The sequence below is a fragment of the Syngnathus scovelli genome, unplaced genomic scaffold (assembly GCF_024217435.2).
Source record: "Syngnathus scovelli strain Florida unplaced genomic scaffold, RoL_Ssco_1.2 HiC_scaffold_24, whole genome shotgun sequence".
In the NCBI taxonomy this organism is placed as follows: Eukaryota; Metazoa; Chordata; class Actinopteri; order Syngnathiformes; family Syngnathidae; genus Syngnathus; species Syngnathus scovelli.
The window spans coordinates 1920399-1991987 of record NW_026061333.1 but is presented as its reverse complement, the minus strand read 5'-3'; the positions used below and the strand labels follow the sequence as shown (position 1 = coordinate 1991987).

The following is a 71589-nucleotide window of genomic DNA, read 5'->3' as shown; positions in this document are numbered from 1 at the left end:
CGGACAATGACGTCGCGCTCGCGGCTCATGGTTGACGGGCTGAGCAGCCGGGCGAGTCCGTCGTTTTCAGCGCACAGCGAGTGGCAAAGGCGCTGACAAAATGGGAGCTTTGAGCTGCTGAAAACGGCAAAACAAGTCTAAAGCGTGTTCAAACGCGTGCGCACAATGCTCCTGCTTGAAAGGTCGGAATTTAAGGGGCCAATTTTTTGGATGGCGGCCGCCGGCCAAGCTTTGGACGGAAAAGGTTTCCTGGCGACAGCGAGCGAGCGCGGCGCTGCCGTACGTGCACCGAGTCACCTGCCTGAAGACCTTGGACAAGTCGTCGATGATGTGCCGCTGCTCCACAACTTGAAGGAACTCCATTTCACCGTCCTGCTGGCCGCAACCGCGCTCCAGGTCATTGAGCGAACTAGGCCTTCTCTCTGGAACACAAATGCAGTGGACTCTGTTGGCACGCCGCCGTTGTCCGCGTCGACTTACCAAGCTTGCCATCTCCTCATTCTCCTGGGTGACAAAGCGCACTTTGTTTTCAAGGCGACACAGCACCAGTGAGAGTTCTTCATTCTTCCTGCTCAGGCGTTTGTTTTTGTACAGGAGTGGCAGAAACTGGCTTTCTGTTTCTCTCAGTCGCTTAAGCTGCAAGCATGAAGTGCGGGATGCGAAAGACGCACAACACGCGGGCCAGAACGTATCCATTCCTTTTGCATCGGTTTGAACGGAATCGTGGCTTTGGCTCCCAATAAAAGACATCTACCAGGCAACCGACTCGCCGCGCCGCTCAACTAATAAGCAAGCGCAATGGGTGCCTCGCTGGATGGCGCGCATCAAACGTAGCGCAAACCTTCAAGCGTGCCGTCAATAAATTACCAGTTCATTGCGCTCTTCAGAAAGCAGGGCGTTTCGATCCTCCAGTTTCCTGATGACTGCGCTGAGCTCAGCGATTTTCAGATGAAACCTTCGCGTGTCCCGATCCTCCTGAGACTGAAAACGCCCCGCAACACACACACACAACCACTCGTTCAAAGTTCAAAACTGTTTTTGTGCTACCTTCCTCCAGCAACGAACTAAGTCATGCGTACTGCAAGTGTGTGATGAGGTGGCTTACGCTATGAAGAGGATTGCTAGTAGCGCCGTTGACCCCACTTCCAGGGTAGTTTAGGCCCGCCCTTTGGGAATCCCTCAGGGCAGCGATCTGCTGCTCGGCAGCCTGAGTCTGCAGCTGAAGGCGGTGGACGTGGCCGGCCCCAGGGATTTATCCAAAACACTAACCGCTCTGTCTTTCAGCTTGATCTCATCCATCTGGATGTACAAACGGGGAGCGCTCAGGCAGGCGGGCAAACTCATTTGCCAGAATTGTGACAAAAACAAAGAGAGCAACCGGCCAATTTTTATCTTGAATCGACTAGAACACCATTGCTGTGACAAAAGCGAAGCGAGCAACCGGACGTTTTCTTCTTGTGAAATAGAATAGAATAGAATGCCTTAGGTGTCATTGCACTGCAGGTATACAACGAAATTGGGAACATAGCCACGCACCGCGCATCTGATCAGTCCTACCAGTCGGCGGATCTCCCTCTCGCAGTCTCTCTTAGTTCGGCTCAGCTCCTCCCGATGCTGGTGATGAGCCGATCGGAGCTGGGCCGCTCGGGACTGCCAGGCCTGCTGGGCCGCTGCCAGGGCTTCTTCCGCGCTCCTGGTGGAGGCGACACCGCTCGGTCTCCCGACACCGCCGCGTCTCCTCCACTTCCGCCAGCAAAGCGCCCCCGCTCCTCAACTGAGCAGACATTGCGCCACATCGGGCCGTTGAGACCGCAACGGAGCGCCGCGACGCTTACTGGGGACAAGCTACACAATACGGTAGCGGCCGCATCGGAGCCCGACGTGGCGTGCGGATAGTCAGACACGGATTGAGCGGATCACCTTGTCCATGGAGCCGTCCCTCAGGCTGAGGACCAAGGCATTCAGTCGCTGGATCTCTCCATCTTTGATTTTGATCACTCTCATCAGCTCCATTTCATGCTGCCGCAGTAATGTCTCCCTGGTAACGGCTAACTCTTTCTGCTTCTCCTCATGGAGTGTGCTTTTGAGTTCCGTCATGGCGGCGGTGGCACGGTGGTGCTCCGCCCGCAGGTCCTGACTTCTCTCTCTCTCCAGACAGCTGACCTGACATGACTTAGACAAACTTTATTGTCATCTTGTCTGCACATGGTGCATACAAAACGAAATTTCGTTGCACACGGCTTACAACAAAGTAGTGATATTGCAGTTGAATAGAAGTAACATATCCTATGAAAATATATGTATACATATACTGTATATATATATATATATTACAAATAAGTATAAAGTGCAGCAGTGCTAATTATGCAATAGTGCAAGTAGGCAAAACAGTACTCAAGAGTGTGCAGAGGAATGCTAAACCATGTATTAAACTTCTATTTAAAGGGTTTACACAAGTTCAGTAAAGTTGGTAGTGCGAGATAGTGCAAGATAGAGGTCCGTAGTGTCATAAAGTACAGTTCTGTGAATGTGTGATGCAGAGTTCAGTTTAGAGCTCAACAGTTCTAATGTTCAACAGTCTGATGACAGCAGGGAAAAAGCTGTTGCAGAACCTGGTGGACCTGCAGCGGATTGTGCGAAACCTCTTCCCAGAGGGCAGCAGGGAGAACAGTCCATGGTGGGGGTGTGATGGGTCATTGATGATGTTACGGGCACGGGACATGCAGCGCTGAGATGAAATGTCCTGAATGGAGGGAAGAGGAGCCCCTATGATCCTCTCTGCTGTCCTCACCACTCTCCTCACGTTCTTCCAATCGGAGGCGGTGCAGCCTCCACACCACACAGAGAGTCAGCTTGTCAGAATGCTCTCTATGGTGCTCCTGTAGAACGTCCTCATGATGGGTGGGGGCAGGTGGGCTCTCCTCATCCTCCGCAGGAAGTACAAGCGCTTCTGTGCCCTCTTGATCAGTGCCGTAGTGTTCATAGTCCAGGTGAGGTCTTCTGTGATGTGGACCCCCAGGAATTTGGTGCTGCTGACCACCTCCACAGCTGAGCTGTTGATGATCAGTGGAGCGTGGTGAGGCTGGTTTTTCCTGAAGTCGACGATGATCTCCTTCATCTTCTCCACATTCAGGATCAGGCTGTTGTCTCTGCACCAGCCCACCAGCTGCTCCACCTCCTCTCTGTAGTCCAGGTCGTTGTTGTCTCTGATGAGCCCCACCACCGTTGTGTCGTCTGCGAACTTCACGATGTGATTGGTGGTGAACCTGGGGACGCAGTCGTGTGTCATCAGGGTGAACAGCAGGGGGCTCAGGACGCAGCCCTGAGGGGAGCCTGTGCTGAGGGTGATGACATCAGAGGTGTTCTGTCCGACCCGGACTGACTGAGGTCTGTTGGTGAGGAAGTCTAGCACCCAGTTGCGAAGGGGGGTGTTGAAGCCCAGGTGTTCCAATTTTCCTACTAGATGCTGTGGGATGATGGTGTTAAACGCTGAGCTGAAGTCCAGGAACAGCATCCGAACATGGGTGTTCTTCTCCTCCAGGTGAGCCAGGCTCAGGTGAAGAACGGAGGAGATGGCGTCCTGAGTGGAGCGGTTTTGCCGGTCGGCAAACTGGAACGGGTCAAATAATGGGGGGAGTCTGGAAACGATGTGATCTTTAAGCAGCCTTTCGAAGCACTTCATCATGACCGGAGTCAGTGCAACAGGCCGGTAATCATTAAATGAGGTGATTCGAGGTTTCTTCGGCACCGGAATGATGGAGGTAGTCTTAAAGCACGCTGGCACTGTGGCTTGGCCCAGCGAGGTGTTAAAAATGTCTGTGATGACCCCAGCCAGCTGACTTGCACATTCCCTGAACACACGCCCAGGAATGTTGTCGGGGCCAGGGGCCTTACGGGGGTTGACTCTCCTCAGGGTCTTCAACACATCGGCGGAGTCAAGGCAGAGTACCTCCTCTTCCTGATGGGGGACAGTTTTAACTGCTGGAGTGCCGTTTAGTGCCTCGAACCTCCCAAAGAAGTTATTTAGACCATTTAGAAAGTCAGAATCAACTTCACCCACCGGGGGGGGAGGGTGAGTTGTAGTCTGTAATCGCCCGTATGCCTTGCCACATACTCCTGGTGTTGTTGGCGTCGTGGAAACGATCCTGAATTTTTCGACTGTGGTCTCGCTTCGCTACCCTGATGGCACGGTTCAAGTTGGCTCTCGCTGTCCTCAGTGTCTCCTTGTCGCCAGACTTGAAGGCAGAGTTCCGCGCTCGTAGCGTTTGACGTACCTCCTCAGTCATCCAGGGTCGTTGGTTGCCCCGGGTGATGATATTCTTAGTGGTGCTGACGTCCTCGGTGCATTTGTTGACGTAGGCTGACACAGTCATGGCACACGCATGTCAAATCTACATCGGGGAAACTGGGAGGGAGGGAGGGAGGGAGGGAGGGCGGGAGGGAGGCAAGCAGGGAGGCAGGCAGGCAGGGAGGCAGGCAGGGAGGCAGGCAGGGAAGCAGGCAGGGAGGAAGGCAGTGTCTGTCTGTTGAGGTTTTCACCTTGTTCTTCTCCTGCTGAAGTTCTAACTGGACGTCCATCAGTTTGGCTCTCAGCTCGTCATTGGCGGCCTGAAAGGCGTCCGTTCGCTCCGCCTTGACCCGCCCTGCCGGAGCTCGTTTGGACATCTCTTACTCGAGTCTCGCCCGGTCGTCAGTCAGAGATCACAACATTTGTACCTGGAGAGCACAAACGCAGCGCTGTTTTCCACTGGCTTCGGACTCAACTTCAATCGGTACCGTAACGTACAACATCATAAACATAGATCTAGCTTGACTTATTCATTGAATAAATGCATTTGGTTCTTCAAAACTGCATCACGCAACATAGCGTGACCGAGACGGCCGTTATCCACCTGCGTGAAGTTATTTGGTGAAATGAATGAGATGTTTAAGACACCATCGTTCTGTCTCTATGTAGATGAAGGGAAATAATCGATTGCTGAAGGTCCAAAGGTGTTGTGATAAACAAATAAACATATTAGTGACATATTTGTGATAAACATATTAGGCAGGATAATCACATATGTTAACTTGACTGCCCACACTGTATTTATTTATGGTTATTTGTTAAATCGAGTACTGTTAGACATGAAACAGGAAGTGTTTAACATAAATGGACGACGAAAGGGGTACTCACCATTGTAGCTCCTGCTGGTCAATGATACGAGCCTCTTCTTGCAGTGGAAAACATACAGCCAACAAACACCGTGGAACCTAAAGGAAGGAAATTAAACATTAACATTTAGCCTCAACCAACATTCACAGATACAACGCAACGCAAACTACACAAACATAAATCTTTTTAAACACAATGAGTTGTACTTACCGTGTACGCTCTAGACGGTCCACTTGCAAGCAGAAAATAAAGATATTTCTGTTGATAATCGTCGTGTTTGTATCCGTTGTCTCGCTCAAGGCCATTGCGCCCACAGATTTGAATTTTGGCCAGAGTTCAGCCTATTGACGTCATTTCCGCGGTGTAATACCCGCATATCTGAAACGGCAAAGTTAAGAGTAGAGTTAAATAAAGTTTTTAATCAACGCAATAATTTACAAACGTTGACCAGTCGAAATAATCGTCGAAATTTGGCGTCTGTGGCTGGAAGCAGACGCCGAGTTCGACGTTCCTCCCAAATGCCACACTGCCTCGCTTTTCAGGCCAACAAAAAAACATATTTTTCAAAACAATGAGTTGTAATTACCTTGTACGCTCTAGACGGTCAAGTTGCAAGCTGAAAACAAAAATATTTGTCTTGTTAGTCGTCGTGTTACTAACCGCTGTATCTTGTTTGCCAGCATTGCCGCTTTCCTACTTCCTGTTGCAAGCCACGCCCACGGATTATAATTTTGCCATGAGTTCCGCCTATTGACGTCATGTCCGCGTCGCATGACTGCGACGTAATATTATCTAAAACTGTTTGTGCGGCATGGTGTTGTTCTGTGCGGTATTGTGTTATTCTGTGCGGCGTCGTGTTGTTCTGTGCGGCGTAGTGTTGTTCAGTGCGGCGTCGTGTTGTTCAGTGCGGCATGTTGTTGTTCAGTGCGGCATGTTGTTGTTCAGTGCGGCATGGTGTTGTTCAGTGCGGCATGGTGTTGTTCAGTGCGGCATGGTGTTGTTCAGTGCGGCATGGTGTTGTTCAGTGCGGCATGGTGTTGTTCAGTGCGGCATGGTGTTGTTCAGTGCGGGATGGTGTTGTTCAGTGCGGCATGGTGTTGTTCAGTGCGGCATGGTGTTGTTCAGTGCGGCATGGTGTTGTTCAGTGCGGCATAATATTGTTCAGTGCGGCGTAATGTTGTTCAGTGGGGCATGGTGTTGTTCAGTGCGGCATGGTGTTGTTCAGTGCGACATGATGTTGTTCAGTGCGGCATAATGTTGTTCAGTGCGGCATAATGTTGTTCAGTGCGGCATAATGTTGTTCAGTGCGGCATAATGTTGTTCAGTGCGGGATGGTGTTGTTCAGTGCGGCATGGTGTTGTTCAGTGCGGCATGGTGTTGTTCAGTGCGGCATGGTGTTGTTCAGTGCGGCATGGTGTTGTTCAGTGCGGCATGGTGTTGTTCAGTGCGGCATGGTGTTGTTCAGTGCGGCATGGTGTTGTTCAGTGCGGCATGGTGTTGTTCAGTGCGGCATGGTGTTGTTTAGTGCGGCATGGTGTTGTTCAGTGCGGCATGGTGTTGTTCAGTGCGGCATGGTGTTGTTCAGTGCGGCATGGTGTTGTTCAGTGCGGCATGGTGTTGTTCAGTTCGGCATGGTGTTCAGTGCGGCATGGTGTTCAGTGCGGCATAATGTTGTTCAGTGCGGCATAATGTTGTTCAGTGCGGCATGGTGTTGTTCAGTGCGGCATGGTGTTGTTCAGTGCGGTATATTGTTGTTCAGTGCGGTATATTGTTGTTCAGTGCGGTATATTGTTGTTCAGTGGGGCATAATGTTGTTCAGTGCGGCATGGTGTTGTTCAGTGCGGGATGGTGTTGTTCAGTGCGGCATGGTGTTGTTCAGTGCGGCATGGTGTTGTTCAGTGCGGCATGGTGTTGTTCAGTGCAGCATGGTGTTGTTCAGTGCGGCATGGTGTTGTTCAGTGCGGCATGGTGTAGTTCAGTGCGGCATGGTGTAGTTCAGTGCGGCATGGTGTAGTTCAGTGCGGCATGGTGTAGTTCAGTGCGGCATGGTGTAGTTCAGTGCGGCATGGTGTTGTTCAGTGCGGGATGGTGTTGTTCAGTGCGGCATGGTGTTGTTCAGTGCGACATGGTGTTGTTCAGTGCGACATGATGTTGTTCAGTGCGGCATAATGTTGTTCAGTGCGGCATAATGTTGTTCAGTGCGGCATGGTGTTGTTCAGTGCGGCATGGTGTTGTTCAGTGCGGGATGGTGTTGTTCAGTGCGGCATGGTGTTGTTCAGTGCGGCATGGTGTTGTTCAGTGCGGCATGGTGTTGTTCAGTGCGGCATGGTGTTGTTCAGTGCGGCATGGTGTTGTTCAGTGCGGCATGGTGTTGTTCAGTGCGGCGTCGTGTTGTTCAGTGCGGCGTCGTGTTGTTCAGTGCAGCATGGTGTTGTTCAGTGCGGCATGGTGTTGTTCAGTGCGGCATGGTGTTGTTCAGTGCGGCATGGTTTTGTTAAGTGCGGCATGGTGTTGTTCAGTGCGGCGTAATGTTGTTCAGTGGGGCATGGTGTTGTTCAGTGCGGCATGGTGTTGTTCAGTGCGGCATGGTGTTGTTCAGTGCGGCATGGTGTTGTTTAGTGCGGCATGGTGCTGTTCAGTGCGGCATGGTGTTGTTCAGTGCGGCATGGTGTTGTTCAGTGCGGCATGGTGTTGTTCAGTGCGGCATGGTGTTGTTCAGTGCGGCATGGTGTTGTTCAGCGCGGCATGGTGTTGTTCAGTGCGGCATGGTGTTGTTCAGTGCGGCATGGTGTTTTTCAGTGCGGCATAATGTTGTTCAGTGCGGCATAATGTTGTTCAGTGCGGCATAATGTTGTTCAGTGCGGCATAATGTTGTTCAGTGCGGCATAATGTTGTTCAGTGCGGGATGGTGTTGTTCAGTGCGGCATGGTGTTGTTCAGTGCGGCATGGTGTTGTTCAGTGCGGCATGGTGTTGTTCAGTGCGGCATGGTGTTGTTCAGTGCGGCATGGTGTTGTTCGGTGCGGCATGGTGTTGTTCGGTGCGGCATGGTGTTGTTCAGTGCGGGATGGTGTTGTTCAGTGCGGGATGGTGTTGTTCAGTGCGGCATGGTGTTCAGTGCGGCATAATGTTGTTCAGTGCGGCATAATGTTGTTCAGTGCGGCATGGTGTTGTTCAGTGCGGCATAATGTTGTTCAGTGCGGCATAATGTTGTTCAGTGCGGTATAATGTTGTTCAGTGCTGCATGGTGTTGTTCAGTGCTGCATGGTGTTGTTCAGTGCGGGATGGTGTTGTTCAGTGCGGCATGGTGTTGTTCAGTGCGGCATGGTGTTGTTCAGTGCGGCATGGTGTTGTTCAGTGCGGCATGGTGTTGTTCAGTGCGGCATGGTGTTGTTCAGTGCGGCATGGTGTTGTTCAGTGCGGCATGGTGTTGTTCAGTGCGGCATGGTGTTGTTCAGTGCGGCATGGTGTTGTTCAGTGCGGCATGGTGTAGTTCAGTGCGGCATGGTGTTGTTCAGTGCGGGATGGTGTTGTTCAGTGCGGCATGGTGTTGTTCAGTGCGGCATGGTGTTGTTCAGTGCGACATGATGTTGTTCAGTGCGGCATAATGTTGTTCAGTGCGGCATAATGTTGTTCAGTGCGGCATGGTGTTGTTTAGTGCGGGATGGTGTTGTTCAGTGCGGCATGGTGTTGTTCAGTGCGGCATGGTGTTGTTCAGTGCGGCATGGTGTTGTTCAGTGCGGCATGGTGTTGTTCAGTGCGGCATGGTGTTGTTCAGTGCGGCATGGTGTTGTTCAGTGCGGGATGGTGTTGTTCAGTGCGGCATGGTGTTCAGTGCGGCATAATGTTGTTCAGTGCGGCATAATGTTGTTCAGTGCGGCATGGTGTTGTTCAGTGCGGCATAATGTTGTTCAGTGCGGCATAATGTTGTTCAGTGCGGTATATTGTTGTTCAGTGGGGCATAATGTTGTTCAGTGCGGCATGGTGTAGTTCAGTGCGGCATGGTGTAGTTCAGTGCGGCATGGTGTTGTTCAGTGCGGAATGGTGTTGTTCAGTGCGGGATGGTGTTGTTCAGTGCGGGATGGTGTCGTTCAGTGCGGGATGGTGTTGTTCAGTGCGGGATGGTGTTGTTCAGTTTGGCATGGTGTTGTTCAGTGCGGCATGGTGTTGTTCAGTGCGGCATGGTGTTGTTCAGTGCGGGATGGTGTTGTTCAGTGCGGGATGGTGTTGTTCAGTGCGGGATGGTGTTGTTCAGTGCGGGATGGTGTTGTTCAGTGCGGCATGGTGTTGTTCAGTGCGGCATGGTGTTGTTCAGTGCGGCATGGTGTTGTTCGGCATGGTGTTGTTCAGTGCGGCATGGTGTTGTTCAGTGCGGCATGGTGTTGTTCAGTGCGGGATGGTGTTGTTCAGTGCGGGATGGTGTTGTTCAGTGCGGCATGGTGTTGTTCAGTGCGGCATGGTGTTGTTCAGTGCGGCATAATGTTGTTCAGTGCGGCATAGTGTTGTTTAGTGCGGCATAGTGTTGTTCAGTGCGGCATGGTGTTGTTCAGTGCGGCATGGTGTTGTTCAGTGCGGCATGGTGTTGTTCAGTGCGGCATGGTGTTGTTCAGTGCGGCATGGTGTTGTTCAGTGCGGCATGGTGTTGTTCAGTGCGGCGTCGTGTTGTTCAGTGCGGCATGGTGTTGTTCAGTGCGGAATGGTGTTGTTCAGTGCGGCATGGTGTTGTTCAGTGCGGCATGGTGTTGTTCAGTGCGGCATGGTGTTAAGTGCGGCATGGTGTTGTTCAGTGCGGCGTAATGTTGTTCAGTGCGGCGTAATGTTGTTCAGTGGGGCATGGTGTTGTTCAGTGCGGCATGGTGTTGTTCAGTGCGGCATGGTGTTGTTCAGTGCGGCATGGTGTTGTTCAGTGCGGCATAATGTTGTTCAGTGCGGCATAATGTTGTTCAGTGCGGCATAATGTTGTTCAGTGCGGCATAATGTTGTTCAGTGCGGCATAATGTTGTTCAGTGCGGCATAATGTTGTTCAGTGCGGGATGGTGTTGTTCAGTGCGGCATGGTGTTGTTCAGTGCGGCATGGTGTTGTTCAGTGCGGCATGGTGTTGTTCAGTGCGGCATGGTGTTGTTCAGTGCGGCATGGTGTTGTTCAGTGCGGCATGGTGTTGTTCAGTGCGGGATGGTGTTGTTCAGTGCGGGATGGTGTTGTTCAGTGCGGGATGGTGTTGTTCAGTGCGGCATGGTGTTCAGTGCGGCATAATGTTGTTCAGTGCGGCATGGTGTTGTTCAGTGCGGCATGGTGTTGTTCAGTGCGGCATAATGTTGTTCAGTGCGGCATAATGTTGTTCAGTGCGGCACCTAGCACCTAGAAGGTAAATAAATAGGAAGGAAGGACTCACCGGTGACGTCGTCGCCCACGTCCAAGCGTTGTACTTTGTATTTTCATCCTTCTGACAGTGGAAAACATATAGCCAACAAACACCGTGGAACCTAAACGAATGAAAGAAAACTATCATTTGGCCACAACCAACATTCACAGATACAACACAATGTGACGTGCGGTGTTGAGGTTAAAGGTTGAGTGAAGGGCCCTCGTTTTAAACTACTTTTTTGAAAAGGAGTGGGAACAAGTAAGACGTATTTAATTTATTTATTGGGAAGTAGTAAGACTTATTAAATTTATTTAATGTACTTTTCTTCCCAGGCAAAATTTGACGTGCTGCAATTCCAAATTTCCAAAGTGAATGAAGGAATGAAATCCTTTAAATTATGATTTTGTATAAATACTAGGCATAAACACAAAATCCACGGCACAAAATGGGCAGACTTTACTTGTTTGAAAAGGACTGGTTACAAGACAGACTTTTTTAATTTATTTAATGGGAAGAAGACTTATTTAGTTTAATTGATCTATTTTTGTTCCCTGGCAAAATTCGATTTGCTGCAATTCCAAATTTCCAAAGTGAATGAAGGAATGAAGTCGTTTAAATTATGATTTTGTATAAATACTAGGCATAGACACAAAATCTACGGCACAAAACGGGCAGACTTTACTTGTTTGAAGAGGACTGGTTGCAAGACAGACTTTTCTGATTTATTTAATGGGAAGAAGACTTATTTAGTTTATTTAATCTCTTTTTGTTGCCTGGCAAAATTGGATTTGCTGAAATTGTATTTTGCCAAATCTTGACTTGAGACCTGATAGGAAGTATTAAACGCTCAGTTAAATCGATACAAGTTGGTAATAAGAGCGAGTAATGTTGGTTGAAGCGATGAATGAAGGTTAAAAGCAATTTAAATTATGACTTTGTATAAATACTAGATATTAACAGAACATCTACTGCGCAAAATGGGCAGAGTTTACTTGTTTGAGAAGGAGTGGCTTATTTAAGTCTAAGATTTATTTAATCTGTTTGTTCCCAGGCAAAATTGGATGTGATGCAATTCCAAATTTCACCACATGATGGTGCCAAATTTTGACTTCATAGGACATATTCAACACTTAACTATTATGTTCAAGGTAATCAGATTTGTTTATTATTCTAATGGCCTTTTCAAAACTATTCTGGATTACTACTTTGGATCTATTCTACATTACTTGGCAACAACATACTCTGTAACAGATTAGGCAGTATAATCACATATGTTAACTTGAGAGTGCCCACACTCAATCTACTTATCGTGATGTGTTAAATCAATTACTGTTAGACATTATTATTCTGATAATCTACCAAATCTTTGAATTGAAGAATTTGTGATTTAATTAATAGCTTGTTGTTATGTTCAGGGTAATCAGACTTGTATATAATTCTAATGGCCTTCTTTTGAAAACTATTCTGAATTACAACTTTGGATCTTATATTACTTTGCAACAATATACTCGGTGACAGATTAGGCAGTATAATCACATATGTTAACTTCAGTGCCCACACTGTATTTATTTATGGTTATTTGTTAAATCAAGTACTGTTAGACATGAAATAGGAAGTGTTTAACATAAATGTTATGGCTACTCACCGTTGTAGCTCGCTCCTGGTCAATGATACGAGCCTCTTCTTGCAGTGGAAAACTTGCAGCCAACAAACACCGTGGAACCTAAAGGAATGAAATTAAACATTAACATTTCGCCTGGACCAATATTCACACGTACAACGCAACGCGGCTACACTTCTGCTAGCGCCTCAGCTACACGTTGCTATTACAAACGTAAATCTCTTTAAACACAATGAGTGTTACTTACCGTGTACGCTGTAGACGGTCCAGTTGCAAGCAGAAAATAAAGATATTTCTGTTGATATTCGTCGTTGCTCAGTGGCTCACGGCCATCGCGCCAACAGATTTGAATTTTGGTGGAAGTTCAGCCAATTACGTCATATCCGCGGCACATGACTGCGACGTAATACCCGCTTATCTGAAACGGCAGTTAAAAGTAGAGTTACATCAAGTTTTCTTTTTTAATCAACGCAATCATTTACAACCGTTGACCAGAAAGAATCGTCGAAATTCGACGTTCCCCCCAAACGCCACACTCACTCGCTTTTCAGGGCAACAAAAGTACTTCTTTTTAAAAACGATGAGTTGTACTTACCGTGTACGCTCTGGACGGTCCAGTTGCAAGCAGAAAATAAAAATATTTCTCTCGTTAGTCGTATGTTACCATCCGCTGTGTCTTTGTCAACATCGCCATTTTCCTACTTCCTGTTGCGAGCCACGCCCACGGATTTAAATTCTGGCGGAAGAGCCCGCCCATTGGCGTCGTTTTCGCGTATAGCAAATCCGATTGGTTGGGAAGGGGGCGCGGTTATGCAGCCGAGGGGTCCTGTGATCGGTGGGATGTAAAGTAGGCGTCGACGTCACGTCCGCGTCACGTGACCACGACGTGGCAGACGTCATATAGCAACCGCTGTTTTGTTTAGTAGACTTACAGTTGTTATGCATTGACATAATGGCGCACACTCCAAATAGATTTAAATAAATTAAATAATTCTTCTGCCCACTCCCTTTTAAACAAGTTAACTCTCCCCGCGGATTTGAATTCCGGCGGAAGTTCTTACAGTTGTTATGCGTTGACATAATGGCGCACTGGTTAGCATGTCCACCTCTTAAGCATGATGTTGCGGGTTCGACGCCTGATCAATGTTAGCATGGAGTGAGCTGAAGTGCATGGCGCTGAAGATTTGAATCTTTGAAATGCGCTGAGGTCTGACGTATCAGGCAGAATGGTTTGTGTTAGGTTACGGATTCTAGTTATTGATCTGACTCCAAATTGCGATCAACACTTAACACATAAATTGCTATGTCCTAATCCACACACTGGCGCACCTAACAATTTTGCGAGTTCGTTCTGTCAAAGAGAAGACCAGTAGATCAATCAGACCAAATTTACCAATTATTTATTCCTGACAGAGCGCACTAATACAGGCCTGGGTCCCGGGTCCCTCACACTAAAACTCGTGCGTTTTTGTGACCACCAAAAGACGACACATTCTTCCGGGTTGCCCAGTTTTAAAGAAACACAATATGAATATTAAAGCATGCAAAATATTGTGAGATGATTGGTCGATGGCCATCTCCTCCCCGGTCCAGGTGTCGCTGAGGTCAGACAGTTGGGTTTTTCCCTCGAAGGCCGGTCTCATAGACGTGCTGTTGTTCTTGTTCCTAACCGACCTTGAGATGGTCTCCTCCGGTACTCCCTATCCGGGCCTATTCCACAACACTTTGAAGAAAACAAGTTCATGCAGTTTGTCTGCACATTCCTCGCCCCCCACCAATCCACACGAGCACTCTAATACTAGATATTAATATGATTATAAGTTTAACACAACCTTAAAACATATGTTTGCAAACTGCCGAAAGCACATTTTCCTTTATTCCCTCTCATGACCTCATTTATGAGGTCATCACCCGTTACTTTAGCAAACAGCTACCAGCGCGCTGTCGATCCTTCCTTCCCCCCGCTGCTCATGTTGAGTCACCAGGGCATATTGGCCCATCGGTGGCAACGGGCCGACGGTTTTCTCGATCAACCGGACAGTGAGTGACCTAATACATGGAATACAACAACAATCGCGTAAAATCATAATTGTAATAAAAATAGCTACAGCAACAAGCACAGACATGATGAGGCCTTTCCAGCTTCCGAACGTTTTCATCCAATCAGACCAAATATCGGTGTGTACGCCTGAATGATCTTTCATCTTTTTGTTCAGTGTCCTTAGTCCTTCCAACGCCCTGGTCAGTCGGCCTCCTGGTGCCGTGTTGTTTGGGATGAAAGTACAACATGCATCACCAAACATTCCACACACACCATGTTCCTTAGCCAATAGCATGTCCAACGCAATTCTATTTTGGAACGCCATTAACGACGTTGCAGCCAATTGTTCATGAACTGCGGCAAATGATTCAGCTGTATAATTACCCAGTCGTTGGACATTGTAATGAACGTAATTAATACGGTCTACATTTTTACTGGGGGTGATCCATAGGAAGATACTTTCGAATCCCGAGGACACTTGATTAACGAGTTTATACTTATCTGGCACACCCCGGGGCACTCCTATAGTGCCAATATATGTTGGATGGTCGTCGCTCAACCACGGGGGCAAAATGTCTCTTTTGGCTTGCTTCAGGAGCCCCGCCAGTGGGGACTCCAGGTTCCAATTGAGATTCTGTATTTCAATGGGGACAACCACCACAGGCATTATCAACGACACGAGGGCACAGATACCTGATGCATTCTTCGGCAAGCGATCCTATAATTTGTCATCTCCACACCACAACCAGATGTCACTGGTCTTCCTCTGCTCCTTCCATCATTGCTGGGTGAATTCTGGCATGTCCTGTTAAAGCTTGAAAGCAAGTGAATTTGGAAAAAAATTTGTATATCACAATTACAAATTGAAACCTACTCACCCATTTCTATTTTACCACTCTCCCCCTTTGACACATTCACCCAATGTGTCATTACGTATCAAAAGGAACCTGCAAAGCGTCCCCTCTCATCACCACACTCATTGTAGCCAGGCCCACGGAACCTCTAGTTACCATCTGGGCCCCGGGACCATCACCCCAAGTCCTTGAAACTTGACTGTCCACCACACACACTCGGCAACACAAACAAAAATCATCGCACTCCTGTCAGTGAGCTTATAGCCCGGCTGACAGCGGACATTTGTACACACAAAAACAGACATCAAGTATCAAAATTAAAACAGTCATAAAATGAATCCTGGCGCCCGCGGATCATGTCCTGAAAACCACGTCATCAACAAGTTCATCATAAAAACCAAAAGGGCAAGGGTTAACATATTCTTGTAAATCCAACACAAACTTTCCACGAATGCAATCGACAACCTGCAAGAATGAAAACAAGTTACGCAAGCAACGCGCAATCCGTTCCTTGGCTGGTGGCTGATGCTGCAAAAAAAAAAAAAAAATAAAAAATCAAGTCACACAGAAAAACAAAGCAGAGCGTGCTATTGTCGCAAACACGTTCAAGCGTCAAACAATTGGTCACTGTCCACCTAGTCCGTCACCCCGTCGGGTGAGCTCAAAGTCGTTACACGTCAAATCGCTCAAAGTCTTGCTGTTCGATACTAGTTCTGTCTTGTCTGACCATATCACTGAAATGGGCCTTCTCCATCACATCGTTTTGTTGTCGATGGTGCCCCTGATTTGATCATTGAGCCATGGTTCCGGTCAGAACTCATCACTTACCAGTTCCAGACCCTCCAGTCTGTACCACCCCTTCAGGTGAGAGGAATTTTATCCTCAATTGCAAACACATCACCCCAACTTCAGACCTCTCTGGCCAATCATATTGCGCACACACAGTCATAGATGATCACATGCGCACGCACCCATCCACACACTCGCAGACACACACATCCGTCTCTATCACTCAGCTCTCCTCCCACACTAAGCAAAGTTAGTATGTTAGTGTGCAGGCAAACATTGACTCCTAATAGTAACTCTTCACATTTGGACATACTTGTCAACATGACCTATTGTAAAATCTCCAATTCAATTTTCCATAAACTCGCCCATCAGATTCATCTCAAATTGTCATATATGTCTATCTGGGGGGAGACGACTGTGGGACCCGCGTGTCAGGGGAGCCTCCATAACCTCAGATTGCTCCTACAAACTCGATCTCTATTAATTATCCTAATTAAATTCAATAAAGATGGGTCCGACTATTCCCTCTGGATTTTTACATCATCATTTGGCTCTCCCCCTTTTTCCTGTTGTCTAGCTCAAATATGTTTCTCAGTCTGCTTCTCTTTATTGCCCCTCTTGGCGAGTCTAACTCGCCCCTTTTTCTCTTCCTAAAAATCCTGCCTGTCACACCATTCAGCACCTCTCCCTAGAATGGGCAGTTTTTAATGTAATTTACGTCATTGCTGTCCAGATCTTCTATCCTCAATCTCCCTTGCTGTCAATCCCTGTTAAAATGCCAAAATGCCCCTGTTCCTCTTGACCGAATCCACTTTAGTCCAAATGTCCTATTCTAAAATGTATCTAACTCGACTTCTACTTCTTAAGCCTGACGAGCCAAAATATCAGATCTCGCTCTTGTTTCTTACCGTTTTAGCCTATTTGTTTTATCCAAATCTGTTCAATCTCTGACTATGATGCTTTTCTCTGTAGCTCTACGCATTCTTCAATTTTTATCAAATCTCCTCAGTTCTGTCAAACTTAGTGCACAATGAAGCTCCTGTCCACCTTGACCCAAGCTTCACCCAGTTTGGTAACGCCACAGCAAGGAGTGCGATTTGGCCGTCGGACACTTCCAACACCCCTGCGTCCCAGAGGCCACACAGAGTGTCTTCCATGCCTTGGTCCGCCTCTTTCGGCCAACGATATTGAGGCCGTTTGATAGGCTGCGTCTCATCCATTTGGAGATCAATAGGGGCCACCTAATGACAAAACCCGACATCAAATGGACTCTGGGACCACAGTGTGTCGGGCAAGGCCGCCAGCATTACTTCAGCGTCCTCATGATCAGTTAACTCCCTACCGTGTGTGCGGGACACCAACATCATCTCCAGCAATCCTGTGTCTGCCATGGGTTGTTTAATTTGGTATGCATTCTGAGACTCAGACCAGTACAAATTAGGAATGTGAGTTTTCCGCCAATCGGTCTGTTGCAACAACTGCTTGGCCATTGAGCCCAATTGTCTGGCCTCGTGTCCTGGGGCAAGAGCCAGCGAAATGTGTGGCACCCCTTTCTCTGTCATTTTGAACCACTGCATTTGTTCATATGTCAATTCAGTTGCCGCTGCGACTCCCTCTTTACCAATCAAAATGCACGATGAAGTTAAATCCCACATGTGCCCTTCAATTTCTTCAAACAAATCCCGATATACATCATCACTTTTTCGGTCATAAAATAGAGTGCAATGCAAAGGATCAACAGGTGGGTGGTATGGCGCCAGTGAGCAGATCCAGGCTTCCACAGTAGGTAGGTCGAGAACACACCGCCACCAGCAGGGGTCTCTGGCTCCAGCCTGGCCCAGTAGATGGTTGCAGTTTCTGCTTCTGCCGGTAGGGGCGCCATCAGCCACTGACCATGTTGTTGTAGCTGCTGTGAGCACTGGATGCTGATGCCATCTGGAAATTGAATAATCACTCCCTCTGGCCCACACAGAATTCTGGCTTGAACGGCTGACAGCAAGTCCCTTCCCATCAAATTGATCGGAGTGTCTGTGGAATGGATGTATTTGTACCACAGTCTACACCCTGTCCGGGTGATCACAGTTTCAAGTGGTTTGGTAAAAGGCAGAGTACGTGGTTGTCCCGAGAAGCCGACTAAAGTTGTTGTTTTCTTTGACAGTGAGGATACAGGAAGGGCAGTGTTTATTGATGAATAAGTTGCTCCTGTGTCCACCAGCATCTTCACAGGTTTTTCTTTCCACTGTCACATGAAGCATTGGCTCCGCCGGGCCACTGCTTTCCTGGCTCCCTGGGCAGCCCTATTCAAATTGTCCACACCAGAGATCATCATGTTGGTAGTACTGACCTCCGTGCGTTTGTGGGCGGGTGGCTCCGCGTGGTCGATACTGTGGGCATTCTTTTGCCCAGTGGTCGGTTTCGCCGCAGATGAAACATGCGTTGGGCGAATGGGGTTTGTATGCTGCCCTCCCCGGGTAAGCAGGTGCACTCCCTCTGTATCCGCCCCGGAACTGGCCCCTTCCGCGCCCCACCACCTGAAGAGCCTGTGACATTTGCATTTCCTTTTTCTGTGATTTAGACTGTTTAGCTTCACCATGCATTTTTGCCAACTGTAATTTCAACAACTGTTTAGATAATGCGTCTGTCTCGTTTTCAACTTTAGCTTGTGACTCAGTGAACATTCTGCAGTGATGCAAAAGATGACGTTTAAATCGTTCTTCGGCACAAACCAGAATGTCAGGATCTGACATTAGCTGCTTCTTCACATCTGGCGGAAGTCCATCCAGCAGCGCCGTTCGGAAGAGCACCTCTGCCTCGTGCGTGAGAGCCGGATGTCGACCTGTGGTTTCAATCCAACTCTCCACACATGTTACATAATGTTGTGCAGGTGACATTTTCACATCATAAGGAAACATAGTGGGGGCCAGATCGGTGGGTTGTGGGAAAGTCAATTTAATGTTTTCAAACAGGGGCGCTGCTACTTGTGGCAAGGGCACCTCCCTCCCCAGTCTCGCTGTGCCTGCTGCTTCCTCAGTTGCCTGCAGTTGCACCAGGGAGCATGCTCCTGCCAACATCTGGCGCATGTCACCGAGTGTACAGCTCTGCCCACTCATCAGAGCCAAAAATTTGTTCAGCCACACCTTGCCTCCTCTGTGAAGTGGGGGCATATTTTCCATTATCGTGGTCACATCACGGAGCACCATGGGCTCGTAGTGCTGACCGCCCGATGTGGTCACCAGCGGACACATCAATTCATTTTTCTGCACCTCGGCCTGTGTCATCTGTCCCTGACCACTCCGCAAATTATATTTTCTCCGTGTCTCTCTCTCTCTCTCTCTCTCTCTCTCTCTCTGTTGCCCATTTTAACATCTGCGCTTCCTGTGTACGCTGCTCATCGGCTTGATCAATTTTCTTTTTTAGCTCCTCATTCTCGGCAGTAAGTCTATGCCAGCTTTCTCCTTTTGTCACATTGGACGGTTGAGGGCTCGGACCGGGGGTGGAGGTGTCCACGCGGGATGTGTCCACGCGGGATGTGTCCCCCTCCCGGGCCCGTCGCCTCTCTTTATTTACTGCTTGTTCAATCAACTGTACAATACTCTGATCCGCCCTTTCGCCTTCGCCCTCGACATCCACTACCATCCTACCACCCAACGTCACCACCGGATCCATTACTCCGGGGTCGCCGTACGGCGGCGGTCCAACATAGCTCACTCCGAGTTTCGGGGCACTCGGGTGTGTCACATCATGCAAATATGGATAAATGCCCTTGTATTCATTTCTTTCCTTGTCTATTTTCACCGCTTTCTCTACCCTTCTTTCTCATGCTCTTGTTAGCCTGCCATTGTCCAAATCAAAAATGCTTTTTTCTTTTAACTGTCTTTCTTTTGAACCTCTAAATCGCTCGTGTTGCTAACCTAACCTAACCTAACCTTAAAGAAAGGACAAACAGATTACTCCCAATAGCTCCTCATTATTTACGAGTTAGCCCCCCTTTCTTGAACATTCTCTGATCCATGCTGTCTTCCTCCTCACACTGTGTGGATGCAGCACACAGGGTGTGCACATAAACGCACACACCGAGCGCGCACACAACCGCACGTACACACACACACACACACACACACACACGCATACGCACGCACGCACAATCCATCTCTCATGTAGCTTCTTTGCCACTTTCTATCGGTCAATACCACTCACAATTTGCGCTTCCACATCAGCATATACATTCCTTCAATCTCACTGCTTCAAACATTCACTGAGAAACTCACACTGTCCCTGCCCCGCCCGGGCTATAGCACCCCCCGTGCGAGAGGGTCGCGGCATCAATGTTGACTGGTTACAGGCTGGCCATTTCCTGCAACAATCATGATGCCGGCCCACCGCCCGCGCGAGCATAGCACAGGCCCACGCGTACAGCCCAGACCCGCGACTACGCGCGAGTGCAGGCTCGCCCATCAGTCTCAACCTCTCAAAGGGCAGGCCAACTTTGCTGTTGCGCCCTTCATCATGTTCACATTCGACATCTTTCAATGTCTTCTACACAACATTTGTTGTCTCTTATTCTCATCCTATCAAGCCACCGTTCTAGTAACTTTCTGTCACACACCTTATTTTCTCTACTGCCACACCTTGCTCATCTTAGTTTCTCTAACCAACTTAACTTAAACACACCATTCTTCCATAGAACACACATCACTCACACACACTCATATACACACCCACTCATGAGGATCCTCTGCGCGCACACTCTCTCTCCCCCCAATTTGGTTCATTTTGGATGTTTTAGCGGTCTGATCTCTCACAGGAGGAACTGTTACCACCGGATATTTTTTGAGGAGGCCTCACTTCCCCTCGGTGATCTCTTTATTAACCCCAGCTATTTGAATACGATCGTCACCGCACCCTTGTCCGCCACGACGAAGCACTAGGTCCCTGACCTATCAGTAGTACGCGTAAGTCCCTGACTTTACCGTACACGTTACACACGTAAGTTCCAAACTTATTCACCGTATGTATCTTAACTTCATGCACACCTTATTTGATCTGAACGACAGTCTCCTCTTAAATTTCCTCTTTCAATTTGCAGCATTTCGACTTATAGTAACAGGTATTCTGCTTACCTTATCGGTGATGAGCTCAGGGTTTAGGAAACGTCGTACCAGCTCAACGTTGTGCGCTTATTCCAAACGGTTCGCCGACCGGGAGACAGTGTCCCTGACACTGTCCGGTGTCTTGGCTAAAGACCACGAGTTGTCAATTACCCTTCTCTTGACATCACGTCCGGGGTCACCAAGAAATTGTTAGGTTATGGATTCTAGTTATTGATCTGACTCCAAATTGCGATCAACACTTAACACATAAATTGCTATGTCCTAATCCACACACTGGCGCACCTAACAATTTTGCGAGTTCGTTCTGTCAAAGAGAAGACCAGTAGATCAATCAGACCAAATTTACCAATTATTTATTCCTGACAGAGCGCACTAATACAGGCCTGGGTCCCGGGTCCCTCACACTAAAACTCGTGCGTTTTTGTGACCACCAAAAGACGACACATTCTTCCGGGTTGCCCAGTTTTAAAGAAACACAATATGAATATTAAAGCATGCAAAATATTGTGAGATGATTGGTCGATGGCCATCTCCTCCCCGGTCCAGGTGTCGCTGAGGTCAGACAGTTGGGTTTTTCCCTCGAAGGCCGGTCTCATAGACGTGCTGTTGTTCTTGTTCCTAACCGACCTTGAGATGGTCTCCTCCGGTACTCCCTATCCGGGCCTATTCCACAACACTTTGAAGAAAACAAGTTCATGCAGTTTGTCTGCACATTCCTCGCCCCCCACCAATCCACACGAGCACTCTAATACTAGATATTAATATGATTATAAGTTTAACACAACCTTAAAACATATGTTTGCAAACTGCCGAAAGCACATTTTCCTTTATTTGCCATCACGTTCAACAAAAAATAGAAACTTTCCCACTCTGATAAAAACGTCCTGTGTTCATCTACATATTTTCGTTTTGCTGTGCATCTTTTCCCTGCCATTTCGAGAGCCCAATTGACACTAATAGTTTACTGGAATGTGTTTGCCCATCCTACTTTGTGGAATTTCACCACATGCGCTTTTGACGAAAATACTAAATTGAACTCAAGTGAAGCCAACACGCACAACCCCCCCCCCCACACACACACCTACACACACACACACACACACACAAATGTTGATATGAACATAAAAGAGCCGCATGCGGTTCGGGAGTTGCGGCTTGGCCAAACCTGTACTATACAACTTTATTTGTGTAAAATTTTCACAACAGCTGTCACACAAACAAAGCGGGAAAAACCGAAGACGTGCGTGTTCCGCCCACGCTGGATTTATTTGCACCTTTGAAAAGACACCGTATTGCCGCAGATGTGGCAAAGAGTACTTTTGGGCATCTGAGACGGAAGGATGTCCAAAGCATCACGTCACCTGCTCTGGTAGGAATGGTGGTGGGACGTTGAGGTCAACCGCTTTGGGGTTGGCTGAATCTTTGGTCGCAGGATGCCACACACTTGAAGACAGAAGCAGAAAAGCAGAGCTAAATGCAAAATGTACTCACCGGTGACTCCAATTTTTTCCCCCCCTGAAGAAATGGATGGACGGGTGGCCCCGGCTGGCCGGTGGGACTCTTGTTATTCTGACCCTTTTTAGTGCGCGTTTGGGGCAACAACCGTTTTTTGTGGCGCTCTCTTCTGGTTCAAGAGTGCCCTGCATGTGAATTTGCCTTTCCTGCCTTCTGATTGGATGAGCGCCGGTGTGACGCGGTGCCTCTGTCACCGTGGCGGGGGGTATACGTCGGCATCGGAGCGTCTGCCAACGTCTGAGACCGGCTGGCAGTGTATCGGAGGTGTCGAGTGCGGTGCCGCTGGAGCTCACTCACCAGCTGGTGTTAGGGCCACAGAATGAAGGCCAAGGAGAAGACTAGAAAGAGAAACAGAAACTTCTCCTCCAATTGTTTGATTTGTCTCTTCTGAGCTTCGATGAATTCTTTCAGCTCTTTGTTCCTCTAGGACGGACAAATGGAAAGTAGCCTTCAAAAGCCAGTAAGCGTGCAAGTAAGTGCCGGGCTGGCTTTGGGCCCTTACCTGTTGCGCGCTGTGCAGCAGATCCATTCTCTCTTGGAGGATGCAAGCGTCGCGCTCCCTCAACTCCCACATCAGGGCTCGCTTCCATTGGTCCACGGCGCTCCTAAGCTCTTGTCTCTGATCCGCCGTCAGCACGTCATTCACGCCAGCGTGGCTGGCTTTTTCGCCGTCCGTGGCGGGGCAGTCCCGCTGCGGTAGCGCCTCGTACAACATGGCCTCCAGCTCCATGATCCTCTGGGCCGCAATCCTCGTCCATCAGTAGTCCGGCGGGAGATTTGAGGGCGGCTTACCTTATGAGCCTGGTCCATGGAACGCTTCCTGAAGTCCAACTCTTCATCCAGGTAGCCCTTCTGGTTGCAGAACATATCCTAGCACAGCTCAAGGTCAGAATTGTTGGGGCACATTGCCCCGAGTTCCCCTTGGCTGATGTCGCGTGTCTGTCTACCTTCTCACTTTCAATGTCCAACATCTTCTGTTGAAGTGCTGACTTGGTCACTTTGATGTATTCTAACCACTGAGGAAAGGCTGCTGTCACATAAGCAGAATGCGAGAGCGTGCGTGGACGTGCGCGTTACCTTCTCGGCTAGGGTGGGAAGGGTCCTGGCGTGAATCACGACCACCTGCTCCTCGTTGGTGAGATTCTGCAAGAGCCCAAAGGCACAGCGTCAACAAGGTTCTTTCAGCGCAAAGCCTTCCAAAAGTCACATTTGAGCCGCCGAGTCTCGTGGAGTGCGAACATAAGGAGTTCGACATACACTTACGGCGTTATCGCCCAGGATGTCCAGCTTCTTCATCAGATCACTGATGACGATGTCCTGGGGAAAGGCGCAAGGAGCAATGTAAGGTGTTCTGGGACCTCAGGTTAAGGTTAGGGTTGCGAGGGACGCCTTACGTACGCTCACGCCGTCGGCCTCGCAGTAGATCTGCAAAGGGCTGAGGCCGTCTGGGAAACGGACTTGCAGAAACTTCAAGACGGGGGAGCGCCACTCCCTCTCCTGAAAGGCAGAGGCATGCATCCGTCCGTCCGTCCGTCCGTCCGTCCGTCACATCTCTGGCCTCAACACGCTTGTGCGAGTCTTCCCACCTCCAGCTCCAGGATGCGGAACTCAAGCAGTTCGTTTTGGTCTCGGATATCCTGGATGTGCTCTTTCAGACGCGCTTCTTCCGCCTCCATCCGCCTGACCTGAAAAGACAGTCAGACCTCATCTGCGGGGCTTCCGGACGGGTGTGACGCCAAGCGACTCCGCCCAGCGCCTTTCTTTCCGTCACCTTTTCGGCCAACTGCTGATTGCTCTGCCGCAGCAGCTGCTTCTCCTCCACCCACTTGACATTCTAGAAGAGACAAACGCGTGGACAGCTTTGGAATGTTGTGTCATTTTCATCCACAAATTCTTTGGTTGACTGGAAAATGACATTTGCTTTTCTCCACATTTTCCCAGCCACGTTGGGGGGGGGGGGGGGGGGGTTGGTCCAGTAATGCCAGACGAATGAGTGACTGAAGAATGTAGCTATTTTGTCTGAGAAAAAGGTGTGCTCATTGATAAGCTTACCTGTCCTTGTTGCTTCAGCGCTGACTCCAGATCTGCTACTCTGCTTTGATAGTGACCCATTTCTACTGTCATGTAACATGGGGGGAAGAGATGGTGCAAATGGTAAAATATGGATTGTTCACAGGAATAAATTGGCAGAGCTGAAATTCCAAATGTGTCCAAAAGATGGCGCCAGACCAAAACATGAGACCAAAAAAGGGGCCAAAATAAGCTAAGCAAGTTAAAATAGAAATAAAACAGGAACACGGTGTCGGATTGTGAGTCACGCATGGACGCACAAATGTGATTTTTACTTTTTGATTTCTTTGCTTGGCTAAAAATGTATTCTGTAACAGCTTAAAGCAATATTGTTAGTCAATTCGATCAAGGGACCCGTCACTATGAGAATAGTGGCGTGACATAAATTGTTTGGAGAAGCACAAATGTGATTTTTACTTCTTGATTTCTTTGCTTGGGTAAAAATTGATTCCCTCTTTCATGAACTGTGTTTTGCAATCGAATTGTTCTGGGATTGAATGATTTTATTAACACGGGTATCAGTGGGTGAAATTGTTCGGTTTCTGGAGTGATTAAGATTTGTAATTCTATTTCATGTTTCTTCAATAAATGTGTTGTGTATATTCATCTACTTTGTTGTGCGCTGATTTGTACTGAATGTACAATCGATGGTTCGGGGTTGATTTGACAATTTGATTAATGTGCGGGGGGTTATTATGGTATAACATAGGACCGTAATAAATAAAAGTAACATCAGACAATTTTAGAGAATTGAATAACTTTCGTAGTTATTTGAGACACGAGTGAATTTCAATCCGTTTGAAAGTTTGCTTCGTCTGAATAAATTAACGGAAGTGTTTGAATCGGATTATCGGTTTGGTGTAGAACTGAAAGTAATTTAATTATTTGAAGGGCGCAACGGGCCTGTTTCCCCTTTTGACGGGCCGCGTAAAAAGTAACTCCGAACATGTTAGAGAATTAAATAACTTTCGTAGATATTTAAGGGAAGAGTGATTATTGAAAGAGGTGCGTTTGACACTACCATCAGCTTTTCTCTGGTCTGAAAGGAGGAGGAGGGAGGCTCCTCCTCCTCCTTTCAGACCAGAGAACACCCGAGGCTGGGTGAGAACGGGGAGGCTGCGACCCGGCCGGGGGTTGCGGGAAGGGGCGCCACCTTGATCTCCTTCTCGGCGTCGTAGTCCCCTCCGCTGGTCTGGGCTAGCAGAGCGTAGGCTCGTTGCAGCGCTTGATATTCTTGCGTCAGCTGGCGGTAGCGAAGCTCCGCCTCCTCATGCACACACCAATGCAACACAGCACTAGTACCAGAATCAGTCAGACCGGCGACAAAGCACCCGCGACGCAAAGACGAGTCCGATTCCAGGGTGAAGAGGAATGTTTGGCGCCAATACGCTGGCAGAAATGGCGGGCTACCTCTTCGGGTTCCGTGTCGGGGGTTCTGTCGGTGTGAAAAGACAAGGACGATCCGTCCGAGTCCACCAACACGTCTTCGTCGTAGCCGTAAAATGTTTCGATGACCTGCGGGCGCGGAAGCAAACATCTCTCTGAACAAACTGAAGCGACACCTCACGATGAATCGACGAGAGGAATGATAGCGAGAAAAAGGCCATTTCATCTTGCGCAACACCAAGCAGCCGCAAACAAACAGACTCACCTTGCAGGACCTCACGCTTTGTTCCTCCTCAGAGATTCTCGACGTCGGTATCGTAGCAGCAAATCTCTCTCCTGTCGACACAAATAATCCGCCTTTGAGATTCTTTGGATGCAAAGGGAACGAACGGCTCCGGCGCAGAAACAAACGCGACTCACGATGACATTTCTGACATGAGCTCCTGTCTCCAGAGCCTGAAAAACCCGTCACCGGCGATGATTGGAGGGACGCTCGTCTTTTCCAAAAGTGACAACTACAGGGTGTGTCAGGGAAGACACAGAGCAGGATGTACTTCCTGAGGAGACTACGTTCTTTTAACATCTGCAACAAACTCTTGGAGATGTTCTACCAGTCCGTGGTTGCCAGTGTCCTGTTTTACACCGTGGTGTGCTGGGGCAGCAGCACATCCAAGAAGGACACCTCCAGACTGGACAAACTGGTCAGGCGAGCCGGCTCTCTGATCGGCAAGAAGCTGGACTCATTGGAGACGGTGGCAGAGGCAAGGACACTGAAAAAACTGTTGGACATTATAGGCAATGTCAGTCACCCTCTGCACTCTGTCATCACTAATCAGAGGAGCCGGATCAGTGGGAGACTGCTCCTCCCCAATTGTAGGACAAGCAGACTGAAGAACTCCTTTGTCCCCCAAGCCATCAAGCTATTCAACTCCTCACTGGGGAGGAGGTGACATGGACATGAACTGGGACATGGAGATGCTTGTAATAACTGTACACATTCTTCACGTCAATATACAATGCGCAATATTATGGCAACTACTGTGTAGTGTTTTTACCTCCCTCGATTTTCTTGCCTAGTTTATCTTTTGGCCTCTTTTACATTTCATTGCTATCTCTTGCACTGTGTGTATTTCTGCATCTTCTGTATATCTTGATCTCTTGTGTATCTTGTATTTTACTGCTACTGGACACAGAATTTCCCTGAAGGAGTAATCCCAAGGGATTAATAAAGTTGAGTCTAAGTCTAAATTTTCCAGATTATCTTTATCGTATGATTATGTTGCTTTGACTTTGACTGCAACCTGTAATAAATAATATTATTTATCCCTTATTTATCCCTATCGCTTATCCCTTCCTACACAAAGTCGTAAAACATCCCTTGCTATGTTTTGACTAGAGGTCAAGGGCTTTCTCTATTCAATCCACTCTTACACCCACCCTGTTTCTCTTAATAAAAATGCTCGTGCGGGAGCCGAGAGTCAGACTTCATTCGTACAACGGATGGACTCTCCACCTGCAGGTGTCCAAAAGAACTTACTTGTCTCCCGTGTGGTTCTTGCAAAATAAGTTGGAGCGAGCGCAACTCTAACAGGGTGCATTTTGCCACTAGCTGCCTACGGACAATGACGTCGCGCTCGCGGCTCATGGTTGACGGGCTGAGCAGCCGGGCGAGTCCGTCGTTTTCAGCGCACAGCGAGTGGCAAAGGCGCTGACAAAACGGGAGCTTTGAGCTGCTGAAAACGGCAAAACAAGTCTAAAGCGTGTTCAAACGCGTGCGCACAATGCTCCTGCTTGAAAGGTCGGAATTTAAGGGGCCAATTTTTTGGATGGCGGCCGCCGGCCAAGCTTTGGACGGAAAAGGTTTCCTGGCGACAGCGAGCGAGCGCGGCGCTGCCGTACGTGCACCGAGTCACCTGCCTGAAGACCTTGGACAAGTCGTCGATGATGTGCCGCTGCTCCACAACTTGAAGGAACTCCATTTCACCGTCCTGCTGGCCGCAACCGCGCTCCAGGTCATTGAGCGAACTAGGCCTTCTCTGTGGAACACAAATGCAGTGGACTCTGTTGGCACGCCGCCGTTGTCCGCGTCGACTTACCAAGCTTGCCATCTCCTCGTTCTCCTGGGTGACAAAGCGCACTTTGTTTTCAAGGCGACACAGCACCAGTGAGAGTTCTTCATTCTTCCTGCTCAGGCGTTTGTTTTTGTCCAGGAGTGGCAGAAACTGGCTTTCTGTTTCTCTCAGTCGCTTAAGCTGCAAGCATGAAGTGCGGGATGCGAAAGACGCACAACACGCGGGCCAGAACGTATCCATTCCTTTTGCATCGGTTTGAACGGAATCGTGGCTTTGGCTCCCAATAAAAGACATCTACCAGGCAACCGACTCGCCGCGCCGCTCAACTAATAAGCAAGCGCAATGGGTGCCTCGCTGGATGGCGCGCATCAAACGTAGCGCAAACCTTCAAGCGTGCCGTCAATAAATTACCAGTTCATTGCGCTCTTCAGAAAGCAGGGCGTTTCGATCCTCCAGTTTCCTGATGACTGCGCTGAGCTCAGCGATTTTCAGATGAAACCTTCGCGTGTCCCGATCCTCCTGAGACTGAAAACGCCCCGCAACACACACACACAACCACTCGTTCAAAGTTCAAAACTGTTTTTGTGCTACCTTCCTCCAGCAACGAACTAAGTCATGCGTACTGCAAGTGTGTGATGAGGTGGCTTACGCTATGAAGAGGATTGCTAGTAGCGCCGTTGACCCCACTTCCAGGGTAGTTTAGGCCCGCCCTTTGGGAATCCCTCAGGGCAGCGATCTGCTGCTCGGCAGCCTGAGTCTGCAGCTGAAGGCGGTGGACGTGGCCGGCCCCAGGGATTTATCCAAAACACTAACCGCTCTGTCTTTCAGCTTGATCTCATCCATCTGGATGTACAAACGGGGAGCGCTCAGGCAGGCGGGCAAACTCATTTGCCAGAATTGTGACAAAAACAAAGAGAGCAACCGGCCAATTTTTATCTTGAATCGACTAGAACACCATTGCTGTGACAAAAGCGAAGCGAGCAACCGGACGTTTTCTTCTTGTGAAATAGAATAGAATGCCTTAGGTGTCATTGCACTGCAGGTATACAACGAAATTGGGAACATAGCCACGCACCGCGCATCTGATCAGTCCTACCAGTCGGCGGATCTCCCTCTCGCAGTCTCTCTTAGTTCGGCTCAGCTCCTCCCGATGCTGGTGATGAGCCGATCGGAGCTGGGCCGCTCGGGACTGCCAGGCCTGCTGGGCCGCTGCCAGGGCTTCTTCCGCGCTCCTGGTGGAGGCGACACCGCTCGGTCTCCCGACACCGCCGCGTCTCCTCCACTTCCGCCAGCAAAGCGCCCCCGCTCCTCACCTGAGCAGACATTGCGCCACATCGGGCCGTTGAGACCGCAACGGAGCGCCGCGACGCTTACTGGGGACAAGCTACACAATACGGTAGCGGCCGCATCGGAGCCCGACGTGGCGTGCGGATAGTCAGACACGGATTGAGCGGATCACCTTGTCCATGGAGCCGTCCCTCAGGCTGAGGACCAAGGCATTCAGTCGCTGGATCTCTCCATCTTTGATTTTGATCACTCTCATCAGCTCCATTTCATGCTGCCGCAGTAATGTCTCCCTGGTAACGGCTAACTCTTTCTGCTTCTCCTCATGGAGTGTGCTTTTGAGTTCCGTCATGGCGGCGGTGGCACGGTGGTGCTCCGCCCGCAGGTCCTGACTTCTCTCTCTCTCCAGACAGCTGACCTGACATGACTTAGACAAACTTTATTGTCATCTTGTCTGCACATGGTGCATACAAAACGAAATTTCGTTGCACACGGCTTACAACAAAGTAGTGATATTGCAGTTGAATAGAAGTAACATATCCTATGAAAATATATATATACATATACTGTATATATATATATATATATATTACAAATAAGTATAAAGTGCAGCAGTGCTAATTATGCAATAGTGCAAGTAGGCAAAACAGTATTCAAGAGTGTGCAGAGGAATGCTAAACCATGTATTAAACTTCTATTTAAAGGGTTTACACAAGTTCAGTAAAGTTGGTAGTGCGAGATAGTGCAAGATAGAGGTCCGTAGTGTCATAAAGTACAGTTCTGTGAATGTGTGATGCAGAGTTCAGTTTAGAGCTCAACAGTTCTAATGTTCAACAGTCTGATGACAGCAGGGAAAAAGCTGTTGCAGAACCTGGTGGACCTGCAGCGGATTGTGCGAAACCTCTTCCCAGAGGGCAGCAGGGAGAACAGTCCATGGTGGGGGTGTGATGGGTCATTGATGATGTTACGGGCACGGGACATGCAGCGCTGAGATGAAATGTCCTGAATGGAGGGAAGAGGAGCCCCTATGATCCTCTCTGCTGTCCTCACCACTCTCCTCACGTTCTTCCAATCGGAGGCGGTGCAGCCTCCACACCACACAGAGAGTCAGCTTGTCAGAATGCTCTCTATGGTGCTCCTGTAGAACGTCCTCATGATGGGTGGGGGCAGGTGGGCTCTCCTCATCCTCCGCAGGAAGTACAAGCGCTTCTGTGCCCTCTTGATCAGTGCCGTAGTGTTCATAGTCCAGGTGAGGTCTTCTGTGATGTGGACCCCCAGGAATTTGGTGCTGCTGACCACCTCCACAGCTGAGCTGTTGATGATCAGTGGAGCGTGGTGAGGCTGGTTTTTCCTGAAGTCAACGATGATCTCCTTCATCTTCTCCACATTCAGGATCAGGCTGTTGTCTCTGCACCAGCCCACCAGCTGCTCCACCTCCTCTCTGTAGTCCAGGTCGTTGTTGTCTCTGATGAGCCCCACCACCGTTGTGTCGTCTGCGAACTTCACGATGTGATTGGTGGTGAACCTGGGGACGCAGTCGTGTGTCATCAGGGTGAACAGCAGGGGGCTCAGGACGCAGCCCTGAGGGGAGCCTGTGCTGAGGGTGATGACATCAGAGGTGTTCTGTCCGACCCGGACTGACTGAGGTCTGTTGGTGAGGAAGTCTAGCAGCCAGTTGCGAAGGGGGGTGTTGAAGCCCAGGTGTTCCAATTTTCCTACTAGATGCTGTGGGATGATGGTGTTAAACGCTGAGCTGAAGTCCAGGAACAGCATCCGAACATGGGTGTTCTTCTCCTCCAGGTGAGCCAGGCTCAGGTGAAGAACGGAGGAGATGGCGTCCTGAGTGGAGCGGTTTTGCCGGTCGGCAAACTGGAACGGGTCAAATAATGGGGGGAGTCTGGAAACGATGTGATCTTTAAGCAGCCTTTCGAAGCACTTCATCATGACCGGAGTCAGTGCAACAGGCCGGTAATCATTAAATGAGGTGATTTGAGGTTTCTTCGGCACCGGAATGATGGAGGCAGTCTTAAAGCACGCTGGCACTGTGGCTTGGCCCAGCGAGGTGTTAAAAATGTCTGTGATGACCCCAGCCAGCTGACCTTGCACATTCCCTGAACACACGCCCAGGAATGTTGTCGGGGCCAGGGGCCTTACGGGGGTTGACTCTCCTCAGGGTCTTCAACACATCGGCGGAGTCAAGGCAGAGTACCTCCTCTTCCTGATGGGGGACAGTTTTAACTGCTGGAGTGCCGTTTAGTGCCTCGAACCTCCCAAAGAAGTTATTTAGACCATTTAGAAAGTCAGAATCAACTTCACCCACCGGGGGGGGGAGGGTGAGTTGTAGTCTGTAATCGCCCGTATGCCTTGCCACATACTCCTGGTGTTGTTGGCGTCGTGGAAACGATCCTGAATTTTTCGACTGTGGTCTCGCTTCGCTACCCTGATGGCACGGTTCAAGTTGGCTCTCGCTGTCCTCAGTGTCTCCTTGTCGCCAGACTTGAAGGCAGAGTTCCGCGCTCGTAGCGTTTGACGTACCTCCTCAGTCATCCAGGGTCGTTGGTTGCCCCGGGTGATGATATTCTTAGTGGTGCTGACGTCCTCGGTGCATTTGTTGACGTAGGCTGACACAGTCATGGCACACGCATGTCAAATCTACATCGGGGAAACTGGGAGGGAGGGAGGGAGGGCGGGAGGGAGGCAAGCAGGGAGGCAGGCAGGCAGGGAGGCAGGCAGGGAGGCAGGCAGGGAAGCAGGCAGGGAGGAAGGCAGTGTCTGTCTGTTGAGGTTTTCACCTTGTTCTTCTCCTGCTGAAGTTCTAACTGGACGTCCATCAGTTTGGCTCTCAGCTCGTCATTGGCGGCCTGAAAGGCGTCCGTTCGCTCCGCCTTGACCCGCCCTGCCGGAGCTCGTTTGGACATCTCTTACTCGAGTCTCGCCCGGTCGTCAGTCAGAGATCACAACATTTGTACCTGGAGAGCACAAACGCAGCGCTGTTTTCCACTGGCTTCGGACTCAACTTCAATCGGTACCGTAACGTACAACATCATAAACATAGATCTAGCTTGACTTATTCATTGAATAAATGCATTTGGTTCTTCAAAACTGCATCGCGCAACATAGCGTGACCGAGACGGCCGTTATCCACCTGCGTGAAGTTATTTGGTGAAATGAATGAGATGTTTAAGACACCATCGTTCTGTCTCTATGTAGATGAAGGGAAATAATCGATTGCTGAAGGTCCAAAGGTGTTGTGATAAACAAATAAACATATTAGTGACATATTTGTGATAAACATATTAGGCAGGATAATCACATATGTTAACTTGACTGCCCACACTGTATTTATTTATGGTTATTTGTTAAATCGAGTACTGTTAGACATGAAACAGGAAGTGTTTAACATAAATGGACGACGAAAGGGGTACTCACCATTGTAGCTCCTGCTGGTCAATGATACGAGCCTCTTCTTGCAGTGGAAAACATACAGCCAACAAACACCGTGGAACCTAAAGGAAGGAAATTAAACATTAACATTTAGCCTCAACCAACATTCACAGATACAACGCAACGCAAACTACACAAACATAAATCTTTTTAAACACAATGAGTTGTACTTACCGTGTACGCTCTAGACGGTCCACTTGCAAGCAGAAAATAAAGATATTTCTGTTGATAATCGTCGTGTTTGTATCCGTTGTCTCGCTCAAGGCCATTGCGCCCACAGATTTGAATTTTGGCCAGAGTTCAGCCTATTGACGTCATTTCCGCGGTGTAATACCCGCATATCTGAAACGGCAAAGTTAAGAGTAGAGTTAAATAAAGTTTTTAATCAACGCAATAATTTACAAACGTTGACCAGTCGAAATAATCGTCGAAATTTGGCGTCTGTGGCTGGAAGCAGACGCCGAGTTCGACGTTCCTCCCAAATGCCACACTGCCTCGCTTTTCAGGCCAACAAAAAAACATATTTTTCAAAACAATGAGTTGTAATTACCTTGTACGCTCTAGACGGTCAAGTTGCAAGCTGAAAACAAAAATATTTGTCTTGTTAGTCGTCGTGTTACTAACCGCTGTGTCTTGTTTGCCAGCATTGCCGCTTTCCTACTTCCTGTTGCAAGCCACGCCCACGGATTATAATTTTGCCATGAGTTCCGCCTATTGACGTCATGTCCGCGTCGCATGACTGCGACGTAATATTATCTAAAACTGTTTGTGCGGCATGGTGTTATTCAGTGCGGCATAATGTTGTTCAGTGCGGCATAATGTTGTTCAGTGCGGGATGGTGTTGTTCAGTGCGGGATGGTGTTGTTCAGTGCGGCATGTTGTTGTTCAGTGCGGCATGTTGTTGTTCAGTGCGGCATGGTGTTGTTCAGTGCGGCATGGTGTTGTTCAGTGCGGCATGGTGTTGTTCAGTGCGGCATGGTGTTGTTCAGTGCGGCATGGTGTTGTTCAGTGCGGGATGGTGTTGTTCAGTGCGGCATGGTGTTGTTCAGTGCGGCATGGTGTTGTTCAGTGCGGCATGGTGTTGTTCAGTGCGGCATGGTGTTGTTCAGTGCGGCATAATATTGTTCAGTGCGGCGTAATGTTGTTCAGTGGGGCATGGTGTTGTTCAGTGCGGCATGGTGTTGTTCAGTGCGACATGATGTTGTTCAGTGCGGCATAATGTTGTTCAGTGCAGCATAATGTTGTTCAGTGCGGCATAATGTTGTTCAGTGCGGCATAATGTTGTTCAGTGCGGGATGGTGTTGTTCAGTGCGGCATGGTGTTGTTCAGTGCGGCATGGTGTTGTTCAGTGCAGCATGGTGTTGTTCAGTGCGGCATGGTGTTGTTCAGTGCGGCATGGTGTTGTTCAGTGCGGCATGGTGTTGTTCAGTGCGGCATGGTGTTGTTCAGTGCGGCATGGTGTTGTTCAGTGCGGCATGGTGTTGTTCAGTGCGGCATGGTGTTGTTCAGTGCGGCATAATATTGTTCAGTGCGGCGTAATGTTGTTCAGTGGGGCATGGTGTTGTTCAGTGCGGCATGGTGTTGTTCAGTGCGACATGATGTTGTTCAGTGCGGCATAATGTTGTTCAGTGCAGCATAATGTTGTTCAGTGCGGCATAATGTTGTTCAGTGCGGCATAATGTTGTTCAGTGCGGGATGGTGTTGTTCAGTGCGGCATGGTGTTGTTCAGTGCGGCATGGTGTTGTTCAGTGCAGCATGGTGTTGTTCAGTGCGGCATGGTGTTGTTCAGTGCGGCATGGTGTTGTTCAGTGCGGCATGGTGTTGTTCAGTGCGGCATGGTGTTGTTCAGTGCGGCATGGTGTTGTTCAGTGCGGCATGGTGTTGTTTAGTGCGGGATGGTGTTGTTCAGTGCGGTATCGTGTTGTTCAGTGCGGTATCGTGTTGTTCAGTGCGGTATCGTGTTGTTCAGTGCGGTATCGTTGTGTTGTTCGTATTGTGTTGTGTTGTTCGTAATGTGTTGTGTTGTTTGTATTGTGTTGTTGGTATTGTGTTGTGTTGTTCGTATTTTGTTGTGTTGTTCATATTGTGTTGAGTTGTTCATATTGTGTTGAGTTGTTCGTATTGTGTTGTGTTGTTCGTATTGTGTTGCCTCTAACACTTAGCTTCTAACACTTAGCCTCTAGCACATAGAAGGTAAATAAATAGGAAGGAAGGACTCACCGGTGACGTCGTCGCCCACGTCCAAGCGTTGTACTTTGTATTTTCATCCTTCTGACAGTGGAAAACATATAGCCAACAAACACCGTGGAACCTAAACGAATGAAAGAAAACTATCATTTGGCCACAACCAACATTCACAGATACAACACAATGTGACGTGCGGTGTTGAGGTTAAAGGTTGAGTGAAGGGCCCTCGTTTTAAACTACTTTTTTGAAAAGGAGTGGGAACAAGTAAGACGTATTTAATTTATTTATTGGGAAGTAGTAAGACTTATTAAATTTATTTAATCTACTTTTCTTCCCAGGCAAAATTTGATGTGCTGCAATTCCAAATTTCCAAAGTGAATGAAGGAATGAAATCCTTTAAATTATGATTTTGTATAAATACTAGGCATAAACACAAAATCTACGGCACAAAATGGGCAGACTTTACTTGTTTGAAAAGGACTGGTTACAAGACAGACTTTTTTAATTTATTTAATGGGAAGAAGACTTATTTAGTTTAATTGATCTATTTTTGTTCCCTGGCAAAATTCGATTTGCTGCAATTCCAAATTTCCAAAGTGAATGAAGGAATGAAGTCGTTTAAATTATGATTTTGTATAAATACTAGGCATAGACACAAAATCTACGGCACAAAACGGGCAGACTTTACTTGTTTGAAGAGGACTGGTTGCAAGACAGACTTTTCTGATTTATTTAATGGGAAGAAGACTTATTTAGTTTATTTAATCTCTTTTTGTTGCCTGGCAAAATTGGATTTGCTGAAATTGTATTTTGCCAAATCTTGACTTGAGACCTGATAGGAAGTATTAAACGCTCAGTTAAATCGATACAAGTTGGTAATAAGAGCGAGTAATGTTGGTTGAAGCGATGAATGAAGGTTAAAAGCAATTTAAATTATGACTTTGTATAAATACTAGATATTAACAGAACATCTACTGCGCAAAATGGGCAGAGTTTACTTGTTTGAGAAGGAGTGGCTTATTTAAGTCTAAGATTTATTTAATCTGTTTGTTCCCAGGCAAAATTGGATGTGATGCAATTCCAAATTTCACCACATGATGGTGCCAAATTTTGACTTCATAGGACATATTCAACACTTAACTATTATGTTCAAGGTAATCAGATTTGTTTATTATTCTAATGGCCTTTTCAAAACTATTCTGGATTACTACTTTGGATCTATTCTACATTACTTGGCAACAACATACTCTGTAACAGATTAGGCAGTATAATCACATATGTTAACTTGAGAGTGCCCACACTCAATCTACTTATCGTGATGTGTTAAATCAATTACTGTTAGACATTATTATTCTGATAATCTACCAAATCTTTGAATTGAAGAATTTGTGATTTAATTAATAGCTTGTTGTTATGTTCAGGGTAATCAGACTTGTATATAATTCTAATGGCCTTCTTTTGAAAACTATTCTGAATTACAACTTTGGATCTTATATTACTTTGCAACAATATACTCGGTGACAGATTAGGCAGTATAATCACATATGTTAACTTCAGTGCCCACACTGTATTTATTTATGGTTATTTGTTAAATCAAGTACTGTTAGACATGAAATAGGAAGTGTTTAACATAAATGTTATGGCTACTCACCGTTGTAGCTCGCTCCTGGTCAATGATACGAGCCTCTTCTTGCAGTGGAAAACTTGCAGCCAACAAACACCGTGGAACCTAAAGGAATGAAATTAAACATTAACATTTCGCCTGGACCAATATTCACACGTACAACGCAACGCGGCTACACTTCTGCTAGCGCCTCAGCTACACGTTGCTATTACAAACGTAAATCTCTTTAAACACAATGAGTGTTACTTACCGTGTACGCTGTAGACGGTCCAGTTGCAAGCAGAAAATAAAGATATTTCTGTTGATATTCATCGTTGCTCAGTGGCTCACGGCCATCGCGCCAACAGATTTGAATTTTGGTGGAAGTTCAGCCAATTACGTCATATCCGCGGCACATGACTGCGACGTAATACCCGCTTATCTGAAACGGCAGTTAAAAGTAGAGTTACATCAAGTTTTCTTTTTTAATCAACGCAATCATTTACAACCGTTGACCAGAAAGAATCGTCGAAATTCGACGTTCCCCCCAAACGCCACACTCACTCGCTTTTCAGGGCAACAAAAGTACTTCTTTTTAAAAACGATGAGTTGTACTTACCGTGTACGCTCTGGACGGTCCAGTTGCAAGCAGAAAATAAAAATATTTCTCTCGTTAGTCGTATGTTACCATCCGCTGTGTCTTTGTCAACATCGCCATTTTCCTACTTCCTGTTGCGAGCCACGCCCACGGATTTAAATTCTGGCGGAAGAGCCCGCCCATTGGCGTCGTTTTCGCGTATAGCAAATCCGATTGGTTGGGAAGGGGGCGCGGTTATGCAGCCGAGGGGTCCTGTGATCGGTGGGATGTAAAGTAGGCGTCGACGTCACGTCCGCGTCACGTGACCACGACGTGGCAGACGTCATATAGCAACCGCTGTTTTGTTTAGTAGACTTACAGTTGTTATGCATTGACATAATGGCGCACACTCCAAATAGATTTAAATAAATTAAATAATTCTTCTGCCCACTCCCTTTTAAACAAGTTAACTCTCCCCGCGGATTTGAATTCCGGCGGAAGTTCTTACAGTTGTTATGCGTTGACATAATGGCGCACTGGTTAGCATGTCCACCTCTTAAGCATGATGTTGCGGGTTCGACGCCTGATCAATGTTAGCATGGAGTGAGCTGAAGTGCATGGCGCTGAAGATTTGAATCTTTGAAATGCGCTGAGGTCTGACGTATCAGGCAGAATGGTTTGTGTTAGGTTACGGATTCTAGTTATTGATCTGACTCCAAATTGCGATCAACACTTAACACATAAATTGCTATGTCCTGATCCACACACTGGCGCACCTAACAATTTTGCGAGTTCGTTCTGTCAAAGAGAAGACCAGTAGATCAATCAGACCAAATTTACCAATTATTTATTCCTGACAGAGCGCACTAATACAGGCCTGGGTCCCGGGTCCCTCACACTAAAACTCGTGCGTTTTTGTGACCACCAAAAGACGACACATTCTTCCGGGTTGCCCAGTTTTAAAGAAACACAATATGAATATTAAAGCATGCAAAATATTGTGAGATGATTGGTCGATGGCCATCTCCTCCCCGGTCCAGGTGTCGCTGAGGTCAGACAGTTGGGTTTTTCCCTCGAAGGCCGGTCTCATAGACGTGCTGTTGTTCTTGTTCCTAACCGACCTTGAGATGGTCTCCTCCGGTACTCCCTATCCGGGCCTATTCCACAACACTTTGAAGAAAACAAGTTCATGCAGTTTGTCTGCACATTCCTCACCCCCCACCAATCCACACGAGCACTCTAATACTAGATATTAATATGATTATAAGTTTAACACAACCTTAAAACATATGTTTGCAAACTGCCGAAAGCACATTTTCCTTTATTCCCTCTCATGACCTCATTTATGAGGTCATCACCCGTTACTTTAGCAAACAGCTACCAGCGCGCTGTCGATCCTTCCTTCCCCCCGCTGCTCATGTTGAGTCACCAGGGCATATTGGCCCATCGGTGGCAACGGGCCGACGGTTTTCTCGATCAACCGGACAGTGAGTGACCTAATACATGGAATACAACAACAATCGCGTAAAATCATAATTGTAATAAAAATAGCTACAGCAACAAGCACAGACATGATGAGGCCTTTCCAGCTTCCGAACGTTTTCATCCAATCAGACCAAATATCGGTGTGTACGCCTGAATGATCTTTCATCTTTTTGTTCAGTGTCCTTAGTCCTTCCAACGCCCTGGTCAGTCGGCCTCCTGGTGCCGTGTTGTTTGGGATGAAAGTACAACATGCATCACCAAACATTCCACACACACCATGTTCCTTAGCCAATAGCATGTCCAACGCAATTCTATTTTGGAACGCCATTAACGACGTTGCAGCCAATTGTTCATGAACTGCGGCAAATGATTCAGCTGTATAATTACCCAGTCGTTGGACATTGTAATGAACGTAATTAATACGGTCTACATTTTTACTGGGGGTGATCCATAGGAAGATACTTTCGAATCCCGAGGACACTTGATTAACGAGTTTATACTTATCTGGCACACCCCGGGGCACTCCTATAGTGCCAATATATGTTGGATGGTCGTCGCTCAACCACGGGGGCAAAATGTCTCTTTTGGCTTGCTTCAGGAGCCCCGCCAGTGGGGACTCCAGGTTCCAATTGAGATTCTGTATTTCAATGGGGACAACCACCACAGGCATTATCAACGACACGAGGGCACAGATACCTGATGCATTCTTCGGCAAGCGATCCTATAATTTGTCATCTCCACACCACAACCAGATGTCACTGGTCTTCCTCTGCTCCTTCCATCATTGCTGGGTGAATTCTGGCATGTCCTGTTAAAGCTTGAAAGCAAGTGAATTTGGAAAAAAATTTGTATATCACAATTACAAATTGAAACCTACTCACCCATTTCTATTTTACCACTCTCCCCCTTTGACACATTCACCCAATGTGTCATTACGTATCAAAAGGAACCTGCAAAGCGTCCCCTCTCATCACCACACTCATTGTAGCCAGGCCCACGGAACCTCTAGTTACCATCTGGGCCCCGGGACCATCACCCCAAGTCCTTGAAACTTGACTGTCCACCACACACACTCGGCAACACAAACAAAAATCATCGCACTCCTGTCAGTGAGCTTATAGCCCGGCTGACAGCGGACATTTGTACACACAAAAACAGACATCAAGTATCAAAATTAAAACAGTCATAAAATGAATCCTGGCGCCCGCGGATCATGTCCTGAAAACCACGTCATCAACAAGTTCATCATAAAAACCAAAAGGGCAAGGGTTAACATATTCTTGTAAATCCAACACAAACTTTCCACGAATGCAATCGACAACCTGCAAGAATGAAAACAAGTTACGCAAGCAACGCGCAATCCGTTCCTTGGCTGGTGGCTGATGCTGCAAAAAAAAAAAAAAAATAAAAAATCAAGTCACACAGAAAAACAAAGCAGAGCGTGCTATTGTCGCAAACACGTTCAAGCGTCAAACAATTGGTCACTGTCCACCTAGTCCGTCACCCCGTCGGGTGAGCTCAAAGTCGTTACACGTCAAATCGCTCAAAGTCTTGCTGTTCGATACTAGTTCTGTCTTGTCTGACCATATCACTGAAATGGGCCTTCTCCATCACATCGTTTTGTTGTCGATGGTGCCCCTGATTTGATCATTGAGCCATGGTTCCGGTCAGAACTCATCACTTACCAGTTCCAGACCCTCCAGTCTGTACCACCCCTTCAGGTGAGAGGAATTTTATCCTCAATTGCAAACACATCACCCCAACTTCAGACCTCTCTGGCCAATCATATTGCGCACACACAGTCATAGATGATCACATGCGCACGCACCCATCCACACACTCGCAGACACACACATCCGTCTCTATCACTCAGCTCTCCTCCCACACTAAGCAAAGTTAGTATGTTAGTGTGCAGGCAAACATTGACTCCTAATAGTAACTCTTCACATTTGGACATACTTGTCAACATGACCTATTGTAAAATCTCCAATTCAATTTTCCATAAACTCGCCCATCAGATTCATCTCAAATTGTCATATATGTCTATCTGGGGGGAGACGACTGTGGGACCCGCGTGTCAGGGGAGCCTCCATAACCTCAGATTGCTCCTACAAACTCGATCTCTATTAATTATCCTAATTAAATTCAATAAAGATGGGTCCGACTATTCCCTCTGGATTTTTACATCATCATTTGGCTCTCCCCCTTTTTCCTGTTGTCTAGCTCAAATATGTTTCTCAGTCTGCTTCTCTTTATTGCCCCTCTTGGCGAGTCTAACTCGCCCCTTTTTCTCTTCCTAAAAATCCTGCCTGTCACACCATTCAGCACCTCTCCCTAGAATGGGCAGTTTTTAATGTAATTTACGTCATTGCTGTCCAGATCTTCTATCCTCAATCTCCCTTGCTGTCAATCCCTGTTAAAATGCCAAAATGCCCCTGTTCCTCTTGACCGAATCCACTTTAGTCCAAATGTCCTATTCTAAAATGTATCTAACTCGACTTCTACTTCTTAAGCCTGACGAGCCAAAATATCAGATCTCGCTCTTGTTTCTTACCGTTTTAGCCTATTTGTTTTATCCAAATCTGTTCAATCTCTGACTATGATGCTTTTCTCTGTAGCTCTACGCATTCTTCAATTTTTATCAAATCTCCTCAGTTCTGTCAAACTTAGTGCACAATGAAGCTCCTGTCCACCTTGACCCAAGCTTCACCCAGTTTGGTAACGCCACAGCAAGGAGTGCGATTTGGCCGTCGGACACTTCCAACACCCCTGCGTCCCAGAGGCCACACAGAGTGTCTTCCATGCCTTGGTCCGCCTCTTTCGGCCAACGATATTGAGGCCGTTTGATAGGCTGCGTCTCATCCATTTGGAGATCAATAGGGGCCACCTAATGACAAAACCCGACATCAAATGGACTCTGGGACCACAGTGTGTCGGGCAAGGCCGCCAGCATTACTTCAGCGTCCTCATGATCAGTTAACTCCCTACCGTGTGTGCGGGACACCAACATCATCTCCAGCAATCCTGTGTCTGCCATGGGTTGTTTAATTTGGTATGCATTCTGAGACTCAGACCAGTACAAATTAGGAATGTGAGTTTTCCGCCAATCGGTCTGTTGCAACAACTGCTTGGCCATTGAGCCCAATTGTCTGGCCTCGTGTCCTGGGGCAAGAGCCAGCGAAATGTGTGGCACCCCTTTCTCTGTCATTTTGAACCACTGCATTTGTTCATATGTCAATTCAGTTGCCGCTGCGACTCCCTCTTTACCAATCAAAATGCACGATGAAGTTAAATCCCACATGTGCCCTTCAATTTCTTCAAACAAATCCCGATATACATCATCACTTTTTCGGTCATAAAATAGAGTGCAATGCAAAGGATCAACAGGTGGGTGGTATGGCGCCAGTGAGCAGATCCAGGCTTCCACAGTAGGTAGGTCGAGAACACACCGCCACCAGCAGGGGTCTCTGGCTCCAGCCTGGCCCAGTAGATGGTTGCAGTTTCTGCTTCTGCCGGTAGGGGCGCCATCAGCCACTGACCATGTTGTTGTAGCTGCTGTGAGCACTGGATGCTGATGCCATCTGGAAATTGAATAATCACTCCCTCTGGCCCACACAGAATTCTGGCTTGAACGGCTGACAGCAAGTCCCTTCCCATCAAATTGATCGGAGTGTCTGTGGAATGGATGTATTTGTACCACAGTCTACACCCTGTCCGGGTGATCACAGTTTCAAGTGGTTTGGTAAAAGGCAGAGTACGTGGTTGTCCCGAGAAGCCGACTAAAGTTGTTGTTTTCTTTGACAGTGAGGATACAGGAAGGGCAGTGTTTATTGATGAATAAGTTGCTCCTGTGTCCACCAGCATCTTCACAGGTTTTTCTTTCCACTGTCACATGAAGCATTGGCTCCGCCGGGCCACTGCTTTCCTGGCTCCCTGGGCAGCCCTATTCAAATTGTCCACACCAGAGATCATCATGTTGGTAGTACTGACCTCCGTGCGTTTGTGGGCGGGTGGCTCCGCGTGGTCGATACTGTGGGCATTCTTTTGCCCAGTGGTCGGTTTCGCCGCAGATGAAACATGCGTTGGGCGAATGGGGTTTGTATGCTGCCCTCCCCGGGTAAGCAGGTGCACTCCCTCTGTATCCGCCCCGGAACTGGCCCCTTCCGCGCCCCACCACCTGAAGAGCCTGTGACATTTGCATTTCCTTTTTCTGTGATTTAGACTGTTTAGCTTCACCATGCATTTTTGCCAACTGTAATTTCAACAACTGTTTAGATAATGCGTCTGTCTCGTTTTCAACTTTAGCTTGTGACTCAGTGAACATTCTGCAGTGATGCAAAAGATGACGTTTAAATCGTTCTTCGGCACAAACCAGAATGTCAGGATCTGACATTAGCTGCTTCTTCACATCTGGCGGAAGTCCATCCAGCAGCGCCGTTCGGAAGAGCACCTCTGCCTCGTGCGTGAGAGCCGGATGTCGACCTGTGGTTTCAATCCAACTCTCCACACATGTTACATAATGTTGTGCAGGTGACATTTTCACATCATAAGGAAACATAGTGGGGGCCAGATCGGTGGGTTGTGGGAAAGTCAATTTAATGTTTTCAAACAGGGGCGCTGCTACTTGTGGCAAGGGCACCTCCCTCCCCAGTCTCGCTGTGCCTGCTGCTTCCTCAGTTGCCTGCAGTTGCACCAGGGAGCATGCTCCTGCCAACATCTGGCGCATGTCACCGAGTGTACAGCTCTGCCCACTCATCAGAGCCAAAAATTTGTTCAGCCACACCTTGCCTCCTCTGTGAAGTGGGGGCATATTTTCCATTATCGTGGTCACATCACGGAGCACCATGGGCTCGTAGTGCTGACCGCCCGATGTGGTCACCAGCGGACACATCAATTCATTTTTCTGCACCTCGGCCTGTGTCATCTGTCCCTGACCACTCCGCAAATTATATTTTCTCCGTGTCTCTCTCTCTCTCTCTCTCTCTCTCTCTCTCTCTGTTGCCCATTTTAACATCTGCGCTTCCTGTGTACGCTGCTCATCGGCTTGATCAATTTTCTTTTTTAGCTCCTCATTCTCGGCAGTAAGTCTATGCCAGCTTTCTCCTTTTGTCACATTGGACGGTTGAGGGCTCGGACCGGGGGTGGAGGTGTCCACGCGGGATGTGTCCACGCGGGATGTGTCCCCCTCCCGGGCCCGTCGCCTCTCTTTATTTACTGCTTGTTCAATCAACTGTACAATACTCTGATCCGCCCTTTCGCCTTCGCCCTCGACATCCACTACCATCCTACCACCCAACGTCACCACCGGATCCATTACTCCGGGGTCGCCGTACGGCGGCGGTCCAACATAGCTCACTCCGAGTTTCGGGGCACTCGGGTGTGTCACATCATGCAAATATGGATAAATGCCCTTGTATTCATTTCTTTCCTTGTCTATTTTCACCGCTTTCTCTACCCTTCTTTCTCATGCTCTTGTTAGCCTGCCATTGTCCAAATCAAAAATGCTTTTTTCTTTTAACTGTCTTTCTTTTGAACCTCTAAATCGCTCGTGTTGCTAACCTAACCTAACCTAACCTTAAAGAAAGGACAAACAGATTACTCCCAATAGCTCCTCATTATTTACGAGTTAGCCCCCCTTTCTTGAACATTCTCTGATCCATGCTGTCTTCCTCCTCACACTGTGTGGATGCAGCACACAGGGTGTGCACATAAACGCACACACCGAGCGCGCACACAACCGCACGTACACACACACACACACACACACACGCATACGCACGCACGCACAATCCATCTCTCATGTAGCTTCTTTGCCACTTTCTATCGGTCAATACCACTCACAATTTGCGCTTCCACATCAGCATATACATTCCTTCAATCTCACTGCTTCAAACATTCACTGAGAAACTCACACTGTCCCTGCCCCGCCCGGGCTATAGCACCCCCCGTGCGAGAGGGTCGCGGCATCAATGTTGACTGGTTACAGGCTGGCCATTTCCTGCAACAATCATGATGCCGGCCCACCGCCCGCGCGAGCATAGCACAGGCCCACGCGTACAGCCCAGACCCGCGACTACGCGCGAGTGCAGGCTCGCCCATCAGTCTCAACCTCTCAAAGGGCAGGCCAACTTTGCTGTTGCGCCCTTCATCATGTTCACATTCGACATCTTTCAATGTCTTCTACACAACATTTGTTGTCTCTTATTCTCATCCTATCAAGCCACCGTTCTAGTAACTTTCTGTCACACACCTTATTTTCTCTACTGCCACACCTTGCTCATCTTAGTTTCTCTAACCAACTTAACTTAAACACACCATTCTTCCATAGAACACACATCACTCACACACACTCATATACACACCCACTCATGAGGATCCTCTGCGCGCACACTCTCTCTCCCCCCAATTTGGTTCATTTTGGATGTTTTAGCGGTCTGATCTCTCACAGGAGGAACTGTTACCACCGGATATTTTTTGAGGAGGCCTCACTTCCCCTCGGGGATCTCTTTATTAACCCCAGCTATTTGAATACGATCGTCACCGCACCCTTGTCCGCCACGACGAAGCACTAGGTCCCTGACCTATCAGTAGTACGCGTAAGTCCCTGACTTTACCGTACACGTTACACACGTAAGTTCCAAACTTATTCACCGTATGTATCTTAACTTCATGCACACCTTATTTGATCTGAACGACAGTCTCCTCTTAAATTTCCTCTTTCAATTTGCAGCATTTCGACTTATAGTAACAGGTATTCTGCTTACCTTATCGGTGATGAGCTCAGGGTTTAGGAAACGTCGTACCAGCTCAACGTTGTGCGCTTATTCCAAACGGTTCGCCGACCGGGAGACAGTGTCCCTGACACTGTCCGGTGTCTTGGCTAAAGACCACGAGTTGTCAATTACCCTTCTCTTGACATCACGTCCGGGGTCACCAAGAAATTGTTAGGTTACGGATTCTAGTTATTGATCTGACTCCAAATTGCGATCAACACTTAACACATAAATTGCTATGTCCTAATCCACACACTGGCGCACCTAACAATTTTGCGAGTTCGTTCTGTCAAAGAGAAGACCAGTAGATCAATCAGACCAAATTTACCAATTATTTATTCCTGACAGAGCGCACTAATACAGGCCTGGGTCCCGGGTCCCTCACACTAAAACTCGTGCGTTTTTGTGACCACCAAAAGACGACACATTCTTCCGGGTTGCCCAGTTTTAAAGAAACACAATATGAATATTAAAGCATGCAAAATATTGTGAGATGATTGGTCGATGGCCATCTCCTCCCCGGTCCAGGTGTCGCTGAGGTCAGACAGTTGGGTTTTTCCCTCGAAGGCCGGTCTCATAGACGTGCTGTTGTTCTTGTTCCTAACCGACCTTGAGATGGTCTCCTCCGGTACTCCCTATCCGGGCCTATTCCACAACACTTTGAAGAAAACAAGTTCATGCAGTTTGTCTGCACATTCCTCGCCCCCCACCAATCCACACGAGCACTCTAATACTAGATATTAATATGATTATAAGTTTAACACAACCTTAAAACATATGTTTGCAAACTGCCGAAAGCACATTTTCCTTTATTTGCCATCACGTTCAACAAAAAATAGAAACTTTCCCACTCTGATAAAAACGTCCTGTGTTCATCTACATATTTTCGTTTTGCTGTGCATCTTTTCCCTGCCATTTCGAGAGCCCAATTGACACTAATAGTTTACTGGAATGTGTTTGCCCATCCTACTTTGTGGAATTTCACCACATGCGCTTTTGACGAAAATACTAAATTGAACTCAAGTGAAGCCAACACGCACACCCCCCCCCCCACACACACCTACACACACACACACACACACACACACAAATGTTGATATGAACATAAAAGAGCCGCATGCGGTTCGGGAGTTGCGGCTTGGCCAAACCTGTACTATACAACTTTATTTGTGTAAAATTTTCACAACAGCTGTCACACAAACAAAGCGGGAAAAACCGAAGACGTGCGTGTTCCGCCCACGCTGGATTTATTTGCACCTTTGAAAAGACACCGTATTGCCGCAGATGTGGCAAAGAGTACTTTTGGGCATCTGAGACGGAAGGATGTCCAAAGCATCACGTCACCTGCTCTGGTAGGAATGGTGGTGGGACGTTGAGGTCAACCGCTTTGGGGTTGGCTGAATCTTTGGTCGCAGGATGCCACACACTTGAAGACAGAAGCAGAAAAGCAGAGCTAAATGCAAAATGTACTCACCGGTGACTCCAATTTTTTCCCCCCCTGAAGAAATGGATGGACGGGTGGCCCCGGCTGGCCGGTGGGACTCTTGTTATTCTGACCCTTTTTAGTGCGCGTTTGGGGCAACAACCGTTTTTTGTGGCGCTCTCTTCTGGTTCAAGAGTGCCCTGCATGTGAATTTGCCTTTCCTGCCTTCTGATTGGATGAGCGCCGGTGTGACGCGGTGCCTCTGTCACCGTGGCGGGGGGTATACGTCGGCATCGGAGCGTCTGCCAACGTCTGAGACCGGCTGGCAGTGTATCGGAGGTGTCGAGTGCGGTGCCGCTGGAGCTCACTCACCAGCTGGTGTTAGGGCCACAGAATGAAGGCCAAGGAGAAGACTAGAAAGAGAAACAGAAACTTCTCCTCCAATTGTTTGATTTGTCTCTTCTGAGCTTCGATGAATTCTTTCAGCTCTTTGTTCCTCTAGGACGGACAAATGGAAAGTAGCCTTCAAAAGCCAGTAAGCGTGCAAGTAAGTGCCGGGCTGGCTTTGGGCCCTTACCTGTTGCGCGCTGTGCAGCAGATCCATTCTCTCTTGGAGGATGCAAGCGTCGCGCTCCCTCAACTCCCACATCAGGGCTCGCTTCCATTGGTCCACGGCGCTCCTAAGCTCTTGTCTCTGATCCGCCGTCAGCACGTCATTCACGCCAGCGTGGCTGGCTTTTTCGCCGTCCGTGGCGGGGCAGTCCCGCTGCGGTAGCGCCTCGTACAACATGGCCTCCAGCTCCATGATCCTCTGGGCCGCAATCCTCGTCCATCAGTAGTCCGGCGGGAGATTTGAGGGCGGCTTACCTTATGAGCCTGGTCCATGGAACGCTTCCTGAAGTCCAACTCTTCATCCAGGTAGCCCTTCTGGTTGCAGAACATATCCTAGCACAGCTCAAGGTCAGAATTGTTGGGGCACATTGCCCCGAGTTCCCCTTGGCTGATGTCGCGTGTCTGTCTACCTTCTCACTTTCAATGTCCAACATCTTCTGTTGAAGTGCTGACTTGGTCACTTTGATGTATTCTAACCACTGAGGAAAGGCTGCTGTCACATAAGCAGAATGCGAGAGCGTGCGTGGACGTGCGCGTTACCTTCTCGGCTAGGGTGGGAAGGGTCCTGGCGTGAATCACGACCACCTGCTCCTCGTTGGTGAGATTCTGCAAGAGCCCAAAGGCACAGCGTCAACAAGGTTCTTTCAGCGCAAAGCCTTCCAAAAGTCACATTTGAGCCGCCGAGTCTCGTGGAGTGCGAACATAAGGAGTTCGACATACACTTACGGCGTTATCGCCCAGGATGTCCAGCTTCTTCATCAGATCACTGATGACGATGTCCTGGGGAAAGGCGCAAGGAGCAATGTAAGGTGTTCTGGGACCTCAGGTTAAGGTTAGGGTTGCGAGGGACGCCTTACGTACGCTCACGCCGTCGGCCTCGCAGTAGATCTGCAAAGGGCTGAGGCCGTCTGGGAAACGGACTTGCAGAAACTTCAAGACGGGGGAGCGCCACTCCCTCTCCTGAAAGGCAGAGGCATGCATCCGTCCGTCCGTCCGTCCGTCCGTCACATCTCTGGCCTCAACACGCTTGTGCGAGTCTTCCCACCTCCAGCTCCAGGATGCGGAACTCAAGCAGTTCGTTTTGGTCTCGGATATCCTGGATGTGCTCTTTCAGACGCGCTTCTTCCGCCTCCATCCGCCTGACCTGAAAAGACAGTCAGACCTCATCTGCGGGGCTTCCGGACGGGTGTGACGCCAAGCGACTCCGCCCAGCGCCTTTCTTTCCGTCACCTTTTCGGCCAACTGCTGATTGCTCTGACGCAGCAGCTGCTTCTCCTCCACCCACTTGACATTCTAGAAGAGACAAACGCGTGGACAGCTTTGGAATGTTGTGTCATTTTCATCCACAAATTCTTTGGTTGACTGGAAAATGACATTTGCTTTTCTCCACATTTTCCCAGCCACGTTCAGGGGGGGTTGGTCCAGTAATGCCAGACGAATGAGTGACTGAAGAATGTAGCTATTTTGTCTGAGAAAAAGGTGTGCTCATTGATAAGCTTACCTGTCCTTGTTGCTTCAGCGCTGACTCCAGATCTGCTACTCTGCTTTGATAGTGACCCATTTCTACTGTCATGTAACATGGGGGGAAGAGATGGTGCAAATGGTAAAATATGGATTGTTCACAGGAATAAATTGGCAGAGCTGAAATTCCAAATTTGTCCAAAAGATGGCGCCAGACCAAAACATGAGACCAAAAAAGGGGCCAAAATAAGCTAAGCAAGTTAAAATAGAAATAAAACAGGAACACGGTGTCGGATTGTGAGTCACGCATGGACGCACAAATGTGATTTTTACTTTTTGATTTCTTTGCTTGGCTAAAAATGTATTCTGTAACAGCTTAAAGCAATATTGTTAGTCAATTCGATCAAGGGACCCGTCACTATGAGAATAGTGGCGTGACATAAATTGTTTGGAGAAGCACAAATGTGATTTTTACTTCTTGATTTCTTTGCTTGGCTAAAAATTGATTCCCTCTTTCATGAACTGTGTTTTGCAATCGAATTGTTCTGGGATTGAATGATTTTATTAACACGGGTATCAGTGGGTGAAATTGTTCGGTTTCTGGAGTGATTAAGATTTGTAATTCTATTTCATGTTTCTTCAATAAATGTGTTGTGTATATTCATCTACTTTGTTGTGCGCTGATTTGTACTGAATGTACAATCGATGGTTCGGGGTTGATTTGACAATTTGATTAATGTGCGGGGGGTTATTATGGTATAACATAGGACCGTAATAAATAAAAGTAACATCAGACAATTTTAGAGAATTGAATAACTTTCGTAGTTATTTGAGACACGAGTGAATTTCAATCCGTTTGAAAGTTTGCTTCGTCTGAATAAATTAACGGAAGTGTTTGAATCGGATTATCGGTTTGGTGTAGAACTGAAAGTAATTTAATTATTTGAAGGGCGCAGGCCCGTTTCCCCTTTTGACGGGCCGCGTAAAAAGTAACTCCGAACATGTTAGAGAATTAAATAACTTTCGTAGATATTTAAGGGAAGAGTGAATTTCGTCAAAAGTGAATTCGTTTGAAAATTTACTTCCTCTAAATAAAATAACGACGATGGTTAAAATAGATCATTTGAGTTGGTGAAGGATAAAAGTATTTCGATTGTCCGTCGGGCGCGGCCCAGTTCTTAATTTTGTCGGGCCGCGTCAAAAGTTAAACAGGACACGATCGAAAAATAGACTTGCCTTCCAAATTAATTACTGGGCAAATCTAAATAGAGTAAGACATTTTTATTCGTTTTAAGAAAGTTGTTATTCTTTTTAAAGCAATCAAGTGGGGTGAAGCACGCCGACAGTTAAGTGCTAGATCTACATATAAGAAGTTAGAATTAATAACGTAAAGTGCATTAATTTTCTCCTTAAATGCTATTATTGTCACACTTTTATTAATTCGATTCTCTTTCGAATAAACAAGTTGGTCGGCTCGCTGCTTAAGCGACCAAGTAGAACGGACCCATATAGACATTTACTTCGTCAAAACTAGTGCTAGGGTGCGCTATACAAACGAATCCCTGAGGTCTTAACAAAGACATCTAAAAATATCCGTAACATAATAAGAACTTCAAACATTAGCGGGGAGCCATCAATACGATGCGGTCACTTCGAAGTCTTGCCTCGAATTGAGTTACTCGGCTCGAGCTTAGGGTGACTTGAGAGGGATTGGCGTCGTACAGAAATTAGATTGATTCCGGTGGAGTTAATTTAACTCGGGTGGTTAGATTACGGACGAATCTCCGAACCCGGCTAAGACAAACCCGTTACCGGGAAGCCGGGGGCACCTTATTGAAAGAGGTGCGTTTGACACTACCATCAGCTTTTCTCTGGTCTGAAAGGAGGAGGAGGGAGGCTCCTCCTCCTCCTTTCAGACCAGAGAACACCCGAGGCTGGGTGAGAACGGGGAGGCTGCGACCCGGCCGGGGGTTGCGGGAAGGGGCGCCACCTTGATCTCCTTCTCGGCGTCGTAGTCCCCTCTGCTGGTCTGGGCTAGCAGAGCGTAGGCTCGTTGCAGCGCTTGATATTCTTGCGTCAGCTGGCGGTAGCGAAGCTCCGCCTCCTCATGCACACACCAATGCAACACAGCACTAGTACCAGAATCAGTCAGACCGGCGACAAAGCACCCGCGACGCAAAGACGAGTCCGATTCCAGGCTGAAGAGGAATGTTTGGCGCCAATACGCTGGCAGAAATGGCGGGCTACCTCTTCGGGTTCCGTGTCGGGGGTTCTGTCGGTGTGAAAAGACAAGGACGATCCGTCCGAGTCCACCAACACGTCTTCGTCGTAGCCGTAAAATGTTTCGATGACCTGCGGGCGCGGAAGCAAACATCTCTCTGAACAAACTGAAGCGACACCTCACGATGAATCGACGAGAGGAACGATAGCGAGAAAAAGGCCATTTCATCTTGCGCAACACCAAGCAGCCGCAAACAAACAGACTCACCTTGCAGGACCTCACGCTTTGTTCCTCCTCAGAGATTCTCGACGTCGGTATCGTAGCAGCAAATCTCTCTCCTGTCGACACAAATAATCCGCCTTTGAGATTCTTTGGATGCAAAGGGAACGAACGGCTCCGGCGCAGAAACAAACGCGACTCACGATGACATTTCTGACATGAGCTCCTGTCTCCAGAGCCTGAAAAACCCGTCACCGGCGATGATTGGAGGGACGCTCGTCTTTTCCAAAAGTGACAACTACAGGGTGTGTCAGGGAAGACACAGAGCAGGATGTACTTCCTGAGGAGACTACGTTCTTTTAACATCTGCAACAAACTCTTGGAGATGTTCTACCAGTCCGTGGTTGCCAGTGTCCTGTTTTACACCGTGGTGTGCTGGGGCAGCAGCACATCCAAGAAGGACACCTCCAGACTGGACAAACTGGTCAGGCGAGCCGGCTCTCTGATCGGCAAGAAGCTGGACTCATTGGAGACGGTGGCAGAGGCAAGGACACTGAAAAAACTGTTGGACATTATAGGCAATGTCAGTCACCCTCTGTACTCTGTCATCACTAATCAGAGGAGCCGGATCAGTGGGAGACTGCTCCTCCCCAATTGTAGGACAAGCAGACTGAAGAACTCCTTTGTCCCCCAAGCCATCAAGCTATTCAACTCCTCACTGGGGAGGAGGTGACATGGACATGAACAGGGACATGGAGATGCTTGTAATAACTGTACACATTCTTCACGTCAATATACAATGCGCAATATTATGGCAACTACTGTGTAGTGTTTTTACCTCCCTCGATTTTCTTGCCTAGTTTATCTTTTGGCCTCTTTTACATTTCATTGCTATCTCTTGCACTGTGTGTATTTCTGCATCTTCTGTATATCTTGATCTCTTGTGTTTTTCTTGTGTATCTTGTATTTTACTGCTACTGGACACAGAATTTCCCTGAAGGAGTAATCCCAAGGGATTAATAAAGTTGAGTCTAAGTCTAAGTTTTCCAGATTATCTTTATCGTATGATTATGTTGCTTTGACTTTGACTGCAACCTGTAATAAATAATATTATTTATCCCTTATTTATCCCTATCGCTTATCCCTTCCTACACAAAGTCGTAAAACATCCCTTGCTATGTTTTGACTAGAGGTCAAGGGCTTTCTCTATTCAATCCACTCTTACACCCACCCTGTTTCTCTTAATAAAAATGCTCGTGCGGGAGCCGAGAGTCAGACTTCATTCGTACAACGGATGGACTCTCCACCTGCAGGTGTCCAAAAGAACTTACTTGTCTCCCGTGTGGTTCTTGCAAAATAAGTTGGAGCGAGCGCAACTCTAACAGGGTGCATTTTGCCACTAGCTGCCTACGGACAATGACGTCGCGCTCGCGGCTCATGGTTGACGGGCTGAGCAGCCGGGCGAGTCCGTCGTTTTCAGCGCACAGCGAGTGGCAAAGGCGCTGACAAAACGGGAGCTTTGAGCTGCTGAAAACGGCAAAACAAGTCTAAAGCGTGTTCAAACGCGTGCGCACAATGCTCCTGCTTGAAAGGTCGGAATTTAAGGGGCCAATTTTTTGGATGGCGGCCGCCGGCCAAGCTTTGGACGGAAAAGGTTTCCTGGCGACAGCGAGCGAGCGCGGCGCTGCCGTACGTGCACCGAGTCACCTGCCTGAAGACCTTGGACAAGTCGTCGATGATGTGCCGCTGCTCCACAACTTGAAGGAACTCCATTTCACCGTCCTGCTGGCCGCAACCGCGCTCCAGGTCATTGAGCGAACTAGGCCTTCTCTGTGGAACACAAATGCAGTGGACTCTGTTGGCACGCCGCCGTTGTCCGCGTCGACTTACCAAGCTTGCCATCTCCTCGTTCTCCTGGGTGACAAAGCGCACTTTGTTTTCAAGGCGACACAGCACCAGTGAGAGTTCTTCATTCTTCCTGCTCAGGCGTTTGTTTTTGTCCAGGAGTGGCAGAAACTGGCTTTCTGTTTCTCTCAGTCGCTTAAGCTGCAAGCATGAAGTGCGGGATGCGAAAGACGCACAACACGCGGGCCAGAACGTATCCATTCCTTTTGCATCGGTTTGAACGGAATCGTGGCTTTGGCTCCCAATAAAAGACATCTACCAGGCAACCGACTCGCCGCGCCGCTCAACTAATAAGCAAGCGCAATGGGTGCCTCGCTGGATGGCGCGCATCAAACGTAGCGCAAACCTTCAAGCGTGCCGTCAATAAATTACCAGTTCATTGCGCTCTTCAGAAAGCAGGGCGTTTCGATCCTCCAGTTTCCTGATGACTGCGCTGAGCTCAGCGATTTTCAGATGAAACCTTCGCGTGTCCCGATCCTCCTGAGACTGAAAACGCCCCGCAACACACACACACAACCACTCGTTCAAAGTTCAAAACTGTTTTTGTGCTACCTTCCTCCAGCAACGAACTAAGTCATGCGTACTGCAAGTGTGTGATGAGGTGGCTTACGCTATGAAGAGGATTGCTAGTAGCGCCGTTGACCCCACTTCCAGGGTAGTTTAGGCCCGCCCTTTGGGAATCCCTCAGGGCAGCGATCTGCTGCTCGGCAGCCTGAGTCTGCAGCTGAAGGCGGTGGACGTGGCCGGCCCCAGGGATTTATCCAAAACACTAACCGCTCTGTCTTTCAGCTTGATCTCATCCATCTGGATGTACAAACGGGGAGCGCTCAGGCAGGCGGGCAAACTCATTTGCCAGAATTGTGACAAAAACAAAGAGAGCAACCGGCCAATTTTTATCTTGAATCGACTAGAACACCATTGCTGTGACAAAAGCGAAGCGAGCAACCGGACGTTTTCTTCTTGTGAAATAGAATAGAATGCCTTAGGTGTCATTGCACTGCAGGTATACAACGAAATTGGGAACATAGCCACGCACCGCGCATCTGATCAGTCCTACCAGTCGGCGGATCTCCCTCTCGCAGTCTCTCTTAGTTCGGCTCAGCTCCTCCCGATGCTGGTGATGAGCCGATCGGAGCTGGGCCGCTCGGGACTGCCAGGCCTGCTGGGCCGCTGCCAGGGCTTCTTCCGCGCTCCTGGTGGAGGCGACACCGCTCGGTCTCCCGACACCGCCGCGTCTCCTCCACTTCCGCCAGCAAAGCGCCCCCGCTCCTCACCTGAGCAGACATTGCGCCACATCGGGCCGTTGAGACCGCAACGGAGCGCCGCGACGCTTACTGGGGACAAGCTACACAATACGGTAGCGGCCGCATCGGAGCCCGACGTGGCGTGCGGATAGTCAGACACGGATTGAGCGGATCACCTTGTCCATGGAGCCGTCCCTCAGGCTGAGGACCAAGGCATTCAGTCGCTGGATCTCTCCATCTTTGATTTTGATCACTCTCATCAGCTCCATTTCATGCTGCCGCAGTAATGTCTCCCTGGTAACGGCTAACTCTTTCTGCTTCTCCTCATGGAGTGTGCTTTTGAGTTCCGTCATGGCGGCGGTGGCACGGTGGTGCTCCGCCCGCAGGTCCTGACTTCTCTCTCTCTCCAGACAGCTGACCTGACATGACTTAGACAAACTTTATTGTCATCTTGTCTGCACATGGTGCATACAAAACGAAATTTCGTTGCACACGGCTTACAACAAAGTAGTGATATTGCAGTTGAATAGAAGTAACATATCCTATGAAAATATATATATACATATACTGTATATATATATATATATTACAAATAAGTATAAAGTGCAGCAGTGCTAATTATGCAATAGTGCAAGTAGGCAAAACAGTATTCAAGAGTGTGCAGAGGAATGCTAAACCATGTATTAAACTTCTATTTAAAGGGTTTACACAAGTTCAGTAAAGTTGGTAGTGCGAGATAGTGCAAGATAGAGGTCCGTAGTGTCATAAAGTACAGTTCTGTGAATGTGTGATGCAGAGTTCAGTTTAGAGCTCAACAGTTCTAATGTTCAACAGTCTGATGACAGCAGGGAAAAAGCTGTTGCAGAACCTGGTGGACCTGCAGCGGATTGTGCGAAACCTCTTCCCAGAGGGCAGCAGGGAGAACAGTCCATGGTGGGGGTGTGATGGGTCATTGATGATGTTACGGGCACGGGACATGCAGCGCTGAGATGAAATGTCCTGAATGGAGGGAAGAGGAGCCCCTATGATCCTCTCTGCTGTCCTCACCACTCTCCTCACGTTCTTCCAATCGGAGGCGGTGCAGCCTCCACACCACACAGAGAGTCAGCTTGTCAGAATGCTCTCTATGGTGCTCCTGTAGAACGTCCTCATGATGGGTGGGGGCAGGTGGGCTCTCCTCATCCTCCGCAGGAAGTACAAGCGCTTCTGTGCCCTCTTGATCAGTGCCGTAGTGTTCATAGTCCAGGTGAGGTCTTCTGTGATGTGGACCCCCAGGAATTTGGTGCTGCTGACCACCTCCACAGCTGAGCTGTTGATGATCAGTGGAGCGTGGTGAGGCTGGTTTTTCCTGAAGTCGACGATGATCTCCTTCATCTTCTCCACATTCAGGATCAGGCTGTTGTCTCTGCACCAGCCCACCAGCTGCTCCACCTCCTCTCTGTAGTCCAGGTCGTTGTTGTCTCTGATGAGCCCCACCACCGTTGTGTCGTCTGCGAACTTCACGATGTGATTGGTGGTGAACCTGGGGACGCAGTCGTGTGTCATCAGGGTGAACAGCAGGGGGCTCAGGACGCAGCCCTGAGGGGAGCCTGTGCTGAGGGTGATGACATCAGAGGTGTTCTGTCCGACCCGGACTGACTGAGGTCTGTTGGTGAGGAAGTCTAGCAGCCAGTTGCGAAGGGGGGTGTTGAAGCCCAGGTGTTCCAATTTTCCTACTAGATGCTGTGGGATGATGGTGTTAAACGCTGAGCTGAAGTCCAGGAACAGCATCCGAACATGGGTGTTCTTCTCCTCCAGGTGAGCCAGGCTCAGGTGAAGAACGGAGGAGATGGCGTCCTGAGTGGAGCGGTTTTGCCGGTCGGCAAACTGGAACGGGTCAAATAATGGGGGGAGTCTGGAAACGATGTGATCTTTAAGCAGCCTTTCGAAGCACTTCATCATGACCGGAGTCAGTGCAACAGGCCGGTAATCATTAAATGAGGTGATTTGAGGTTTCTTCGGCACCGGAATGATGGAGGCAGTCTTAAAGCACGCTGGCACTGTGGCTTGGCCCAGCGAGGTGTTAAAAATGTCTGTGATGACCCCAGCCAGCTGACCTTGCACATTCCCTGAACACACGCCCAGGAATGTTGTCGGGGCCAGGGGCCTTACGGGGGTTGACTCTCCTCAGGGTCTTCAACACATCGGCGGAGTCAAGGCAGAGTACCTCCTCTTCCTGATGGGGGACAGTTTTAACTGCTGGAGTGCCGTTTAGTGCCTCGAACCTCACAAAGAAGTTATTTAGACCATTTAGAAAGTCAGAATCAACTTCACCCACCGGGGGGGGGAGGGTGAGTTGTAGTCTGTAATCGCCCGTATGCCTTGCCACATACTCCTGGTGTTGTTGGCGTCGTGGAAACGATCCTGAATTTTTCGACTGTGGTCTCGCTTCGCTACCCTGATGGCACGGTTCAAGTTGGCTCTCGCTGTCCTCAGTGTCTCCTTGTCGCCAGACTTGAAGGCAGAGTTCCGCGCTCGTAGCGTTTGACGTACCTCCTCAGTCATCCAGGGTCGTTGGTTGCCCCGGGTGATGATATTCTTAGTGGTGCTGACGTCCTCGGTGCATTTGTTGACGTAGGCTGACACAGTCATGGCACACGCATGTCAAATCTACATCGGGGAAACTGGGAGGGAGGGAGGGAGGGCGGGAGGGAGGCAAGCAGGGAGGCAGGCAGGCAGGGAGGCAGGCAGGGAGGCAGGCAGGGAAGCAGGCAGGGAAGCAGGCAGTGTCTGTCTGTTGAGGTTTTCACCTTGTTCTTCTCCTGCTGAAGTTCTAACTGGACGTCCATCAGTTTGGCTCTCAGCTCGTCATTGGCGGCCTGAAAGGCGTCCGTTCGCTCCGCCTTGACCCGCCCTGCCGGAGCTCGTTTGGACATCTCTTACTCGAGTCTCGCCCGGTCGTCAGTCAGAGATCACAACATTTGTACCTGGAGAGCACAAACGCAGCGCTGTTTTCCACTGGCTTCGGACTCAACTTCAATCGGTACCGTAACGTACAACATCATAAACATAGATCTAGCTTGACTTATTCATTGAATAAATGCATTTGGTTCTTCAAAACTGCATCGCGCAACATAGCGTGACCGAGACGGCCGTTATCCACCTGCGTGAAGTTATTTGGTGAAATGAATGAGATGTTTAAGACACCATCGTTCTGTCTCTATGTAGATGAAGGGAAATAATCGATTGCTGAAGGTCCAAAGGTGTTGTGATAAACAAATAAACATATTAGTGACATATTTGTGATAAACATATTAGGCAGGATAATCACATATGTTAACTTGACTGCCCACACTGTATTTATTTATGGTTATTTGTTAAATCGAGTACTGTTAGACATGAAACAGGAAGTGTTTAACATAAATGGACGACGAAAGGGGTACTCACCATTGTAGCTCCTGCTGGTCAATGATACGAGCCTCTTCTTGCAGTGGAAAACATACAGCCAACAAACACCGTGGAACCTAAAGGAAGGAAATTAAACATTAACATTTAGCCTCAACCAACATTCACAGATACAACGCAACGCAAACTACACAAACATAAATCTTTTTAAACACAATGAGTTGTACTTACCGTGTACGCTCTAGACGGTCCACTTGCAAGCAGAAAATAAAGATATTTCTGTTGATAATCGTCGTGTTTGTATCCGTTGTCTCGCTCAAGGCCATTGCGCCCACAGATTTGAATTTTGGCCAGAGTTCAGCCTATTGACGTCATTTCCGCGGTGTAATACCCGCATATCTGAAACGGCAAAGTTAAGAGTAGAGTTAAATAAAGTTTTTAATCAACGCAATAATTTACAAACGTTGACCAGTCGAAATAATCGTCGAAATTTGGCGTCTGTGGCTGGAAGCAGACGCCGAGTTCGACGTTCCTCCCAAATGCCACACTGCCTCGCTTTTCAGGCCAACAAAAAAACATATTTTTCAAAACAATGAGTTGTAATTACCTTGTACGCTCTAGACGGTCAAGTTGCAAGCTGAAAACAAAAATATTTGTCTTGTTAGTCGTCGTGTTACTAACCGCTGTGTCTTGTTTGCCAGCATTGCCGCTTTCCTACTTCCTGTTGCAAGCCACGCCCACGGATTATAATTTTGCCATGAGTTCCGCCTATTGACGTCATGTCCGCGTCGCATGACTGCGACGTAATATTATCTAAAACTGTTTGTGCGGCATGGTGTTATTCAGTGCGGCATAATGTTGTTCAGTGCGGCATAATGTTGTTCAGTGCGGGATGGTGTTGTTCAGTGCGGGATGGTGTTGTTCAGTGCGGCATGTTGTTGTTCAGTGCGGCATGTTGTTGTTCAGTGCGGCATGGTGTTGTTCAGTGCGGCATGGTGTTGTTCAGTGCGGCATGGTGTTGTTCAGTGCGGCATGGTGTTGTTCAGTGCGGCATGGTGTTGTTCAGTGCGGCATGGTGTTGTTCAGTGCGGCATGGTGTTGTTCAGTGCGGGATGGTGTTGTTCAGTGCGGCATGGTGTTGTTCAGTGCGGCATGGTGTTGTTCAGTGCGGCATGGTGTTGTTCAGTGCGGCATAATATTGTTCAGTGCGGCGTAATGTTGTTCAGTGGGGCATGGTGTTGTTCAGTGCGGCATGGTGTTGTTCAGTGCGACATGATGTTGTTCAGTGCGGCATAATGTTGTTCAGTGCGGCATAATGTTGTTCAGTGCGGCATAATGTTGTTCAGTGCGGCATAATGTTGTTCAGTGCGGGATGGTGTTGTTCAGTGCGGCATGGTGTTGTTCAGTGCGGCATGGTGTTGTTCAGTGCAGCATGGTGTTGTTCAGTGCGGCATGGTGTTGTTCAGTGCAGCATGGTGTTGTTCAGTGCGGCATGGTGTTGTTCAGTGCGGCATGGTGTTGTTCAGTGCGGCATGGTGTTGTTCAGTGCGGCATGGTGTTGTTCAGTGCGGCATGGTGTTGTTCAGTGCGGCATGGTGTTGTTCAGTGCGGGATGGTGTTGTTCAGTGCGGCATGGTGTTGTTCAGTGCGGCATGGTGTTGTTCAGTGCGGCATGGTGTTGTTCAGTGCGGCATGGTGTTGTTCAGTTCGGCATGGTGTTCAGTGCGGCATAATGTTGTTCAGTGCGGCATAATGTTGTTCAGTGCGGCATGGTGTTGTTCAGTGCGGCATGGTGTTGTTCAGTGCGGTATATTGTTGTTCAGTGCGGTATATTGTTGTTCAGTGCGGTATATTGTTGTTCAGTGGGGCATAATGTTGTTCAGTGCGGCATGGTGTTGTTCAGTGCGGGATGGTGTTGTTCAGTGCGGCATGGTGTTGTTCAGTGCGGCATGGTGTTGTTCAGTGCGGCATGGTGTTGTTCAGTGCGGCATGGTGTTGTTCAGTGCGGCATGGTGTAGTTCAGTGCGGCATGGTGTAGTTCAGTGCGGCATGGTGTAGTTCAGTGCGGCATGGTGTAGTTCAGTGCGGCATGGTGTTGTTCAGTGCGGGATGGTGTTGTTCAGTGCGGCATGGTGTTGTTCAGTGCGACATGGTGTTGTTCAGTGCGACATTATGTTGTTCAGTGCGGCATAATGTTGTTCAGTGTGGCATAATGTTGTTCAGTGCGGCATGGTGTTGTTCAGTGCGGCATGGTGTTGTTCAGTGCGGGATGGTGTTGTTCAGTGCGGCATGGTGTTGTTCAGTGCGGCATGGTGTTGTTCAGTGCGGCATGGTGTTGTTCAGTGCGGCATGGTGTTGTTCAGTGCGGCATGGTGTTGTTCAGTGCGGCATGGTGTTGTTCAGTGCGGCGTCGTGTTGTTCAGTGCGGCGTCGTGTTGTTCAGTGCAGCATGGTGTTGTTCAGTGCGGAATGGTGTTGTTCAGTGCGGCATGGTGTTGTTCAGTGCGGCATGGTGTTGTTAAGTGCGGCATGGTGTTGTTCAGTGCGGCGTAATGTTGTTCAGTGGGGCATGGTGTTGTTCAGTGTGGCATGGTGTTGTTCAGTGCGGCATGGTGTTGTTCAGTGCGGCATGGTGTTGTTCAGTGCGGCATGGTGCTGTTCAGTGCGGCATGGTGTTGTTCAGTGCGGCATGGTGTTGTTCAGTGCGGCATGGTGTTGTTCAGTGCGGCATGGTGTTGTTCAGTGCGGCATGGTGTTGTTCAGTGCGGCATGGTGTTGTTCAGTGCGGCATGGTGTTTTTCAGTGCGGCATAATGTTGTTCAGTGCGGCATAATGTTGTTCAGTGCGGCATAATGTTGTTCAGTGCGGCATGGTGTTGTTCAGTGCGGCATAATGTTGTTCAGTGCGGGATGGTGTTGTTCAGTGCGGCATGGTGTTGTTCAGTGCGGCATGGTGTTGTTCAGTGCGGCATGGTGTTGTTCAGTGCGGCATGGTGTTGTTCAGTGCGGCATGGTGTTGTTCAGTGCGGCATGGTGTTGTTCAGTGCGGCATGGTGTTGTTCAGTGCGGGATGGTGTTGTTCAGTGCGGGATGGTGTTGTTCAGTGCGGCATGGTGTTCAGTGCGGCATAATGTTGTTCAGTGCGGCATAATGTTGTTCAGTGCGGCATGGTGTTGTTCAGTGCGGCATAATGTTGTTCAGTGCGGTATAATGTTGTTCAGTGCTGCATGGTGTTGTTCAGTGCTGCATGGTGTTGTTCAGTGCGGGATGGTGTTGTTCAGTGCGGCATGGTGTTGTTCAGTGCGGCATGGTGTTGTTCAGTGCGGCATGGTGTTGTTCAGTGCGGCATGGTGTTGTTCAGTGCGGCATGGTGTTGTTCAGTGCGGCATGGTGTTGTTCAGTGCGGCATGGTGTTGTTCAGTGCGGCATGGTGTAGTTCAGTGCGGCATGGTGTTGTTCAGTGCGGCATGGTGTAGTTCAGTGCGGCATGGTGTTGTTCAGTGCGGGATGGTGTTGTTCAGTGCGGCATGGTGTTGTTCAGTGCGGCATGGTGTTGTTCAGTGCGACATGATGTTGTTCAGTGCGGCATAATGTTGTTCAGTGCGGCATAATGTTGTTCAGTGCGGCATGGTGTTGTTTAGTGCGGGATGGTGTTGTTCAGTGCGGCATGGTGTTGTTCAGTGCGGCATGGTGTTGTTCAGTGCGGCATGGTGTTGTTCAGTGCGGCATGGTGTTGTTCAGTGCGGCATGGTGTTGTTCAGTGCGGCATGGTGTTGTTCAGTGCGGGATGGTGTTGTTCAGTGCGGCATGGTGTTCAGTGCGGCATAATGTTGTTCAGTGCGGCATAATGTTGTTCAGTGCGGCATGGTGTTGTTCAGTGCGGCATAATGTTGTTCAGTGCGGCATAATGTTGTTCAGTGCGGTATATTGTTGTTCAGTGGGGCATAATGTTGTTCAGTGCGGCATGGTGTAGTTCAGTGCGGCATGGTGTAGTTCAGTGCGGCATGGTGTTGTTCAGTGCGGAATGGTGTTGTTCAGTGCGGGATGGTGTTGTTCAGTGCGGGATGGTGTCGTTCAGTGCGGGATGGTGTCGTTCAGTGCGGGATGGTGTTGTTCAGTGCGGGATGGTGTTGTTCAGTTTGGCATGGTGTTGTTCAGTGCGGCATGGTGTTGTTCAGTGCGGCATGGTGTTGTTCAGTGCGGGATGGTGTTGTTCAGTGCGGGATGGTGTTGTTCAGTGCGGGATGGTGTTGTTCAGTGCGGGATGGTGTTGTTCAGTGCGGCATGGTGTTGTTCAGTGCGGCATGGTGTTGTTCAGTGCGGCATGGTGTTGTTCGGCATGGTGTTGTTCAGTGCGGCATGGTGTTGTTCAGTGCGGCATGGTGTTGTTCAGTGCGGGATGGTGTTCAGTGCGGGATGGTGTTGTTCAGTGCGGGATGGTGTTGTTCAGTGCGGCATGGTGTTGTTCAGTGCGGCATGGTGTTGTTCAGTGCGGCATAATGTTGTTTAGTGCGGCATAGTGTTGTTCAGTGCGGCATGGTGTTGTTCAGTGCGGCATGGTGTTGTTCAGTGCGGCATGGTGTTGTTCAGTGCGGCATGGTGTTGTTCAGTGCGGCATGGTGTTGTTCAGTGCGGCATGGTGTTGTTCAGTGCGGCATGGTGTTGTTCAGTGCGGCATGGTGTTGTTCAGTGCGGCATGGTGTTGTTCAGTGCGGCGTCGTGTTGTTCAGTGCGGCATGGTGTTGTTCAGTGCGGAATGGTGTCTTTCAGTGCGGCATGGTGTTGTTCAGTGCGGCATGGTGTTGTTCAATGCGGCATGGTGTTAAGTGCGGCATGGTGTTGTTCAGTGCGGCGTAATGTTGTTCAGTGCGGCGTAATGTTGTTCAGTGGGGCATGGTGTTGTTCAGTGCGGCATGGTGTTGTTCAGTGCGGCATGGTGTTGTTCAGTGCGGCATGGTGTTTTTCAGTGCGGCATAATGTTGTTCAGTGCGGCATAATGTTGTTCAGTGCGGCATAATGTTGTTCAGTGCGGCATAATGTTGTTCAGTGCGGCATAATGTTGTTCAGTGCGGCATAATGTTGTTCAGTGCGGGATGGTGTTGTTCAGTGCGGCATGGTGTTGTTCAGTGCGGCATGGTGTTGTTCAGTGCGGCATGGTGTTGTTCAGTGCGGCATGGTGTTGTTCAGTGCGGCATGGTGTTGTTCAGTGCGGCATGGTGTTGTTCAGTGCGGCATGGTGTTGTTCAGTGCGGGATGGTGTTGTTCAGTGCGGGATGGTGTTGTTCAGTGCGGGATGGTGTTGTTCAGTGCGGCATGGTGTTCAGTGCGGCATAATGTTGTTCAGTGCGGCATGGTGTTGTTCAGTGCGGCATGGTGTTGTTCAGTGCGGCATAATGTTGTTCAGTGCGGCATAATGTTGTTCAGTGCGGCACCTAGCACCTAGAAGGTAAATAAATAGGAAGGAAGGACTCACCGGTGACGTCGTCGCCCACGTCCAAGCGTTGTACTTTGTATTTTCATCCTTCTGACAGTGGAAAACATATAGCCAACAAACACCGTGGAACCTAAACGAATGAAAGAAAACTATCATTTGGCCACAACCAACATTCACAGATACAACACAATGTGACGTGCGGTGTTGAGGTTAAAGGTTGAGTGAAGGGCCCTCGTTTTAAACTACTTTTTTGAAAAGGAGTGGGAACAAGTAAGACGTATTTAATTTATTTATTGGGAAGTAGTAAGACTTATTAAATTTATTTAATCTACTTTTCTTCCCAGGCAAAATTTGACGTGCTGCAATTCCAAATTTCCAAAGTGAATGAAGGAATGAAATCCTTTAAATTATGATTTTGTATAAATACTAGGCATAAACACAAAATCTACGGCACAAAATGGGCAGACTTTACTTGTTTGAAAAGGACTGGTTACAAGACAGACTTTTTTAATTTATTTAATGGGAAGAAGACTTATTTAGTTTAATTGATCTATTTTTGTTCCCTGGCAAAATTCGATTTGCTGCAATTCCAAATTTCCAAAGTGAATGAAGGAATGAAGTCGTTTAAATTATGATTTTGTATAAATACTAGGCATAGACACAAAATCTACGGCACAAAACGGGCAGACTTTACTTGTTTGAAGAGGACTGGTTGCAAGACAGACTTTTCTGATTTATTTAATGGGAAGAAGACTTATTTAGTTTATTTAATCTCTTTTTGTTGCCTGGCAAAATTGGATTTGCTGAAATTGTATTTTGCCAAATCTTGACTTGAGACCTGATAGGAAGTATTAAACGCTCAGTTAAATCGATACAAGTTGGTAATAAGAGCGAGTAATGTTGGTTGAAGCGATGAATGAAGGTTAAAAGCAATTTAAATTATGACTTTGTATAAATACTAGATATTAACAGAACATCTACTGCGCAAAATGGGCAGAGTTTACTTGTTTGAGAAGGAGTGGCTTATTTAAGTCTAAGATTTATTTAATCTGTTTGTTCCCAGGCAAAATTGGATGTGATGCAATTCCAAATTTCACCACATGATGGTGCCAAATTTTGACTTCATAGGACATATTCAACACTTAACTATTATGTTCAAGGTAATCAGATTTGTTTATTATTCTAATGGCCTTTTCAAAACTATTCTGGATTACTACTTTGGATCTATTCTACATTACTTGGCAACAACATACTCTGTAACAGATTAGGCAGTATAATCACATATGTTAACTTGAGAGTGCCCACACTCAATCTACTTATCGTGATGTGTTAAATCAATTACTGTTAGACATTATTATTCTGATAATCTACCAAATCTTTGAATTGAAGAATTTGTGATTTAATTAATAGCTTGTTGTTATGTTCAGGGTAATCAGACTTGTATATAATTCTAATGGCCTTCTTTTGAAAACTATTCTGAATTACAACTTTGGATCTTATATTACTTTGCAACAATATACTCGGTGACAGATTAGGCAGTATAATCACATATGTTAACTTCAGTGCCCACACTGTATTTATTTATGGTTATTTGTTAAATCAAGTACTGTTAGACATGAAATAGGAAGTGTTTAACATAAATGTTATGGCTACTCACCGTTGTAGCTCGCTCCTGGTCAATGATACGAGCCTCTTCTTGCAGTGGAAAACTTGCAGCCAACAAACACCGTGGAACCTAAAGGAATGAAATTAAACATTAACATTTCGCCTGGACCAATATTCACACGTACAACGCAACGCGGCTACACTTCTGCTAGCGCCTCAGCTACACGTTGCTATTACAAACGTAAATCTCTTTAAACACAATGAGTGTTACTTACCGTGTACGCTGTAGACGGTCCAGTTGCAAGCAGAAAATAAAGATATTTCTGTTGATATTCGTCGTTGCTCAGTGGCTCACGGCCATCGCGCCAACAGATTTGAATTTTGGTGGAAGTTCAGCCAATTACGTCATATCCGCGGCACATGACTGCGACGTAATACCCGCTTATCTGAAACGGCAGTTAAAAGTAGAGTTACATCAAGTTTTCTTTTTTAATCAACGCAATCATTTACAACCGTTGACCAGAAAGAATCGTCGAAATTCGACGTTCCCCCCAAACGCCACACTCACTCGCTTTTCAGGGCAACAAAAGTACTTCTTTTTAAAAACGATGAGTTGTACTTACCGTGTACGCTCTGGACGGTCCAGTTGCAAGCAGAAAATAAAAATATTTCTCTCGTTAGTCGTATGTTACCATCCGCTGTGTCTTTGTCAACATCGCCATTTTCCTACTTCCTGTTGCGAGCCACGCCCACGGATTTAAATTCTGGCGGAAGAGCCCGCCCATTGGCGTCGTTTTCGCGTATAGCAAATCCGATTGGTTGGGAAGGGGGCGCGGTTATGCAGCCGAGGGGTCCTGTGATCGGTGGGATGTAAAGTAGGCGTCGACGTCACGTCCGCGTCACGTGACCACGACGTGGCAGACGTCATATAGCAACCGCTGTTTTGTTTAGTAGACTTACAGTTGTTATGCATTGACATAATGGCGCACACTCCAAATAGATTTAAATAAATTAAATAATTCTTCTGCCCACTCCCTTTTAAACAAGTTAACTCTCCCCGCGGATTTGAATTCCGGCGGAAGTTCTTACAGTTGTTATGCGTTGACATAATGGCGCACTGGTTAGCATGTCCACCTCTTAAGCATGATGTTGCGGGTTCGACGCCTGATCAATGTTAGCATGGAGTGAGCTGAAGTGCATGGCGCTGAAGATTTGAATCTTTGAAATGCGCTGAGGTCTGACGTATCAGGCAGAATGGTTTGCCATCACGTTCAACAAAAAATAGAAACTTTCCCACTCTGATAAAAACGTCCTGTGTTCATCTACATATTTTCGTTTTGCCGTGCATCTTTTCCCTGCCATTTCGAGAGCCCAATTGACACTAATAGTTTACTGGAATGTGTTTGCCCATCCTACTTTGTGGAATTTCACCACATGCGCTTTTGACGAAAATACTAAATTGAACTCAAGTGAAGCCAACACGCACAACCCCCCCCCCCCCCCCCCCCACACACACACACACACACCTACACACACACACACAAATGTTGATATGAACATAAAAGAGCCGCATGCGGTTCGGGAGTTGCGGCTTGGCCAAACCTGTACTATACAACTTTATTTGTGTAAAATTTTCACAACAGCTGTCACACAAACAAAGCGGGAAAAACCGAAGACGTGCGTGTTCCGCCCACGCTGGATTTATTTGCACCTTTGAAAAGACACCGTATTGCCGCAGATGTGGCAAAGAGTACTTTTGGGCATCTGAGACGGAAGGATGTCCAAAGCATCACGTCACCTGCTCTGGTAGGAATGGTGGTGGGACGTTGAGGTCAACCGCTTTGGGGTTGGCTGAATCTTTGGTCGCAGGATGCCACACACTTGAAGACAGAAGCAGAAAAGCAGAGCTAAATGCAAAATGTACTCACCGGTGACTCCAATTTTTTCCCCCCCTGAAGAAATGGATGGACGGGTGGCCCCGGCTGGCCGGTGGGACTCTTGTTATTCTGACCCTTTTTAGTGCGCGTTTGGGGCAACAACCGTTTTTTGTGGCGCTCTCTTCTGGTTCAAGAGTGCCCTGCATGTGAATTTGCCTTTCCTGCCTTCTGATTGGATGAGCGCCGGTGTGACGCGGTGCCTCTGTCACCGTGGCGGGGGGTATACGTCGGCATCGGAGCGTCTGCCAACGTCTGAGACCGGCTGGCAGTGTATCGGAGGTGTCGAGTGCGGTGCCGCTGGAGCTCACTCACCAGCTGGTGTTAGGGCCACAGAATGAAGGCCAAGGAGAAGACTAGAAAGAGAAACAGAAACTTCTCCTCCAATTGTTTGATTTGTCTCTTCTGAGCTTCGATGAATTCTTTCAGCTCTTTGTTCCTCTAGGACGGACAAATGGAAAGTAGCCTTCAAAAGCCAGTAAGCGTGCAAGTAAGTGCCGGGCTGGCTTTGGGCCCTTACCTGTTGCGCGCTGTGCAGCAGATCCATTCTCTCTTGGAGGATGCAAGCGTCGCGCTCCCTCAACTCCCACATCAGGGCTCGCTTCCATTGGTCCACGGCGCTCCTAAGCTCTTGTCTCTGATCCGCCGTCAGCACGTCATTCACGCCAGCGTGGCTGGCTTTTTCGCCGTCCGTGGCGGGGCAGTCCCGCTGCGGTAGCGCCTCGTACAACATGGCCTCCAGCTCCATGATCCTCTGGGCCGCAATCCTCGTCCATCAGTAGTCCGGCGGGAGATTTGAGGGCGGCTTACCTTATGAGCCTGGTCCATGGAACGCTTCCTGAAGTCCAACTCTTCATCCAGGTAGCCCTTCTGGTTGCAGAACATATCCTAGCACAGCTCAAGGTCAGAATTGTTGGGGCACATTGCCCCGAGTTCCCCTTGGCTGATGTCGCGTGTCTGTCTACCTTCTCACTTTCAATGTCCAACATCTTCTGTTGAAGTGCTGACTTGGTCACTTTGATGTATTCTAACCACTGAGGAAAGGCTGCTGTCACATAAGCAGAATGCGAGAGCGTGCGTGGACGTGCGCGTTACCTTCTCGGCTAGGGTGGGAAGGGTCCTGGCGTGAATCACGACCACCTGCTCCTCGTTGGTGAGATTCTGCAAGAGCCCAAAGGCACAGCGTCAACAAGGTTCTTTCAGCGCAAAGCCTTCCAAAAGTCACATTTGAGCCGCCGAGTCTCGTGGAGTGCGAACATAAGGAGTTCGACATACACTTACGGCGTTATCGCCCAGGATGTCCAGCTTCTTCATCAGATCACTGATGACGATGTCCTGGGGAAAGGCGCAAGGAGCAATGTAAGGTGTTCTGGGACCTCAGGTTAAGGTTAGGGTTGCGAGGGACGCCTTACGTACGCTCACGCCGTCGGCCTCGCAATAGATCTGCAAAGGGCTGAGGCCGTCTGGGAAACGGACTTGCAGAAACTTCAAGACGGATTATCTTTATCGTATGATTATGTTGCTTTGACTTTGACTGCAACCTGTAATAAATAATATTATTTATCCCTTATTTATCCCTATCGCTTATCCCTTCCTACACAAAGTCGTAAAACATCCCTTGCTATGTTTTGACTAGAGGTCAAGGGCTTTCTCTATTCAATCCACTCTTACACCCACCCTGTTTCTCTTAATAAAAATGCTCGTGCGGGAGCCGAGAGTCAGACTTCATTCGTACAACGGATGGACTCTCCACCTGCAGGTGTCCAAAAGAACTTACTTGTCTCCCGTGTGGTTCTTGCAAAATAAGTTGGAGCGAGCGCAACTCTAACAGGGTGCATTTTGCCACTAGCTGCCTACGGACAATGACGTCGCGCTCGCGGCTCATGGTTGACGGGCTGAGCAGCCGGGCGAGTCCGTCGTTTTCAGCGCACAGCGAGTGGCAAAGGCGCTGACAAAACGGGAGCTTTGAGCTGCTGAAAACGGCAAAACAAGTCTAAAGCGTGTTCAAACGCGTGCGCACAATGCTCCTGCTTGAAAGGTCGGAATTTAAGGGGCCAATTTTTTGGATGGCGGCCGCCGGCCAAGCTTTGGACGGAAAAGGTTTCCTGGCGACAGCGAGCGAGCGCGGCGCTGCCGTACGTGCACCGAGTCACCTGCCTGAAGACCTTGGACAAGTCGTCGATGATGTGCCGCTGCTCCACAACTTGAAGGAACTCCATTTCACCGTCCTGCTGGCCGCAACCGCGCTCCAGGTCATTGAGCGAACTAGGCCTTCTCTGTGGAACACAAATGCAGTGGACTCTGTTGGCACGCCGCCGTTGTCCGCGTCGACTTACCAAGCTTGCCATCTCCTCGTTCTCCTGGGTGACAAAGCGCACTTTGTTTTCAAGGCGACACAGCACCAGTGAGAGTTCTTCATTCTTCCTGCTCAGGCGTTTGTTTTTGTCCAGGAGTGGCAGAAACTGGCTTTCTGTTTCTCTCAGTCGCTTAAGCTGCAAGCATGAAGTGCGGGATGCGAAAGACGCACAACACGCGGGCCAGAACGTATCCATTCCTTTTGCATCGGTTTGAACGGAATCGTGGCTTTGGCTCCCAATAAAAGACATCTACCAGGCAACCGACTCGCCGCGCCGCTCAACTAATAAGCAAGCGCAATGGGTGCCTCGCTGGATGGCGCGCATCAAACGTAGCGCAAACCTTCAAGCGTGCCGTCAATAAATTACCAGTTCATTGCGCTCTTCAGAAAGCAGGGCGTTTCGATCCTCCAGTTTCCTGATGACTGCGCTGAGCTCAGCGATTTTCAGATGAAACCTTCGCGTGTCCCGATCCTCCTGAGACTGAAAACGCCCCGCAACACACACACACAACCACTCGTTCAAAGTTCAAAACTGTTTTTGTGCTACCTTCCTCCAGCAACGAACTAAGTCATGCGTACTGCAAGTGTGTGATGAGGTGGCTTACGCTATGAAGAGGATTGCTAGTAGCGCCGTTGACCCCACTTCCAGGGTAGTTTAGGCCCGCCCTTTGGGAATCCCTCAGGGCAGCGATCTGCTGCTCGGCAGCCTGAGTCTGCAGCTGAAGGCGGTGGACGTGGCCGGCCCCAGGGATTTATCCAAAACACTAACCGCTCTGTCTTTCAGCTTGATCTCATCCATCTGGATGTACAAACGGGGAGCGCTCAGGCAGGCGGGCAAACTCATTTGCCAGAATTGTGACAAAAACAAAGAGAGCAACCGGCCAATTTTTATCTTGAATCGACTAGAACACCATTGCTGTGACAAAAGCGAAGCGAGCAACCGGACGTTTTCTTCTTGTGAAATAGAATAGAATGCCTTAGGTGTCATTGCACTGCAGGTATACAACGAAATTGGGAACATAGCCACGCACCGCGCATCTGATCAGTCCTACCAGTCGGCGGATCTCCCTCTCGCAGTCTCTCTTAGTTCGGCTCAGCTCCTCCCGATGCTGGTGATGAGCCGATCGGAGCTGGGCCGCTCGGGACTGCCAGGCCTGCTGGGCCGCTGCCAGGGCTTCTTCCGCGCTCCTGGTGGAGGCGACACCGCTCGGTCTCCCGACACCGCCGCGTCTCCTCCACTTCCGCCAGCAAAGCGCCCCCGCTCCTCACCTGAGCAGACATTGCGCCACATCGGGCCGTTGAGACCGCAACGGAGCGCCGCGACGCTTACTGGGGACAAGCTACACAATACGGTAGCGGCCGCATCGGAGCCCGACGTGGCGTGCGGATAGTCAGACACGGATTGAGCGGATCACCTTGTCCATGGAGCCGTCCCTCAGGCTGAGGACCAAGGCATTCAGTCGCTGGATCTCTCCATCTTTGATTTTGATCACTCTCATCAGCTCCATTTCATGCTGCCGCAGTAATGTCTCCCTGGTAACGGCTAACTCTTTCTGCTTCTCCTCATGGAGTGTGCTTTTGAGTTCCGTCATGGCGGCGGTGGCACGGTGGTGCTCCGCCCGCAGGTCCTGACTTCTCTCTCTCTCCAGACAGCTGACCTGACATGACTTAGACAAACTTTATTGTCATCTTGTCTGCACATGGTGCATACAAAACGAAATTTCGTTGCACACGGCTTACAACAAAGTAGTGATATTGCAGTTGAATAGAAGTAACATATCCTATGAAAATATATATATACATATACTGTATATATATATATATATTACAAATAAGTATAAAGTGCAGCAGTGCTAATTATGCAATAGTGCAAGTAGGCAAAACAGTATTCAAGAGTGTGCAGAGGAATGCTAAACCATGTATTAAACTTCTATTTAAAGGGTTTACACAAGTTCAGTAAAGTTGGTAGTGCGAGATAGTGCAAGATAGAGGTCCGTAGTGTCATAAAGTACAGTTCTGTGAATGTGTGATGCAGAGTTCAGTTTAGAGCTCAACAGTTCTAATGTTCAACAGTCTGATGACAGCAGGGAAAAAGCTGTTGCAGAACCTGGTGGACCTGCAGCGGATTGTGCGAAACCTCTTCCCAGAGGGCAGCAGGGAGAACAGTCCATGGTGGGGGTGTGATGGGTCATTGATGATGTTACGGGCACGGGACATGCAGCGCTGAGATGAAATGTCCTGAATGGAGGGAAGAGGAGCCCCTATGATCCTCTCTGCTGTCCTCACCACTCTCCTCACGTTCTTCCAATCGGAGGCGGTGCAGCCTCCACACCACACAGAGAGTCAGCTTGTCAGAATGCTCTCTATGGTGCTCCTGTAGAACGTCCTCATGATGGGTGGGGGCAGGTGGGCTCTCCTCATCCTCCGCAGGAAGTACAAGCGCTTCTGTGCCCTCTTGATC

The 71589-nt window shown here is 48.4% G+C and overlaps 2 protein-coding genes across 2 annotated transcripts; both read right to left on the bottom strand.

The window, feature by feature from the left end:
- Nucleotides 1-23533: 23533 nt before the first annotated feature.
- Nucleotides 23534-25531, bottom strand: LOC125992744 (janus kinase and microtubule-interacting protein 3-like; the record flags this gene model as incomplete). Its single annotated transcript, XM_068649724.1, has 6 exons — nt 24503-25531; nt 24222-24284; nt 24037-24135; nt 23849-23947; nt 23714-23767; nt 23534-23593 (listed from the first exon to the last, which is right to left on the bottom strand). Coding segments are annotated over exons 1-6 (645 nt in total), but the record flags the coding sequence as incomplete, so codon positions are not given.
- A 41767-nt stretch (nt 25532-67298) lies between these two features.
- LOC137839882 (janus kinase and microtubule-interacting protein 3-like) lies at nt 67299-68262 on the bottom strand. Its single transcript, XM_068649717.1, has 5 exons — nt 68189-68262; nt 68054-68107; nt 67868-67933; nt 67738-67806; nt 67299-67660 (listed from the first exon to the last, which is right to left on the bottom strand). Exons 2-5 carry the CDS (start codon nt 68084-68086, stop codon nt 67433-67435), a joined length of 396 nt encoding a protein of 131 aa, XP_068505818.1. The 5' UTR covers nt 68087-68107; nt 68189-68262; the 3' UTR covers nt 67299-67432.
- Between the last annotated feature and the right edge of the window lie 3327 nt (nt 68263-71589).

Bases quoted from the DNA above. Each gene is read 5' to 3' on its own strand.
- LOC137839882 (XM_068649717.1), bottom strand. From the start codon at position 68,086: ATGAAGAAGCTGGACATCCTGGGCGATAACGCC. The intron at 67,807-67,867 runs GTAACGCGCACG...GCCTTTCCTCAG, and splicing joins TTCCCACCCTAGCCGAGAAG to TGGTTAGAATACATCAAAGT. The intron at 67,661-67,737 runs GTAGACAGACAC...GAGCTGTGCTAG, and splicing joins TGGACATTGAAAGTGAGAAG to GATATGTTCTGCAACCAGAA.